Source organism: Rhinolophus ferrumequinum, chromosome 14 (assembly GCF_004115265.2).
Source record: "Rhinolophus ferrumequinum isolate MPI-CBG mRhiFer1 chromosome 14, mRhiFer1_v1.p, whole genome shotgun sequence".
Taxonomy (NCBI): domain Eukaryota; kingdom Metazoa; phylum Chordata; class Mammalia; order Chiroptera; family Rhinolophidae; genus Rhinolophus; species Rhinolophus ferrumequinum.
The window spans coordinates 44,390,734-44,462,822 of record NC_046297.1 but is presented as its reverse complement, the minus strand read 5'-3'; the positions used below and the strand labels follow the sequence as shown (position 1 = coordinate 44,462,822).

At 38.7% G+C, this 72,089-nt stretch overlaps 1 protein-coding gene and 1 non-coding gene across 2 annotated transcripts; one reads left to right on the top strand and one right to left on the bottom strand.

The window, feature by feature from the left end:
- Positions 1-19,038: 19,038 nt before the first annotated feature.
- On the bottom strand, positions 19,039-54,467 carry ATP6V1C1 (ATPase H+ transporting V1 subunit C1). Its single transcript, XM_033126650.1, has 13 exons — positions 54,266-54,467; positions 39,496-39,664; positions 38,177-38,244; positions 33,317-33,402; positions 30,960-31,054; positions 29,229-29,320; positions 28,385-28,483; positions 26,116-26,184; positions 22,455-22,547; positions 22,268-22,361; positions 21,442-21,539; positions 20,442-20,568; positions 19,039-19,300 (listed from the first exon to the last, which is right to left on the bottom strand). Exons 2-13 carry the CDS (start codon positions 39,625-39,627, stop codon positions 19,205-19,207), a joined length of 1,149 nt encoding a protein of 382 aa, XP_032982541.1. The 5' UTR covers positions 39,628-39,664; positions 54,266-54,467; the 3' UTR covers positions 19,039-19,204.
- A 7,305-nt stretch (positions 54,468-61,772) lies between these two features.
- Positions 61,773-61,916, top strand: LOC117034239 (small nucleolar RNA SNORA57). The gene has a single exon (XR_004425051.1). It is a non-coding gene; the product is annotated as a small nucleolar RNA SNORA57 (small nucleolar RNA).
- Positions 61,917-72,089: the final 10,173 nt, after the last annotated feature.

Sequence of the window (72,089 nt, the reverse complement as noted above, 5' to 3'; positions counted from 1 at the left end):
TACTTGACATTGTCAACCTGAGCTCTCAGGAGGCAGTGCTACCCCCATTTCAACACACGAGAAAACTAAGACTTGTGGAGGTAGAGGGACTTGACACCAGGTAGCCAGAGAGCAGCCTGGACCAGAACCCAGGTTTCCTGCCTCCTAGCCTAATCTTGAACCAACAAGAGAGGAAAATGGAACTTTGGGTCTGAAAACAAGGAACCCTGTTTTCAAATGCACCTGCAGTGGGCTAAGTGAACAGAGACAAAAGTCTACTTTGGCTGAAATGATTCAACTGCCTGACATTTGATTTCAGATTTCAGAACAAATGAGACCATTTTCTTTTTTCCCCTTGTACCTTAGATTATGATAAATTCTCTCCCTGTCCCTCAAAGTCCAAAACAAGATTATATCTATAAAAGGCTTAGCTGGTTTCCAGAACACTCATGACTTTTCAGAAGGAAAAGGATGATTTCCCAAGCAGTGAGTTCTTGTGGTTCTAGGAACACAGCTTTGGGCCAGGGGGGCTTGGGGAAGAGTCCTTTGTGACCTTGGGCAGGTGATTGTGGCTCTGAATCTAGTTATGTACGGTTATCAACATCACAGAATTGTTATGAAGATTAAATGAGGTAATGATGTAAAGCACTTAGCACAGAGCCTGGCACTTATTAAACCTTCTATAAATGATGATACTATAAATTTTGAATAATTATTTCATGCTACATAGAGATAGATACTGAATACTGTAAGTAATGGCTCTGGTCTCACTTTTTAAGCACCTATATAATGACGGTATTTTAACATTTCCTTTGTAAAAGGTTTAAGCATGTATGTTAAACTTTATGTCCAATATGCTACCAAAACGAATCTCTTATAGTGAAAACATTAATTTTACATTTGTCATATGGGTGACTAGAGCCCCCTACTGTTGGGGGAGCCCTAACTACCTTTTTTTGTCTGCTCTTTTCTCATCCAATTTCCAGACAAACTCCTGGGAACCTTCTAGAAGGAGTCCTGGGAAGTAAGGCTCAGGAGGATTGCTTAACCCATGAGAACAGGTTCCACGCAAGAAAACCAGTCCTCTCCATAGTAACAGGGCATCCTCTCTACGGGGGGGGGGGGGGGGGGGGGGGTAAATTGGGATTTCTTGATGCTTCTTGAGTATGCTAGAGTCCCTTTCCTCGTCCTCCTTTCCTCCTCACAAAGAACTGAGTCTCCTCTCACTGCATGTGTGAGGTGTCTTTGGTGCATAAATACCCACCAGAATTACCCATAGCAGATGCCTCATTGTCCCCATGCTGCCCTGCTCTGAGGAAGGGACAGGGCCTGGGAGCCTCCCCAGCGTCCTGCCCTTTAGAAAGTAAATTCTCAAAGAGGCAGCAGAGAGATCTAGGCACGTAACATTGACAAGAGTTGGAGTAGAGATGTGCCATGTGTCAAAAAGTGGCCTGCGTGCAATTGAGACCAGCATTCTCACTGCTGATAAGGGTTCTTCAAATGAAAAGTCCAGGTCCATATGTTCAGTCATTTGGGAACTATAATAATAGCACAACAATAGACAGACCAACATTTATATAGCACTCACCCTGTGCCAGGCACAATTCTAAGCACATTATGTATGTTAACTCTTCAGTTCTGTCCTCGGGCCCCAAATGGACAGAATCTGAATTCCTGGAGTAAGGAAGAGTGCCAGGTAAGAGGAAGAGGAGATTTCTCTTTTCTAGAACTTGAAAGCCCTCCCCATCTCCCCTGAGATGTTCCTGCTTCACAGCAGTTCAGCCGTCTTTATGCTCCAGAACTCAGGCGTCCCCCATGTACTTTGTCCCTACGTCTGGTGTCCCTCTCCGACACTATCAGCAGACCACCAGGTGGTCCAGAGGCCACACCTGCCTTCTCTGAGCCTTAGCTTCCTAGATTATCAGCACTAGCCCTAACCTCGTCAGTCACCTTCATGTCCCCAGTCCTAGGAGGACAGAATAATCCTCAGTCCACAAGGAAAGGTCCAAAATGAACCCCTTAGCTGCAGAGTACATGGTATTTTGAGTCCTTTCAATATGGTCAAAGAAGAAACCCATGAGCTTCTCCAGAATCAGAATTTTTCTTTCCCTTTCTCTCTCCTTCAGTTAACACTGACCTACAGCAGGCACTCAACAAAGCTGTGCTCAGGAAAGGAATGAATGATATAACTGTTCCACTCCGCATGCTCAGACATCTCTTTGAGAATATTGAGGTTCGGTACGCAGTTGATGAGCAGCTGGTGGGTATTTCTAACTAGAACATGATACCAATAACTGGGTAGAGAGAATTAAGTGGACACGGTGGAATTATAAGATACTTTGTTCATCTGCCAAGGACAGTTTGGGGCAGAAACGGGTTGTCCTTGTCAGTACAACGATTCACATTAGGTCAAAATTTCAGAAGTGGAAAAAAAAAAAATTCAGAAGTACTCCCTGAGGGTCAATAACCAATGATGGGAGAAAAATGAAGCAGTAGTTGCCCTCAGTGCTATAAAATCTATGTGATTCCCCAGAATGAGCCCCCCCCGCAATAGCCCTGAACCCATCTCCTGCAGCCAGAGCTCCAGCTGCCACTGACACCCCAAGAGAAAGGCCCACAGAGACAAAAGGCAAAGGCAGGTAGAAAGCAGGCAGATGAATCAGGTAGAAAGCAGCAGGGTTCCTTGAAAGGGAGAAAAGTTACCCAAAGGGAAACTCATGTAGACAATGGAGACGCAATTTCAATGCACAGAGAGCTAAAGGCACTGGAGAGGCCAAGCGAAGGGGAGCACTTTTAAAATTCCTGATGATAAATGTATAGTTTGATGAAATATTATTTTACCAGGTTTTTAAAATGTAAATTTTGGTTTCCTTTAATCTGCAACAGCCCAAAATATTCAATGTCATATATACAATGTCAGTGTTCCCTTTGGGTAAGGGAAATGTGATTGACAGAAATGGACCAAAGGCTGAATTCAACTGAAGCCAAACAACAGTCTACTGCCTGGTACCTCAGGGAATGCCTTTTGAATCTTCCAGGATTTTCCAGAACTCCATACACATCAGCTGCCTGATATGCAGGTAACTTTAAGAGAAGCCCTCTTCCATTTTGCAGAAAATACACCCATAGGCAGGTTGGGACCTCCTACAACCAATTGTATCAGATGTGGCATCAACCACCTGGGTGTTCAGAGGGGCACTGGTGAAGAGTCATTTTTCTGAGCTTCTCTAGTCCAAAGCAGGGCCCTCCACAATCTGCCTGCCCATTAGCTCTGGAACTGGGTCTCCTCCTAGTATGCCCTTGCTCACTTCATTCCAGCCACTGTGATATAAATTGTTATCATCCATGCTGAGCCATCTCCTCCTGCCCCAGGCTATTTGCACTTGCTGTTCCCTCTGCTGGAATGCTCCTACCCCAGATACACGTATGGCTCCCTCCTTCATCCCTTTTGTTCAAAGCTCTCACTTTCTCAGGAATCCTGACATCCTGTTTGAAAATACAACCTCTCCCCCCACATCTCCCAGCTTCACTTCTCTCCATTGAGTTTATCATCTTCTGACATTCTCTGATTTACTTTATTTGCCTGTTACCTGTCTTCCTTCTCTAGAATGCAAAATCCTTGAGGGCAGCGATTTCTGTCTATTTACTACACTCTATATACCTAGCACTTAGACCTTGGTACACCATAGGCTCTGAAAATATTTCTTAAAATCAATGAAGTAAACGAAGATTTCTCTTTTAAACATGTTCTATGTGATTAATTTATTAGGTTTACATGGATAAATATAACTATATTATTGCACAACACAAATTTTATACCTATCCTAGACAACACTTCAGAAAATTCACCTTCTAAATTCTTCTATCACTATGATATGACTTCTTTATCCTTTGCTGACAAATCCGAAATACTCATGATTCTAAATGTCTCTTTGATATTTTGCAATAGGGAATCTAGGCTAAAAGAAATTCTTGGCAGGTCATTTAGTTGCTGGCTTGTTCACTCATTAAGTTACAAAGGAAGGATGAGGCACTTTAGAACCCAGAAGAAGCCTCTTAAACTTCACTGGAGAGAGCCCTTTGCCCGTGCTAATGAGTACATGTAAAGAGCAACTAAGTTCCTGCATCAACATTTACAAGTTCTTTTGGTTCTGCCTTGCAAAGATGACCTTACTAAGAAAATGGCAAGATAAATCTGTAGTGCTGGTTTTTTTCTTCTTCAGTGTTCAGTTATTCAAGATAAGGTATACTGCAAATACACACACACACACACACATACACACTCAATCTTGTTTAGCAGCCTCAAAACGTCAGAAAGAAAATGGGTTTAATGAGTGTTTTTTTCAAACTTTTTGGGCCACAAGCCACAGCAAGAAATATATTTCACATCACAAAGTTTCACAAGCCAATATTGACCCTTACAATTTGTGAAGTGCACTGATGTTTTTTGTTTTATTTTAGTCTGCTCTGCTGTCTTCTCTTCCCTTCCTTCCTCTCTTCTCCTGTCCCACCTCTCCTCCTTTCCCTTTCCCTCCTCTCTTCTTCCTTCCTTTTTTCCTTCTTTCCTTTTATAAAGAAAGGGCTGACTGAAATCCTCTACGCTGGTTTTACAGCCCTCTAATGGACCTGGGCCTGTATCTTGAAAAACACTGAGTTAAAAGATGAGTTTAAATGAACAAGGATTAACACTAAGGATACTTTTAAAATTACTTATACTGTGCTAAAGGGACAAAACTAATTCCCATGTTATAGATTATACTATAATAGCAGGCTTTTGTGGGATTTTATGACTTCTTCCTTTACTTAAACCAAAAAGATATGTTTTAATTAAAAGAAGAATACTGGACTTGAATATAGTCTCACTGTGGAAAATGCACACAATGCAGCTGAAGCCAAAGCCCCATGGACCATTCCTCCTTCCCCACCCTGGGCCTTTCACCACCAGTGACTCTTTCCAGGTCTTTCCGAGGCACATAGGTCTGTATAGAAAGTTGGAGTTTTGCTCAATGTTTGAATAATATAGTCACACAATATCACATTGTTCTTCAACTTGCTTTTTTTCTTTTTTACATTTATTAAGTTGAATAATAGCTAATGTTTATTGAGCATGCGTGCAAACCACCACGCGAAGCAAATTATATTCACCTGCTTTTGGAGAATTTGTTGAAATGTTAAATTAGATTGAGAGTAAATTAATTCTTAGAAAACCATCAATACTTTTGAATGTTTAACAATTCCAAAAGGACCTAGCTTTTGCCTACAAACCTGAATATGATATCCTCTTATTCAAAAGTCTTGCTCTATTTATCTGATTCATGTTTTCTTCCATGTTGTTTTTGTTTGTTTGTTGCCTCTCGTTCACCACGTTGGTTTTCCTTAAACACTGCGGTGTTCCCAGATGCAAGCTTATTTTTTTTTTCGCCCCCTTCTTCACCCCCACCCCCTCCACCCACCTCTACCCCCTCACTCCCTCCACAGCCCCCCCATATCCCCACACACTCCCCACATTGGTTCAAGCCGTTGTTTCTCAGTCTAGTTGTGTAGGACACAGATCCCTGGCCCATGCTGGTATTAGGAGCCTTGCGCTGCCCCCAGCTGAGGCAGCCGGTCGCTGGTAGGCCACTCACAGCAGCTCTTGCCGGCTGACGGCCGCTCATGGCAGCCCACTGCCGTTCACGCTGGCTGCTCGCCACTCACACCGGCACACGGTAGCCCGTGGCAGCACTCAGCAGCTCACGCCAACCTCCAGCTGCCTGCTAGCTCCAGGGAGAGCTGTTGTTCACAATGTTAGCTGTAGAGGGCACAGCTCACTGGCCCATGTGGGAATCGAACCGGCGACCTCAGTGTTAGGAGCATGGTGCTCCAACCTCCTGAGCCACCAGGCCCACCCCACAAGCTTATTTTTGTATTTGAGTATCTCTCTAGGTCTGTCTGTGACTGCAGCATCTGCTTAGCAGAACAACTGAAGAATAGGCAGAAGCAGAGTGGGCAGGACACGAGATAACCACCTCCATCTCTGGGCTGCCATTCTATCCAGTTGTCTATCCCACTGGAAGGAGAAAGGCCTCTTTCCCAACAATTCCAGCAAAAGTTCCAAGACTGTGCCTTATTGGCCTGGTGTGGGTCGGGTCCCCATCCCTGGCCCAATCACTTTTAAGTTGCGTTGTCAGGGCCCACTCCTGAGCTGGCTGGCGGGGTCAACACCACCTCAGCTATACTGAGAATGGGGGTTGGTACCAAGGAGAATCTGGGTATCATCATCCAAAGAAAGAAGACCAGATCTGGGATACCAAAAACAAGCAATAACCACCTCTCTCACCACACACAAGAAGAGCTGTCTGGTATTGTAGAAACAAAGGATTCTTTGGAAGAAAATGACTGCAGGATAGTGATGGAAGGGAATAATGTACACAGTGATATTTCAGAGAATTTAGAGAAATGCTTAGGTGTGGCAGAATAGGGAGCCTCAAAGATGCCCACACCATAGTCCCTGGAGCCTGGAAATATGTGGCCTTACATGACAGAAGGGACTTTACAGATGTAAGGTTATGGACCTTGAGATGGGGAGAGTATTTTCAATTATCCTGGTGGATCCGATGTAATCATAAGGGTCTTTATAAGTGGAAGAGTGAGGCAGAAGTGTGGATCAGAGGAGGCAGAGAATGACAGATGTAATGTCCCATTGCTGGTTCTAAGCTCCAGGGCACCACGTGCAACGACCAGAGAGAGAATATTTGCTAAGGAGGGCTCTTAGCCAACAGCGAGGAAACGGGGACCTCCGTCTTTCAACCTCATGGAACTGAAGTCTGCCAACAACCCAAATGACCAAGGAAACGGATCATCCTCTAGTGTCTCCAGAAGGAACACAGCCCCGCCCACACCTGGATTCGACTGCGTGAGACCTGTGTCAGACTTCCGACCTACCAAAGTGTAAGATGATAAACTTGTATTGTCAAAGCCACTGAGTTTGTGGTAATTGGTTATGCCAACAACAGAAAACTAATACTACAGGTATGACCCTAGGTAGTGAGTCTCAAAGGGCGAAGGTCTAGAGAAAGTGGAAAGCACCCCACATTGTTTTACCAAACCTATTTACTACTGAGAATTGTACCAGACGCCTTAATGTTGTGATCTCGTCTGACCCGGCGACGCGGATACGACCACCATATGCTACTCATGAACAAAGGGGCTATGTGCCAAGGTCACACGCCTCCGGAGTGGCTGAGTCAGGAGGCAGCCCAAGGTGTGTATCTTCCCAGAGCCGATGCTCTGTCCACCACGTCACACTCAGCAAGTGAAGGAGAACCCCGAAATCAGCTAAAGACAACATACTCACCAAAACAGAGGCACACACATCACACAGGGAGAGCCAAGGGTACAGGGAGGCAGAGAGGGAAAAGGCTCCCCAGAGAAAGAGAAAGGGCCTTTGAGCTAGTCTGGAAGCAGGTGCTTCCTAGCAAAGGAGGAAACTTGGAAATGTGAAGGGGCTGGGGGACAGTGAACCCTTCAGAGAGAAGAGAGTGTTTTGGGGGGAAAGTGTGAGCAGGTGGACAGACAGACATGAGTAAAGAGGAAAACTGCGCAAGAAAGAACTGCAAGTTTTGGGGGGAAAGGAGTGACAAAAAGTGACAAATGCTATGGAGTCAAGCAGAGCAGCCACTACAGTTGATTAAACGGGAAGCTTTCGATCACTTTACCTAGTTCCAGTGGATGAACTGAAAGTGGCTTTCAGCAAGCTGAGGGCTTGTTTGGAGTTAAAAAGAATCAAGAACGGGAAGTAAAAGCAACAGAGAAGAATCAGTAGAAGCTCTAGAGGGACAAAGGTCAAGGGAGAGTTTCAGGATGAAAGAACAGACTTAGGCTTATCTAATACAAAGAGGAAAAATAAACAGGACAGAAGAGAAAATCACAGGAGCAGAAAAAGTGCTAGAGCCTGTGCATCAACAGGCGGGCACTGCACGGTAAGACGGGAGCAGAGCCTTGCATGTGGAAAGGGCAGGGAAATACTGGTTGGAGCAGGACATTCCTTTCCAGAAATGGGGAGAACAGAGGATAGAGAAGTGTGGGTGTTGGGAACTGAGGGCGTTTAGCACTTGGCATTAGCATCCATAGGCTCCCAGGACTAACAAGCCCGATTGCTTCAAGTTAAATTCCAGTTTGACCATTCAATAGTTGTGTGACCTTAGGCACAGTAAGTAGCCTCTCTGAGTCTCAGTTTCTCCCACCTGTTAAAGAAGAGGCCAGATGTTAAGAGGAGAGCAAAGGGGCAGGAGTGGGGAAAGGACCGTGAAAATGGGGAGATCTGAAACAATTCCTGTGGAGAATAGGTGACAGTCGACCAGATATCAGTAAAGAAGAGAACATACAAAATACAGTAAAAGGGTACATGACCAGGATGCAAAACCACACTGGTGTACAACTTAAAAAATAATGCGACAGCTCTGATTGAGATTTCAGGTTCTTTTTTTCTTTTGGTTCAGCTTTTGTATATATCAAATAACAATTATCTCCAAGACCAGGATTGTGTGGTTCCTGAGTAAGAAAGAACTGCCTGTGATGGGTTAATTTGATGTGTCAACTTGACTGGGCCACACAGTGCCCAGATAGTTGGTTGAACATATTCTAGGTATTTCTGTGAGGATGTTTTTGGATGAGGTTGACATTTAAATAGGTGGACTTGAGTAAGCAGATTGCTCTTCCTGACATGGTGGGCCTTGTCCAATCAGTTGAAGGCCTTACTAGACCAAAAAGCTGACCTCCCCCAAGTAAGAGGGAATTCTCCTGTCTGATGGCCTTTGGGAAACCAGCACTCCAATGGATCTGGGAAATCAGCACTCCCTGGTTCTACAGTGGCTTCTGGCCTCTGGATTTGAACTGGGACATTGGCTCTAGAGATTTCGGACTTCCCAGCCTCCAAAATCCTGTGAGCCAATTCATTATCACTTATATATATCCTATAAATATAAAATATTCTATAAATATAAAATCACTTATATATATCCTATTGGTTCTGTTCCTCTAGAGAACCTGACTGATACATTGCCCAATTGCATGATTTTATGATTCTTCCCTTCACCTTCAGAAAAGATTTGAAATTGCTGCTTAGTGACCTGAAGTTTCAGGCAAGTAGGCTTTATTTTAAACTGCAATTCTTACAGGAGAAAAAGCAGGTTCGTTGGAAAGGGGTTCTGGAATGAAGGGAGAAAAAAGAAAGAAAGAATAAATAGAAGGATTACCCAGGTGAAATAGTCAAAAGAGAACCAGAATGTTAAAATTTTTTTTTTTTTTTACCATACAAAATTAAGAAGCAAAGAATAGCGGGATAAACTGGGAAACAAGGCAAATAAAATAAATTAATAAACAATGGTATCAAAGAAGGAAAACAAAAAGAGGAATCTAATAAATGTTACTGTGGCCTTACAACTTCAATGCAGGATTTAATGAGTTTTCAGAGGCTGATTATGTGTACTACATTATAGCTAGAGAGTTAACTTTCCCAGGCAGGAGGAACTGAAGCTGTGTGTCTGGGTGTAGAGATAAGAGTCTTCCAAATCATTTATTTTAGAAAAGAAATTCTGACACAAGGGCAAGCAGCCAATTAAAATCGGGGAAGCTATGACTATGGAAAATTTGTCACTTCCTTTCAACATACATACCTAACTACACAGGCCCGTTCCAGAACTCAGCACTAACACTTCTCAAGCAATCAATTTGTACATTCCAATGTTCACAACTCTCCAAGATTGCAGTCTTTTCCCTGGAAGAATGTTAGGGATCCATTTTAGCTGAGACAAATGACTTCAGAGGCAGAGCCAACAGAGAAGTTAGAGTAGCAACAATTTATATGTTAGATTTACCCTTCTTATATTAATGAGTGGCGATCATAGCCTCTTGTCTCCTGGCAAAATGCTGGAATAGTTTGAAGGAAAAAGACAACTTCCTCTCCAAGGAATGTGGAAGTGAGAAATATAGGCATATTAAGAAAATGAGAAGGAAACCAGATTGTCCCCACACTCCCGAAATTCCTGTTGTCATGTTGGTTATTATCAAAGGACTACTGTGTGACTAGTGCAAGCCTGCAGTGAGCCGGTTATGTTCAAATATGATTTAAAATGCCAACTAATTTTATAAACACACAATAACTAAGATTTTGAAGAAATCGGGGCAGCTGCAAAAGAAACCAATGATAAAGTATACAAATTATGAAATGCTGCCTGGATCTTCAGGGGCATTTGCAGGAGAGCATTAAGTATGTTTGCAAAATAGTCTTAAAAGAGTGACAAGGTGGAGGGTTTTCGTGTGGGGAGTCCAGCACACTTTTTGTCCCAGTATACAAGTAAACTCAATAAATCCACCCATTGGATGAAACTAGTACCTACTATGAACGTGGGTCACAAACATGAGTAAGACCACTGTGGGACTGATCCTTGAAAAATGCAAATTAGACCCTCCGGTGGTTCCTATAAGACACTGCCTAATTTGCATGGGCTGCACTTCCTACACCCCCTTGCTCACTAAGCTACTGCCATACAGGCCTTCTGCGACACAAACTCTGACCTAGTTCCCTTGTGGGGACCTTTGCATCTGCTGTTTCTTCAGCCAGGGATATTCTTCCCATGGCTGGCATCTTACAGGGCAACTCACCACCCTGTCTGAAGCAGCTCTCCTCACCCCTTCCCAGCCCAGCTCACACTCTATCACCTCACAAGTCCAGAGATGAAAGGTCTTGTTTTATGTGTTCATTGCCTCTCAACCACTAGCAGGTAAGCTCCAGGCAGACAAGGTCCTTTTCCTCATTTAACTGCTCTTGCCCCAGCACCGAGGTATTCATCAACTACCAAATATTTGCTGAGTGAATGAGGATTCTGCCTGCAGAGAACTTGTATACCCTCAGTAAATGGTTATTGGGTGAATGAATGAACTAAGGGTACTTTGACCTAGATGAGTGGTCAGTGACACAGATACTAAAGCAACAGAAAGAATTATCAGACCAATCAAGTACTCAGACAATTTATCTTTTCCTCAGACAATGCTGGGAAGGAGTGCTGACGTTGAGCTGACAACCAGTGACATCAGGTTGAAATGTATGTATGACGTAGCCGTGGACATGGAGGTGGGGTGTGATGACTGCTGCAGCTGACAACTGCGATGAGGAGTGGAACAAAGGAAAACGCAAAAGGTAATGAGAAGCTGACTACTTGACTTGGAGCTGATGGGTCCTGGAAAAACACACTTAAAATAAATAAAAGTTAAAAAAAAAAACTGACTGAAAAGGAGACCATAAAAATTCAGATTAAATAGCAAGAGTATTGAAAGGAGTAAAAACGCTAAACTGCAAAACTCCTTCTCTTTCATAACAGGGAATTCGAATTAATTTTTTTAAACTATAGTGATATAAACATAAGAACAAAGAATTGAATTTTTAGAAAATTTGATAATCCTTGGTAGGTTTTTTAATTGAGAAATACCGTACATCATAAAATTCACTTTTAAAGTGTACAATTCAGTGGCTTTGGTATGCTCAGAAAGTTGTGCAACTATCATCATTATCTAATCCCAAAACATTTTTATCACCCCAAAAAGAAACACTGTACCCATCAGCAGTCACTCCCAAACCGTTTCCTCCCTCTCCCTGGTCCCTGCCAACCACTAACCTTTCTGTATGTTTGGATTTGCCTGTTCCTAACATTTCACATCAATGGAATCATACAATGTGTGACCTTTCATGTCTGGCTCCTTGCACCTAGCCTAATGTTTCAAGGTCTATCCGTGTTATGGCATGGATCAGGACTTCACTCCTTTTGATGGCTTAGTATTCCATTGTGTGGAATGGAATATTCCATTGTGCGGATTTAGCACATTTTGCTTATCCATTCATTTATTGTAAGTTGATGGGCACTTGGGTTGTTTCCACTTCGAGGCTATTACTAATGCCGCTATGAACCTCCATGCTCACATTTTTGTGTGGATATATGTTTTCAGTTCTCTTGGATATATACCTTGGAGTGAAATTGCCAGTCATACGATCCTGGCGAGTTTTTAATGGGGGATTTTGCCTTCTACATAGATGTACAGGGAAACTAATTTCAATTCACATTAAGATATAGAAGCAAAAAAGAAACAAAAATCTAGTATAAAAAAGGATAATACTAACAAAAAAGTAGTAGTTAATATGTTGGCCACCTCCTCTGTGCCATGTACCTTGCTAGCAATTCATGTGTATCACGAGGTTTCATCCTCATAATAATCCCGTAGTGTTATCATAATTATCCCTCTTCTACAAATGAGGAAATGGGTTCAGAACCCAGCACGTCAGGCTGCTCAAGATCACACTCTGGGCACACAGATCTGAGCCTGGCAAATGCGGCACTTCTGAGGCAGCACAGAAAAGCAGACACCAACCATGGCAGCTGCATACCAAACACCCATGGTCTAATTCCCCCATCAAAGAGACTCCGGTCAAACTGAAAAACAAAACTAAACAATATTCTTTCAGAAAAGACAGAGAAGCAAATTAAAAAGAAGGAAAAATTCCATCGTGAACAAAGAGACTTTATTCTGTGGGTAAATGAGGAGCTCTTCAGGATCTGTGAGCAGTGCCTTGACATTCCTCTGGCAGCAGTGCTAGGGTGAGCTAGAGGTGAGCAGAGGGGGACAAGATGGCCAGCTCGGAGGCTGTCAATCAACTGGGGAAAGGCGAGCTGGGAGTGGAGGAAGGAGGTGGGGGGCCGCCAGAATGTCTGAGGTCCTGGATGCAAAGGGTGAAGGACAGACAAATGAGCAAAGAGCAGTGGGAGCGCAGGCTAGAGGCAAGGCGCTTGGCCGCTAACTGGACTCCTTCCCTGGGCCAGTTGTCCTGCAGAACGGTGTTACTGGGCTCAAGAAAGAGGTAAGGTCGGTGCCAACACATCACTGATGAAAACAACCCACAGTGTGCTGTCCTTTCATATACAACTTGCCTCTTTCCAAGGGCTCCCTGTAAGATGCTAGACTTCTTGCTAGAGACCTGAACTGTTTAATAGTTTATGAACCTTTTACAGTCCTCATAGGCGATAGAGCCAAATAATATCATTCAGGAACATGTGCTGCTCGTCTCCTTGCTGTCTCCCTACAGAGCCTGGCATGGCAAATGCCCTGCACACGAGCACCACGCGAGCACTGACTGACAGCAGAAATTACATCCCTATCAGAACATCACAGCTGTGTTTTCAAGCCCGCTGATTCAATATTTTCCATCAGAAACAGCTTTTGGTCTTTCAGTATCGCAACCAGTTTGCTCTCCTGCACATAAATGCACAAAGTATGTGTAGTTGTTTTTGTGATCAAAGAAAAAAGCTGTGTAGCAACCTGAGGCTCATCAACAATGACGCAGAAAGCAATCCGTTTCTCTCCTTGTTTCTCAGACTCCTGGGGAAATTAAGTCTGGCAACCAAAGTGAATAGGAGCTAGGCTGGTTCTTCCAGGTATGAGAACAAAAAAAGCCGAAGGATACAGGCATTCGGGAAACTCAAGGGCAAAACAGTTACTCAAGTGTGACCGACTAGGCCTGCGCTGTCCAATGCAGTAGCTACTAGCCATACGTAGGTAGCTCAAGTTAAGTAAGATTTAAAATATAGTTCCTTCTTCAGACCAGCCACATTTCAAGTGATCGACAGCCACATGTGGCAGAAGCTACCACACTGGGTAATACAGATACAGAATGTCCACCGTCATAGACAAATCTTTTGGACACTGCTGAACCAGACCAACTGTGTAGTCAGATTTGAAAAAAATATGGGTCTAGTCTGTACCCAATGACTGATAATAAAGGTTGACTTTTCTGAACAGATATCCTAAGTATGTTTTCAGACTTTGGGTTTCACAAAGCAGTAGAATACTTTTCTAATTTTAGGCTGCCAAGTTTATATTCTGTCAAGACTGTCACCGGATTAGTACGCTGTGAGGCCCATGAAGGCAAGCACTGTGCCGTTACGGCTCAGCATATCGCCAGTACCTAAAACAATGCCTGGTTCAGTGTGCGCTCAGTACTATTTGCTGAATCAGTGCTTCTGTATGTATACACACACCCCCCGACACGCACACACACACACACACGTTGGATTAAGTCACAAAATGAGTATGAGTCGTCTTACGTTTTCTGAAAACTTTGTATTAATAAAAACTTGTAATAAAATAATCCAAACCAGAATGGGCTTCTCTAAATGGACTGCATATTTCATAACTAATCATGAGGGAAGAGTAGGGAGAAGAAATTACCCGTTTGCCTTCCAATGGCACCAGACTGCCCTCTTGTGGTAAAATACAGTACCTGTGTACAGTAGTCATAATTTTTATTTTAAAAACTAAGTTACGTTACTTTATGCTTCTAGTAACACATTAAAATCTGTACTGACCTGTAATTACTCTGAGAATTGGCCCAAATGTGTATATAGTTAAGTATGAAATCTGGCAAGTTTTATTGGTGAAAGAGATACGTTAAGGATGATTTGTTGCAGAACCATACAATCAAGTCAGCCACATACCTAAAAAATGGTGATACATGAAAGCTGCTCTTTGGATTTGATATTCTGGTTAGTTTTTGTTAGTCCTTTGGTTAAAAAAAATACTTTCAAGTTCAGGTAGTGTACAGTTTATCCTTTTTTGGTCTAACATCAATAATAATCTTTGCTGCATCCAACTTCTTTTTTCACTTTTACTTTAATACCCTTTTTGTTTTCTCATACAAACCATTCTTTGAAAGTCTGTTTCTTGGTTGTTCTTTTAAACATTATAAGCAGTGATAAATCACATCCCAAGTGGGTTTTGCATTAAAAGATAAAACTGTAACTTTGATCATTTTAGATAGTTTTTGCAAATTTCAATTTGATATTCTATGACCTCACAAGAGTAAAGGACACCTACATTGACCACTTTCTGCTGAGGCAGAATTTTCTGGTTCTATTGATTAATGATGTAAAATGCTTCTTCAGGTGACAGGGTAGGAAAAACTGATTAACCCGTAATATTCTATCAAGTGTGGGCTGTGTGAAATAAAGAAGAATCACTATTTGAATGAGACCTCAAGATGCTCACGAATCATAAGTCAATGACCCTATCTGGGGGTTCAGAGGGAGAATCTTTGAAATGCAGTCTCAGATTGTAACTGGTTGACCACTAGCATCTGAATCTCCTGGGTGTTAAAAATGTAGATTACTTCTCAGACCTCATTTCTGTGGGGTTTGGCAATAAATCTGTACTTTTATTAAATTTCCCAAGTAAGAACTACTGTGGATATAATCAATTTCAATACTGAGCAACTATCAGGAAATGTCCTTGTTTGTATTTGCAGACTGCCTTCTGCTTTGTTTCAAACTTTTTTATCCTTGCATTATTTGACCGTAACACTCCCAGGATGTTGTCTTGTTGCTCCTCAGTTTCATTTTCTTCTCTAGCTAAACAATCCCAGAGGCATTCTCTCACTGCTAATCACTTCCATGGTTTTATTCTGTTTCCTTTTTCTCTCCTAAGTCATTGGGCTCAGATCTAAAATTATTCTAAGGGTAAATCTGCTGGTGAATAAAATGGTTCTGATGTTTCATATTTTTTAAGCCAGAATTATATTCACATATTACTCTAAAACTATCTATTCTAGAAAAATAAGGACCATATATAAGGTTATATTATTGAAATGGGTAAACTTCAATTTGAGACAAGAAACAAGAACCAAATTAGGAAAGTTTTCAGTATGTTTACTCCAGAACATAAGACTACTGTTATGGAAGTTCTAGGAAAAATCATCTTTCACTGATGTTAACAGAAAAACAACCACCACATGTTTTCTAAAGGCTGGTAAGGTTTACTTTATAAGCTATTCTATAATATTTGGGTATATGGTTTTTAATCTTGTGCATGTTATTTTAAAGCCTTTTTTTAAAAAAAAGGCAGCTAAAAATAAAATGAAGGAAAATAACCTCGTATCTAGATCAATTTCTTGTATTTTATTTCCAATATGTGGGACTATTTAATTTTAAAGTGAGAGCAAAGAAAAGTCCACATTTGCTGAGTATTTGTAATGTACAAAGTATTACTTTAAAGGTACTACTTGATTTGTGCTCAGAAAGCCCTACGGATTATGTTCCACCTGGACCACACTGTGGTAAGAGCAACTCCGGCAGGCACTATCAGAGGTAGGAAAATCTAGGTCAAATAAACGAGGCTATTGAAATTAGCATGCAACACGTACACACATGATCGCCCATCATCAACATCAACAAAATGTCCTGGGCTCCTGCGTTCCTGCCAAATACCAACACATTTTCCCTCCTGATGGTCCACACCTAATGTCTTTTCTATATCACTGTCTAACCTGGACTACGGTTAAGGAATGTGTTGGCCTCCCTTATACAGTAAGTACCTAGTGGAGTGCAGGAGGCACAGCAGGCGGAGGGCAGGGCAGTCAGAATTCTTAGGTTCAAATTCTGATTTCGACTCAAAATTTGAGTTTTAACAACAACAAAAAAATCACTTGACTTCTCTGACCTTAAGCCTCTGCAGGAGTAGAATGGGGACAACCAGTCCCTCCAGCGTGAACACCGGAAGGGACGAGGTGATGGGTGTGAGCACTGGCAGAGAGGTCTCTAACAGACACTCGATAAATGTTTAATGAATCTCAAAGTTATCTGAGCTCTATCCTAGAGGACAACCAGTAGACTTCTTGGCAGACCAAGCAAGGTAAGCAATGGGAACAGTCTCTTCCCAGGACTGGTAGCTGCCATGGTCAATATAAATAATCCAACACTGAAGCTCAGACGCTCAAACTGCTTTAATGTTACAGACACAGACTCTATTATTCATCTCGCCCCCTCATACACATTACTTCTAACCTTCGGGCTCCACAGTAACATGTACCATGACACTCCCAGATTAAACACAAGTGAAAAGGAGCTACAGGCACTCCTATTGGATTGTAAGTACATGTAGCCAGCGCTTACCAGGCACCTTTCTAAGTACTTTATGCGCCCGTGGGATCTTGTTTACTCAGCACAACAGCCCTATGAGGTGGGTACTCCAGTGACCCCATTCCACAAAGGAGGGACTGGGCATGGAGATCGCAGAGCTACTCCATAGCACAGCTGGAGTCTGCCTCCAGAGCCACACGCTCAGCCACTCTGCTGCACCGCATCCCTGAGAAAAATCGTCATGGAAGTTAAGCTTGACACAATTCTGACCCACTGGTATCAGAACAATATTAAAGTCTGAATAAAACCTTAATATCATCGTGTAGGCCTATGAATCTTTTACTTGAATCATCAAAACACATCTCCCATGATAGAGAGATTATACCCCTTTCCAGATACTAAGACTCAAAAAAAATTTGCAAAACACAGAGAACCAATCTGGGTGGTGAGCACACAATGTGATATGTAGATGATGTATTATTGAATTGTATACTTGAAACCTATGTAATTTTACTAACCATTATCACCCCAATAAATTTAATAATAATAATAATAAGACAACCAGGATTTTCTGACATCCAAACCAAAAGTTTTCAGCTTCCTCTTACCAAAGGAAAATTGAAAATAAAATCCGTATTCCAAACATGTCTTGAATTAAAATAGATAACTTAGCAGTACACACCCTGTAACCCACCAATTCCACTTTCCAGATTTGTCTTACAGAAATACTAATATAAGGAAACAGAAATATTTGTGTATGGATGTTTACTGAAGCAGTGTTTGTAAGAGCAAAACTAAAAACCTAAATATTCAGCTAGCCATAATTTGGCACAAATACATGATGGAAAACCATGTAACTGGTTAAAAGAATGAGGCAGCTCTACATATACTGATATGTAAAAGTACCTTGGATATACGAGTAAGCCAAAAAGCAAGGGACAGAGTATGTACAGCATAATCCTATGTTGATTTAAAAATAACCTGTGTGTGTGTGAGCGTGCACGTGTGTGTGTATGTGTGTGATACACTGTGGAGATACAGAAAAGGCCTGGGATACATACAGTTCCTTCGGAAGAAGCAATGGGGCTGAGGGGTGGCGGGGGCAGGCATCATCTCTCATGGTTTTCTTTACAGGAGTCTGGCTGTATTGGTTTGAAGTTAACAATTACTTTTGAAATAATATAAACTTTTGAAATGAAAAGCATTTTGGAGACTAAATTTCTAGAGAAAAGGGAATAGTTTATAAATGCCCTTAAAATAAAATGTAGACGTCTTTCTCCCATTTACAAGCCCGTGAGTGTATAGGAAGGGTAGCACTGCCCTGACACCCACTTCTAAAAGCTCTTTCAGGAAGTTAAACTAAGTCATTCACATTTTTTTAAGGCTAGCAACGCCTCAATTTTCAGACTATGTCAAAATGACATAAATGTTAAAATGAAGGCTTTTATAATTATAGATCTTAAAAAGGAAACATGTAAAATAAAGACTTAGCAAAATAAATGACTAAAGCTGGATAGCTCTGCTATACTTTATTCGAAATTGGCCCTACTTCCTAATTATTTGAAAGAACTAAGAGTCTAGGGTCCAAGTGTAAATACCCATCATATGTTTAAAAATGATCTTCATATTTGTGCTCTGACCCAAATTTGACACATTTAAAGTATAATGCAAGTCAGACATAAATGGTCACACCTCAGTATATAACAAAATCCTGAAAGTAGCACAGCAAGTTAGCTATGATATCATTTATTAAACTCTGAAGCTGAACTGTAATCTTCTGAAGTTACACACACCACAATACACCTTTGCACAGGTAATTTTATTCTTTCCTGTGGGTGTCAACAGTGTTCATAGATTGTAATTTGAAACATTCAGAAAGCACATATCTGAATATTGTACATTTCTTTACATCACAATTCAGTAACTATTAAACAGTTATGCCTACTAAACACAGTGAACAAATGGTATAAATGTTTACACCATTCCCTTGTAAACAAGGCTTTTGTGCACAACGGTAACAAATGGAATTATGCATACCACAATATCGATGAGGAAAGACCTCTTTAAATAAACTATTCCGTTTATAAATAGACTCTGATTTTTTTTTTAGTACACATTTACAGACCTGATCAATAAAAAGAAACAATGGACCACAATGGAAGAATTCACCTAGGAAAAGGGGTCAGAAGCAAGCAAAGGGTAATAGAGAGGTAAAAGTATTCAGACTGTAACCTATTTCTGTTAGCATACACCAACACAAGGACAGGACTGTCTGGGAGAGCTCATTTTTACTTGAATTCCAGCAAGTTGCAATCAATCTTGTAGTACACATAAGGGTAGTATTCCTGTTGACTCAGGTTTAAGCCTGGAATATCCATAGGCGCCTATGAAAAACCAGACAAATTGTTCCATTATGTACTTACAGAAGGAAAAGAAAAAGAAAAGTGTTACCATTTACCTTCCATTAAACACCTACTCTGGACTGTGATTATGTATTTATACTAATTTAACCTAGGCTTTATTATCTTCATTTTGCAAATGAGGAAACAATCTCAGAAGGTTGACTTACCCTGGGAAGCACCGACAATGAGCAGGAAGCCAGCTTCAAGCACACTCTGACTCTGAAGCCATACTGTATGTGTTTAATCATGACCCTACCTTTCTTTTTAATATACATTGTAAAAAATTATTTTTTAATCTCAAGCTTGAGGTACTGAGTTTATGGGATACAAGGCTTAGAGAATGCTGGATAAAACCAAGTGTGGTTTTAAAGATACATATTATATATGCACATTATAAGAATTTACTGGTGGGAAATTATGTATTAAATATTTAACCTCATGTTTTATTGACAATTCCATGAAAACGCAGAAAGTCATTTCCTTCATTTTCTTCTACCAAAAAATCCCCTGATTTTTCATGGTTTTTCATGATTTTTCTAACTAATAATGCACATGTGAGATACTACCATCCGAAACTAAAAAGGAAAAAAATCAAGCTATTTGAGATAAAATACAAAAGAAACCCACTGCAATTTTAAACAGGAATGACAAAAAAAAAAAAATCACATATACTTTGTTTATATTGTTTAAAAGCAGATATAAACACTATATTCCATAAAAATAAAAATTGCCTGCAAAATGTTTATCTATTAACTCCATTATTTCTACCAAATAAAGTTAAAATAGTTATTTATTTTCTTCCTCTGCAATTTATAATTTTTATAAACAACTAGTATCACTGGTTGATTTTGTATTTCTACAACTGCAAACATCTGATCTATAGCAAGATAATGTCTGGCTTTTAGAAATCCTGTAAAGCAAAGCACAGCTCTAACTAGCATAAAACAGGGTAAACAAGGTAAACTATTTATCTAGCAAACTAACTGAGAATCTCAAAATGAAAAAAAAAAAAAGATTGGGTATCACGATATTCCCTATCCCTTTTCTGTTTATTCTTTTCCAATAATTCTTTCTGAAATTCATTCCAGTTCCTACTCTACGAGGCTATCTAATAAATACTTACATCAATAATAGCAGCTGCACTGCTGTCCAGATGTTTATACAATTCATATAATACTTCTCTTAGTTTCTTCATTGTTTTCTTATTAGGCTGAAGTAGCATAGCTTGGAAGTTCACTGGCAAGCCATACCTTATAAAGAAGTAAAAGTATGGTATGTCACACAAGCAAACATATAAGGAGACTTTCTTTTTAAAGCAAATATTCTCACACTCTTCTTTAATCATAGCTAATGGGAAGATGGTATCCCATTTTAATGAACACCTTTACAAGTTCAACTATGAAACATAGAAACTCAAATCTTCTCTGGTCCTCACTGTCAACTAGATATTTTTCTTTTTTAATGAGAGCCAATTGTCTAGTAGGAATTACTTTAATTACTCTTCAATTTTAAGGTAATTTGTGAATAATATCCTCAGTAAATAGTGATAATATGTATACTTAGAAAATACTTTCACGATAAACAACATAAGATTACCTACACCTACTTTGAAAACTCAAAGTAATTTAAAAATAGTGAGCATAGCTGCAGATAAGTATTTTTTAACAATTTCTAATATGAACAACATGTACAGAGGATCACAAGATAATTTAGATTTTAAGTATGTCAAAATATTAAATATTTTAGGTTAAATGATTTCAAATAAGTCATTAGTATACTGTATACCAAACTATTAATACATATAAATATTTGAAAGCTCTTTCTTTTAAACAAATACTGGCTAATATTTTATGATCCACTTTTAAATAAATACATAAGAAAAGAATCAGAGAGTACAGCAGCATAGGTCTCTTTTTCTAAACCTGGTATTTAGGGACATGACTAATACGTACATAAAAAGCTATATAATATTGACAATCTCTACCTCATGATTGGCCCTTTGGTTTGGCCCTTTGGTTTCTACAAGTCAATTTCCTATTACTGGACTGTGTGTTATAATAAAGAGGTCCAATATGAAGGGATCTATGAAACTCTTCAGATCCAAGTTTCTCAATTAACTTTACCTTAAAACAGACTCAACAAAAACCCTCAACGCTTTCACATGAATCCACGCAATAAACGCTTCACTGAAATTCACTTTCAGCCACCGCACGAGTGGTCCCTATAAAAGAAAAAGAAATCACCACAAACTTAGTCTTGAAAATGGCAACTAGGAATTAGATAAACCAACTGGCTTTACCTGACGTTACTTGGTTAGGGTTAGTTTTCTTTCCAACTGAGATATAACATGGTTTACAAAGTACTTAGAAATAATTTTAAGTGGAATTTGCCTTTACTTCCTCTAGCATTACAAGGGAAACACCTTTTCTTTCACTCACTTCACCCCTTCCGTACAAGCTTTTGGTCTTCACAATAATCCTGCACCTGAAGATAGCAAGAAAGTTGACACCAATTCCATCCCTGTTCTCCATTCTGCCTAAAACGTACTAATTCTCCAATGGTTTCAACACAAATTGCTTCAGTAAAAGATTACAGCATTAAAAAATTTTCCTCAAGAAAATGAAAAATCTTGCTGAAAAGAGAATACTAATATTATATAATCCGTCCCACCACAGGGCATTAACCAAAACACTGCGTTTAAAATTAATTTCTGATATGGATTTAGATAAGAGTATTTCAAGGTATGCATTTTAAGATCACTATTCATAGATCTAAGCTTGAAATCAAAAATATAACTCATTCTGATTATTTAATAGAAAAATCAATTAAAATCAAATGCTTTAAAAAGCAAAATCAGAGAAGTTTTGTGTTTTTTTGAAATCAAAGAAAAGGAATACCAGTTTTTCTTCTGCTTTAACACTGATAACACTAAACATTAAGAATACATACAAATTGCTTTTTCTTGTCAGTAGAAAGCCTGTTCATTTCTTCTTTATCTGCTTTCATCTCCTCTTCATTATATTGGAAGTCGCGAACAATGAATCTACATTTGGGGCAAAAAAACACAAAACTGTTCACACCATGTATAGGTGATCTAACAAATTAAAAAACAAACAAATAATAATAATGCTCTTACTTGTTTTCCCTGGCTTTGTGTCTGAAGTCATCAACTGCCTTCCTAAACAAGGTGACATTACAAAGGTAACTATCTTGATCCTCTGAGAGAACACTGGGAAAAAAAGATGAAGTCCATTTAAAACTTTGTGTTTATTTGCTGTCTTTCATACTGAGGACAATTCAGAAACAGAGAAAGAGGACAGAAGGGTGTGGCAGCCCTTTGCAAACCATCTCAATGCTATTTATCTGTATTGCTTCAAACACTGAAGACACTGAGTGCTTGTGATGTTTTTGTTTACAATGCCTTAGCCCTATATTTATTTCTTCCTAACCAACAATATTAAACATAAACTCAAGTAAAGCACCCAAACTCTAAGAACCATGCTTTTCAATCTATATCAGTGCTAGGCTTACCCAGGCAAAATTGTCTAACAGCTGGTGTCTTTCCAAAGTCCCCTTGCTTTCTTGCTAAGTATCCTCTTCACTTCTGGAAACCTAATTCTCTCTTCCTCTCTCCAGCCCAGCCCACCCCCGAGGCCTGACGTATCCTCTCCGCACTGCCAGTATCTCCTACCTCAGCTCCTTCCTTTTCTCCCATCACACCCTACATCAAAAATTGACTAATGCAAAAAAAAAAAAAAAAAAAAAAAAAAAATTGACTAATGCAACTGTGTAAACACTCTCTGAAAAACACACTTTCATGCATCTCAGGACTCCCTGTTAGGCTTAAGAAGACCCTAGTGAGGTCATCACTTCTACCCAGTCACAGCTCTCAGGACGTCACTGGAAAGACCTGCCGTCTTCTCAGCTCCCTAATCAATCTACCTGTTTCGTTGTCAAGACATCTTCCCTGCTTTTCTTCATAAAAGTGATCTTGGCAACCTCTGTTGCGAACACAAGAGAAGTTTCCCTCTGCACAGTGGCTAGCATGGTTTTCTTCTAGGCCTTCCTAGCTAGGCTCCTGCCTCACTTGTGCTAGCTCCCTCAACTAAAGCCCCCACGAAGCACAGTGAGTTTGTGGTACTGTTTCCAACAACAGAGAAAGGCCAAAGTTAACCAGTGATCTGACCCAGACTATCTTAACAAGCAAAAGCAGGCAGACAAAAAGGAAAGTGGGAATGCTGAAAGGACCCGTGAGCAGCACCTCTTTCTGAACAGTTTTTCCCATGAAAAGAAGCAGAACAGCAGCCCACCCTTCACTTCTCTGGCCGCCCTATTGACATGGCTTTTATATACCTCCCTGCACGGAACCACACACAATAATGGCAGTAATGCAAATTGTTCAATCTTTTAAGACTTAAGTAGAATAGTTTGCAAATAGCTAGATTTTGTTTATTTTTAAAATGAAACTGCTTCTTTCAGGTTTGAAGATGGTATATTTTCAATCTATTCTTCTACCTCAGAACTCCACTTTCATCTTCACTCCATCCAAGAGTAATCGCTCAAGTATCATGCCAAAAAGCAACAAGTCAAAGCATTACTACTTATAAGTGACTTAAAAATAAAGCACTTAGAACAATGACCAGCACACAGTAACTGTTCCACAATGTTAGTTATTATGATAACCAAAGCCCAACATCAAGTCATACAGATCTTTCCCAAACAGTGGACAGAACTGCAGACTAACCCACTAAAGCCTGTCTGCCCCCCAGGAACTACCCATCCTCTTCACAGCGCTAGTTGAGCTACTACTCTGCTCTTGATGACTATATTTAAACAGCAGGTTCAAGTCAGTGATTCCAAATGTCTTTTGAACTGAGAAATAGGTGGAGCAGATGTTTTCACTGAGTGGGGAAGAGCTGGGAACTCTCAAGTGGTCAGTGAGCACTTGTGTGTCATTCAGAAGACAGGTATTGCCTGCACTGAACTGTTACTGCCTACCGTGTTTCCCTGAAAAGAAGACTTAGTCGGACCATCAGCTCTAATGCGTCTTTTGGAGCAAAAATTAATATAAGACCTGGTCTTATATTATGCTAATTTTTGCTCCAAAAGACGCATTAGAGCTGATGGTCCCGCTAGGTCTTATTTTCAGAAAAATACAGTTAACACTTTTTCCTTGAAACTACTAAAGTGATTTTCAAAAAATGTAAACCTCTGAAGCAGTGTTTTTCGAGTCCTTCTTTCAGAGTGAATCTGGGCCCACTTAACTAGCTTAGACACCATTCCCCTGGAACTCAGGCTTGGCATATGTACGACTTGGGAGGACATATTGTGAGCACAGGGTCCTTCCTCTCCTCCTCCTCCTGCCTCCCAGACATAAAGTCAACCTCTAGGCTTTAATGCCTTACACAAAGGTATAAGAGGTATTATCTGTCAGGACAGAGAGCTTCAGTGGAAAACTAATATCAACACACAGCATTAGTCTTCAGTTTACCATGTGAAGGGCTGGTGTGAGTGGAAGATATTCCCACGCCGCCACCAAAAAAAAAAAAAAAAATTCATGAGCACACGTTTATGGCATAGGTCTCAAAAAAGTCGACATTTGTGAAACTGCAGTATTAATCGTGTTACCTTACATTTTGCAAACTGTATTAAGCCTTAAAGTAACCTCATTAACATGTACAGGGAAGGTGCTATACTCATTTTACAGATAAAGAAAATGAGGCCCAAAGAAGTTAAAAGACTTACCCCAGGTCACACAGCAAGTTGGTAGCAGAACCAGCAATAGAACACAGATCCCTGCGTCCAAGACTCTTCCCATTATACTAAGCTACCGCCCATATGACACAATGAAACTGGAAAAGAAAATATTTCATGGGCCTGGCCTACTAATACTACTTCCTTACTATCGCCTATAGTTTTCTTTCACCACGCTGCCACCTCTTGAGGCATATACATATAAAGGAATCCCTTGGGGGGCACATATACACTACATTTAATATTTTCTCAAAGACCCCCTTATATGGAATAGTAGAAATATAGTAAAAAATGACATGGTACAGTGTCAAAGAGTACAGGACCTGGAGTTAAAAGACCTGAGTTCTAAGGCCTAACTTTGCCACTAGACACAATACAGCCATATGCTTCCATCAACTATTTAAGTCTTTTGCATTTTGACTTTTTCATCTATAAGAATAACTGCCCAAACTACTTCACAGAATTGTAAATATCAAATTAGACAATGTATGTTAATCCATTTATGTATTTAATAAATTAAAAAGTGCTTAATAAAAGTTTTTGTTCAGTATAGATTAGGTAGAATCTATGTTTACTGGAAAGTGATGGTAAATATTTCAAAATCAACACAGTACTCCAGCAGCCATTTTTGCACGCTATCTTTGCAAACAAGGTAAATGAAGAATTATAGACACATCGTAGGTCTACAATATTACATGATGAATTTTCAGAAGGTAGCATAGTGCAGCAGAAAAAGTGTTAAACCAGAGACCTGGGTTCCAGTTCTAGCTCTGCCACTAATAAGATGTGTGACTCTGGGCAAACCACTTCACCTCTGTGGCCTCAAACTTCTACATCTATAAACATGAGCAGTCAACCAGACTGTGCAAAGTCCCTTCCAGGTCTAAAAATATGATAATATAATTAACTTATTTATAAGGTGAAAAAATGGTTTTAAAACTGTAAATTTATCACAAAGATGGCACAGATATTTTCTAATCCAACATCCAAACTATAAAAGGAATTCTAGGAGAGAAAGAAGTTTTACAAAGATGGCTACTTACTTGCTAGACCTTGGAACTACCATTTCAGCGAGTGTTTCATACTGCTTAATCCAGTCGTTGTGGTTTAACCTGCAGAAAATGTACAATAAGCCCTGGAAAAGAAGAGCAAGTCCTACCTCCTGCCATGTCCACAAAAAGAAAGAAATGATGGGACAAACAGGAAATTTGGCTACAGTAAGTATACCTCAAATCTATATAACAAAAAAATTCAAGTTTCCTACTGAGAATGAATTTCAAATACACTGAGTGAAGCAGGGACTACAGTTCACCACCCTCTTATATGCAGTAACTATTGCAAAAAAGGCACATCCTAGAACCAAGTTTGGAAAGGAAGTAAGAAAGGCAAAGTATAGATTCGAAATAACTTTCAAATTTTAGGGTTGATACATATTACCTCATTAAAAAAAAGGAAAGAAAAAGGTCATGCCAAAATCACTATCATTTCTTTTCAGTGTCCATTATAAAAGGCTGGATGAAACTATATATTTTCTAAAAGCACAGAGTGCCAGGAAGTATTGAGTAAATAAAATGACGGTAAACTATGCTGCCACAGAACATTGTGCAATAACCTTCTGTAGAGAACATTGGCTTTGGGGAGTGTGGAAAAAGACAATTATGTTTGTAATTTAAAATAAAGAACTGTAGTATTTGTAAGCCAGGATAGAGAATAATTCATTACGCAAGGTGCCCTAGGTCCTATGTTTCAATTATAGTGTACAGAAAACTATGAAAACTTCTGGTTTTAAACACAAATTTTAATTAAGATTAAATGAGACAAATCTTTTATCTGGGCAAAGGTTATTTTATTATGTGTTATAAAAACACAGAAAATTTATTATAAATAATCAGTGTTCTAGTATAGCAGAGATGAGTTGTTACTAAAAGACAAAATACAACTTTGGGAGCCAAATCCTTAGTTTTAAGCCCTTTTTCATAAGGAAAGAATAATCCACTCTGTAGTAAGGAGGGGAAAAACAGAATATTATAGCCACTCTAAATTCGATAGAGGTACTTTCACAACCTTTTCCAGGAGGCATCATTTTCCAATATTCCTAGTTTCTTAACCAGATAAAAATGGAAAGTACAGTAAAGGAAGATTTCACAAATGTTCTCTAATTTCCCATTGCAGTTTGGATGCTCCAAAGATTCCCTGATAGCAAGACTTTGAGTTAAGTCAAAAGTGAAAACATTAATAATGTTTCTGTTTCTCTCTTTCTCTCTCTCTCTCTCTCTCTCTCTCTCTCTCTCTCTCTCTCTCTCACACACACACACACACACACACACACACACAACTTCTAATCTTCCAACTGTCCAAAGGTTTCATTTTATCAAGATTAACTATCGTATTTCCCCGAAAATAAGACTTAGCCAGACAATCAGCTCTAATGCGTCTTTTGGAGCAAAAATTAATATAAGACCTGGTATTACGTAATATTATATTATATTATATAACACATTATATTATACTATATTATACTATACTATACTATATTATATTATATTATGACCCAGTCTTATATTATAGTAAAATAAGACTGGGTCTTATATTAATTTTTGCTCCAAAAGACGCATTAGAGCTGATTGTCCGGCTAGGTCTTATTTTCGGGGAAACACAGTATGATCAAATGTTAATTAACACAGAAGGCCTAATTAAAGAATATTTCAAAGGGTTATCTAATCCAGTAAATTATGCCCACAGCCTGTTTTGTAAATAAAATTTTACTGAAACACAACCACATCCATTTGTGTACATATTGTGTGTATGGCTGCTGTCAGTTATACCCACAAAGTTGATGTGGCAGAGTTGAGTAGTTGTAACAGAAATCATATGGCTTGCAAAGCCTAAAATACTTACTCTCTGGTCCTGTACAGAAAAAAGTGTCCTAAGCCCTGATCCACTAAATCCTTTGCTTGTTATTATAGGACTTAATTCATCCTAACCAATCATAAAGATTAAAAAAAAAAATACAAAGAGCTTCCTATTTTGAAAAATCTAATTTTTTACATAAAATAATTTAGCATTACTTAATTTTTTAGTGAGCCAACTCTACTAAGTTGCTAATTTTGATTTGAAATTGATGTCTCAAGTTATGAACTAAATTCTATTGTATGTGCCACACGAATATATGCCGGTTGACAGAACAAATGACAAGGTGATATCCCCTCTACACTTGGGTTTTACGGAAAACCTCAAATTACAATATCAGATACTAACATTTTTTTGTATTTTAATAAGTAAAAATAAAAACCTCTGCAATAAAAGACATACTTGGGAACTACGACCAGTAAAGTGATGAGATACTCTGAATCAAGAACAAAGTCATCCTTCTTCACGATTTCTGCTAGACTTCTAGTTAGCAAGCTTCCTCTGAAGAAGAAGAAAAAAATCATTAGGCTGATAATCATGTGCTTCCATAGACTTGTAAGGAAGTAGCAAGCTAATTATATTTACACATACTATATAGACATCTCAAGAGAGGGATTAGTCTAGTTAACATTTCACTTTATAAGTCATCAAAATTTAGCTGAATATTTCCCATCCATGCAACCGAAGACATGTCAACATTTATCAAAATTTGCCTCTGGCATCTATCTCCCTTTGTGCTGGCTTTAATTAATGTGACTGGGCTCTTCTCTTGATTATACATATAATATCTTGACTGGGAAAGTGTTATTCATTAGATATCAATTAAAGTCTATTTCACTGTAATTATGAAATTATATCATCTAAGCAGAGCCTTTAGTTTTCCTGCCTCTCCCTGGGTATCATTTGATACCAGGCAATTTTGGTTAGTTAACCTAATAATCAACTTTTTCAAATCAGTCTTCAATTAGTCTCCCAGTACTGATCTTCCCATAATGAAAATGTCTTGCCCAGTTTGCACCACTAGAGAGTATCCAGGCAAATTTGCCTCTAGGATATAAATGCTTAACTTCAATAGTTAAGTGATTAAAGCTACACCTGTAGTAGTCATACTACAAGGAGAGCAACCAAAACAAGTGTTCGATTTTTATTACAGAAACAGCTGGAACTTACTAAACAATATCTCACTCAATGTATGCTACAATGCTTCCCTAAATTCTTAATATTCACAAATACTTGGTATGCTTACGCATTCTTTCGTTCCAAATTCTGAAGATTCCCTTTCAGGTTATTATATGCGGATGCTCGAGATTTCAAGTCATTGTCAATCTGAGTCACTCCCTTTAAAAATAAAAAAATAAAAAATAAAATATATATATATATATATATATATTACATACGCAAGATTTTCCTAAATCTGCCTCTACTAATACAATTAAAGTAGCTGTACTTAAACATAACTTTAAAAAAACTACTACTAATTCCTGATGTAAAAACATTCTATTTTAAAAGCACAGCTTTAAAAGGTCATTTCAAAAACAATCTTGGTAATTTCCATGTGACTCTTTTCTACTAAAGATAATGTTTTAGTCCACATGCATTTTAATTATTTATTGTATTACTTCTTAAACCATGTAAATGGAATCTAGGCCACTGGGTTTAGAGATTATTAATTAAAAGGCTTTAATTCACAAGGCTAACGGATTAATTCCCAAAAGGAACTAAATTACAAAGTCTTGTTGTCCACAACTCCCTATTATTATACAAAATATTTTCTCAATGTAATTTGAATTGTAGTTGAAATTATTTATAAATGTTATAAAAGCTGGTTTTTCAAAAGATTGACTAAAACTACTAACAATTTAGGAGAAAACACAAAGCAGTGGATTTAACATTTGAGCACCTTGAGTCTGGCGCCTTAGACCACACTCGGCCCTGGCCATTCCTGATACTGATTTAACATCTGAAAACCTAGTTTCAACTCAGCTCTACCATTATCAGTTATGTCACTGGGATAGGTCACTTCACCTCTCTGAGCCTGTTTCCTCGTCTATAATAGTATCAGGAAGAAGATGACTAAATCCTTGGTAAGGATCAAAAGAAAATAAGGCTCAGTCATAGTAAGAGAACCACTGTACATTATCAAACTACTCATTTTCATTAAATTGTATGATGACTTTAGTTCAAATCCTTGATAGTCTATTCAGTTACATTTAATTATAGAGCACACTGTACAAATAAAATCACTGGGAGCCAAGTCTATCCAATTAATTTAAACCATACTTTTTCACCCTAGCCAGGTCTTAAAAATGTTGACAAACAATTAATAGGTGTTTGTCTATTTGCCTCATTATAATTTCAGGTAAGACTTTTACATTTTCACTCATGCTCCAGGACTTTGCAATATAAAAGGAGCTTTCAACTCAGCGAGTTCATGGATGGGCTTCAGGATCTGTGTACTCCTTGAAACTGTACATAAAATCACGGGGTACATGAATACGGGCAGTTTTCTATGTAGAGGATCAATGTCAGAAGGCATCAGAGAACGCATAAAGTTTAATGTCTGAATCAGTACTGTACATAAATACACTTACGTGACCACTGCCATCTACGTGACTCATAAATCTTTAATACACTCTAATTTCCTGTTCTACATAACCTCAGTTATCCTGAAAATTTGTATAAATAATTACAGAATTTTAAGGTTTCTTTTCTTATTTCAACATTGTTGATACAATATTTAAGTATATAAATAAGTATATTACACAACTTGAATAATCTACACATGAAAGTGTTATATTTTTTAACATCTTTTTTTTTTTTTAGTAAAGTTGAAGTAAGGGTACCCCTACCTCCTGTTTGTATCAATGACATATATTTAAGCTGCCTTGTCAAAACCTAGAGTATTTCATAGCTAAATGCTTATAAAATAAAGCCACTGTAAATCAATGTGTCCTACCTGTGTCATTTTTTATCTTACCTTGGCAATTATTTCAGAAATATTTTTCAGGGACTGCTTGATTGGATATTTAGCCATGTCCCACTGAAACCTTGTTATATAAGTAACCAAGTCAACTGAAACAAGGGAATAAATTAATTACTGAGAAGCAACAGAATTTTTTGTAGTTTGCTACACAGTAATAGATTTTAATGCTGAAATTGGCATTGAGAAAATCAGTAAAGATGTCATCATTTCTGAAGAGTCCTAATTAAATAAATGTGGGACCACATTAAGTAACACGGATTAATCAAAATTTCACCTTGTAATCTGCCTGGATCCCTTATCCTTACTCAAAATTTAATATATATTAAAATGTTCTTTCCAATTTGATGACTGAGTTAAATATGTACGTACCCATGATATGCTTCATATATAGGAGAAAGAGAAACAAAGATTAAGATACGACTTCAAATTGTCTCCTCGATAAGTAGAATTTGACAAAAGTATGTTCTCTCTTTGCCAACTAATCCAAACAAACTGAAAATGAACTTATGTGTTAAAACCATGTGGTGATTGTTTCCAGGGTTCTATACTTCAATAATCTTCAAAACACAGAACCTTTCACTTTCAAATGAAAAGAATAAAAAATGTAGAGCCAAAGAGACTCAACAACTACTTCCCTGAACATTTAGTAATCAAGATCACTTTACCCCTCAAGTCTGATGGGATCAAGGTCAGGAAACACAAATGTCAAGTAGAGCTAACTGGCAAAAGTAATTCATATCAAAATATCTTTCTCTCCTCAACTTCTCCCTACATAATACCAACAAGTCAACAACACAGGTCATATTTCCAAAAGCAATTTTAGATGCACTGCCCTCCTCAATTGTCAACCCATTCTACCTACTGATTGCCCTAGTTCATCAAATACTTTGAAGATCAGTAAAGGCACCCTAAACCCATCCTTCTGCCCCAAAGACAAATTAACAGAAACAGTAAACAATTAGATTAGGAGCACTATTATAACAAGGAGGAAAAAATAATTACTATTTTTGTTTTTACTAATTTTTATTGAGCATGTATTATTTGCAAGAAGTAATGAGATTAGAGAAACACTGGATTTAAAATACTGTTACTTTTGAGAGTTTAGCCAAAGTACTCCATATTGCTGCCTCAGTGTGCATTTTGTATGGCCAAGTGGCCTGCAGGCACTTAGAAATTACACCAGCCCCTCCCTCAACAACAGCCCTAAGTAACAGCCTGGGAAGTCACAAGTAAATATAACTCCCACTGATATCACCCTTGTGATAAGCACTCTCCCTCACTGCCCAGGGCCTTCCCTTTGTGACCCTTTAGATAAGACACACCTGAAATTACCAAAACCCCACTCTCTTTGGTTTAAATTGACCAATCCAGACTAAGCCTAGGAACCCCAAAGCACTCCACTCACAGACCCTAGTAAAGGCTTGTGCCCTAGTTCCCCCTCCGGCTCTCTCCACATGGCCCCACCTCCTCCAGGACCTGTGAGTAATAAACTTCTCTATTTCACTTTCCCTCAAGGTCTTTTGTTGAACAGTGGCTCACCATCTTATGACATCCCCATCCCATGACACCCTGGGGCTCTACTTAACAAATGTTAATTTAACAAAGTTAAAATAGTGATCTTATCATAGTAGGCAATACAGGATAGAATGGAAGGAAAGGGTTATTTTATATTATAATGACATATCACTAATTTTAAATGAAGCCTAATTTTAAATGAAGCAAATGCTAAAGTGATATTCCATAAGAAAACTACAAATGCAAGCACAAAAGACAGCAGTGATGTCAAAGCCATCTTTACAAAGCCATTATTATACAGAGCAAACGATGTAAATATTAGTTTCTAGATACAGAGAGGTCAGAAGTAGACTATTCTATAGGTACTAAGGTAAAGAAATGTAATATTCAGATTTGAGGGGAGGCATTACTCTGCAATAAAATTAATAATTTCTGTTTGAAGGCTTTAGCAGCTGAATGCTATTAAATAAAAATTTAGAGAAGACAGCAAGTATTCAACTGGAACAATGCTAAGACACATAACTTGGAAAAACACTTGTAAATGTGAATTCACAAATAGATCCCAGAAAGAACTATGGTAAATCCTTATAATACTGCTTTTGGAAGGACCTGACATCCATTATCATAAGCTATATTATATGTAAGATTGTCTTACATGAGATTGTGTTTCAGAGGACAGGATGTAACTAGCAGAAATACAGTAACAATTAATTTTAATGGCCTTCTATTGTACTTAATATCTTTATCTATAGATATGTTTTGCAGTACTTTTTGTTTTTATAGCTAAGTCATTCACTTTACATAAGTCAATATCAAATCATGAAACATTAGCTTACCTCCATTGGCCAACAGATTCTCCTGAACTTTATCTTTACTATCCTCCAATACATCAGCCATATATTGAGCTACTTTCTTAACCACCCTTGGGAAAAAAAAAAAATCATTTTCAGGAAAAAGACCTAAATTTCATGCCATACAATGAACACATTACATAAAGACATGAATTTGACTACATATGTTCCCATTGCACATATCTATATAATATAGAAAAGTGGGTATTAACGTCTATAAATAATACTTTAAAGATAAAATGGACAAAAATTTTGTTTTACGCAAAACAAAACTGAATAAAGTTTTAAAGAGATTACATGAAATACGTTTATTAGTCTGGAAAAAAAGTAGTGAGAAGCCATCTATAAATATCCATGTACTACAAGCTGAAAAACTGGGCAATGGATCTGACTGCAAGGACCAAGAAGAAAGGAGGAAGCAGGGAGCTAGCATTCATCGATTGCGCACTTTCACTTAGGATGAAAGGGATCCGGCAGGCAACAGAACATAAGCAACAGTACAGATGAAGAATGAGGTCCTACATCATTTATTCATTATTGTTTTATTGGACATCGACTCTTTGCAAGGAGCAAGCCCATATAGGAAACCACAGTGCCAAAACTACTGAGTCACCTAGATATAGGTATCACCTGGTTGATCCCTTTTTTTTTTAAATAAAGACACCGGGTATAAAGGGAATAAGAGACTTAGTCACAAAGTCACAGAGCCCCAAGGACAATGGCATATCTGTGGTGTCTTGATTCTAGAGTCTGGTGTTTTTCCCCCATTCCGTGTGTGCCTCTAGGCCCTGGGTGGGATTCAAAAACATACAAGACAAAATCACTAGCTCCACACTGCTTAAAGTTGAATTGGAGAGCTACCAAAAAATAGAAATGACTAAATACAAAGCAAACTTTGGTTAAGTACCAGCTGAGATTACCAAGGTACAGGCAGAGGCGCATACAGGAAAAAGGGATCACTTCCAGCCACTGTAATCAAGAAAGCATCATGGCTCATGAGCAGGGCCAAGGAGGACAGAAATGGTTTTAAAAGGATGATTAGATAGGAAGAAATTATATTCTTGCCACAGGGCATGATGAGTCAAGCTCAGGAGAGGCAGAAAAGCAACTGGCAGTCAGAGAATAATGAGGGCCCATACTGCCCAGAGCGTCATGCTGAAGAGAAGGGGATGTAGGCTGGGGCCAGACTGCAGACAGATAGCCTCTGACGTCAGACTTTAGAGAGAAGTGTAACATGGTCAGAACAGGGCTTCAGACAATCACTCTGATGACTGTATGCTCTGTGGCAGGGAGGGTAAACTGGAAGACGAATTAAGAAACTCCTGCAGCAATTAAAAAAAAAAAAAGAAGAAAAAAAAGAAACTCCTGCAACATCAACCAGTAAGGACCAGAAAAAGCAACTGAAGGGCTAAATTTGAATGACAATCCTATACTGAATGACCTCAACTCTAAGAAAGTGGAACAATGTCAAAAAAAATGTAAGCCATAAGTCTTCAACATGCTTGCTTAACTTGGGATTTGTACATACACTTGGCTGTGTCTCCAAAATTCACCTATTCCTTCAAACCATTATTCCCATATAACTTGACGAACATCTTGTAAACAGAACCATTTGCTATGGACATTCAAAAATGTGCATATGTTTACCACAGAAAAAGTTCAGAGTGTATCTGGTGTCAAATCTATAAACTTAACATCGACTCAGAACGTCATCATCTCCCTATGTATCTCCACAAGCCTATCTATGAGCAACTACACACGGTCACCTGAAAAAAAAATCTGCTCTTATGATTAGATGACTGAAAAAGTATAAACTATCATTTATTCCACATGGTACAATGTTCAGACTTTAAAAACTAAAACATTTATATCACTAAGCTACCATCTGTCAATTCTACCAAGGTCTAACAACCACATGATTTTTAAATTCCTCACATCTTTCAGGAAGACGGATGAAGACAAGATTGCATAACAGTGCAGAAAAGAACAGCTGACGACCTACACAGGTTACTTTCAATTCTACTAATTAAATGAACTACATTTGCCCTAAATACTTTCCAGACTCCTTCCCTAAAATGTGACCAAAAATACTTTCCAGATTCCTTCCCTAAAAAATGTGACCAAACTTTAAACTACATTCAGGACATTCCACTGACCATTTAAAGAAAGACCTATGAAGCCATCGAGGTAATTAATGAGGATCCAAATAAGTGTTAATAATTATGTTCTCAGGAGCCACCCTTCTCAATGTCTCTTGGGTTGTCATGACCTGAAAACGTGATGAGGTAAACAGGACTGTAGGAAAGACAATCAGCTCGGGGACAGCAACCACAAAAAGTTTCCTCAAACTCTTTTAATTAAAAACCTCTACTCAGGAAACCAAGAGATGATTCTTACCACCAATTAGTTCTTTGAGAATATCATCAATAATGACTTTCACATTTGCTCTATATGAATGCATGGAATTACTAACCTTAAAGTAATTTGTTATTTTTCTTTCATCCTCTCTTTTCCATTCTTATTGCCAAGTGCCTGGTCTTAGCTGAGGCTTTTAATCTCTTTCCCTAATCTACTGTAAAACTATCTCCTAGCCGGCCTTTCTGGCTCCAGTATTAAAGACCATCAGTATATCTTCACATCTGTTTATTTCCTTATTACATGTTGTTAAGTTAAAAAAATCTCTCTGCGAAATCTCAAGACTCTATTACCAGAGCCATTGCATTTTGGTGGTTCTATCAATTCAGAAAAGCATAACAGCATAAATGGGAAACCATTCTGTATGGATTATGAGAGTAAGTCCCCTACTATTCAGGCCTGTTCCCTTAAAGCTTTAATCAAGGTACATTTCTAAGATTCTCCAAAATTCTGTATTTTACAGATCATACCTATTTAACTACGCCCTAAGTATTTAAAAGATCTCTATTCCAAAAGTCAAAGGGATTGTACACTAACCAAAATGCAGAAAGTTAGCAAGGATTCCATACCCAACTTCAGCTAAAATACACAGTAACTGTATTTCAAAAGTGACTAAAACCGAAGCTTAGAAAAATTCTAATAGAACTGAATTCTGAAGACAAACGCATAACCATCTTCAAATAAATGGCATACCACCCCATGTTCACGAATCGAAGACTTACAACATTATTAAGATGGCAATACACCCCAAATTGATCTACAGATTCAACACAATCCCCATCAAAATTCCAGCTGACTTCTTTGCCAAAATTTGACACCATGATCCCAAAATTCACATGGAAATGAAAGAAACCAGAGTAGGCAAAAAAATCTTGAAAAACAAAGTTGGAGAACTCACACTTCTCGATTTTACTTACTATAAAGCTAAAATAATCAGGACAATGTAGCACTAGCATATAAAAACAGAACTATGGGATAAAAAGAAATATGGACTAGACTGAGTCCAGAAATAAATGCTCACATTTATGTTCAAACTGATTTTTGGCAAGGGTGCCAAGACAATTCAATGGAGAATAGTCTTTTCAACAAATGGTGCTGGGACAACTGGCTATTCACACGCAAAGGAATGAAGCTGGATTCCAACCTCATACCACAGACAAAAATTAACTCAGATCAAAGACCTAAATGTAGAAGCTAAAACTATAAAACTCTTAGAAGAAAATATAAAACTGTGTGACCTTGGATTGGTATAAAAATTACAAGCAAGAAAAATAAACTGGACACCAAAATTAAATACTTGTGCTGCAAAGTACACTGTCAAGAAAGTGAAGACAAATCACAGAATGGGAGAAAATATTTACAAGTCATCTGATAAGTGTCTAGAATATGTAAAGAACTATTACAACTCAACAAAAAAGGCAAATTAAAAAATGGGCAAAGGATCCAACATAGACATTTCTCCGAAGAAGAAATACAAATAGCCAATGAACACATTAAAATAATGCTCAACACATCATCAGCCATCAGGAAAACAGAAGTAAAAAACACAATAAAATACTACATATCCGCTAGGATGGCTATAATAAAAAAGATGGATAGTAACAAGCATGGTCAAGAATGTGGAGAAATTAGAACTTTCATACACTGCTAATGGGACTGTAAAATGGTCCAGGTGTAAAATGGTCTGGCAGTTCTTCAAAATGCTAAAAACAGTGTTACCTTATGACCCAGCAATTCCACTCCTAGGTTCATATCCATGAGAAATGAAAACAAAAACTTATACACAAATAATTCATAGTAGCTTTATTCATTCTAGCCAAAAAGTAGAACTAGCCTAAATGTCCATCAACTGATGAATAGATTAATAAAATGTAGTATATCTACACAATGGAATGTTATTTGGTAATAAAAAGCAATTAAGTATTGATACATGCTACAACATGGCTGAACCTTGAAAACATTATGTTAAGGAAAAGAAGCCAGTCACAAGAGACCACATATAGCATGATTCCAACGAGATGTCCAGAACAAGCGAATCTATAGTGTCAGAAAGCAGATTAATTAATGAGCTGTCGGGAGCAGGGAGTAACAGCTAATAGGAACAGGATGGTGGGTAGGGGTAATGAAAATATACAAATGTTGATTGTGGCTGCACAACTCTGTGAATATACTAAAACTCACTGAGTTGCACATTTTAAATAGGTGAATTGCACGGTATGTAAATTATATCTCAATAAAAATTATATTTTCACACTTCAAACAGGTGTATTTTATTGTATATAAATTGTATCTTCATAAAGTTGATTACAAAGAAAAAAGAATCATCGCTTTCTAAAACCATCCCAATAAGCAGAACATACATGTGATAACAAAGCTAATATTCAGGCAGCCTGATAATTCTGCCCTTGTCTGTGCATGTAAGTACATTACCCTTCTACAAATGCATCCAGTTTAGCCAGTTCATCCGACAAACCAACCAAGACATCTAGTGTGCCAACCTAGAAGGGAAGTATAGCATTTTATTACTTAGGTTTCATCTTTTTTTTTTTTATTTTTTTTACAAGATGATACAACATCTTGATTTGAAGGGCGCATAAATCTTAAGTTCTCCATTTTTTATTTCATAATGTGCAAGTGTGGTTAAAACATGTTTGCCAGACATTTCAAAGCTATTTATATGTACAAAATAATCCTCTAATTCGTGGGTACAACCACCATTTAAAATGTGAAGGTTCCGTAACGGCAGGCCTGTGCTGCCCAGTGACGGTGAATCATTTGAAGCCATGCTTTACAAAAGCAGCTCTTAGCAGGGGTCCATGACTGTGCATCAAAGAGCCTGTAATTGAAGCTCTATGCAAAACTGTATGTGTGTCAGGGCAGGGAATGGGGTCAGTGGAACTGTGGCGGCTATGTGTGATGTCGGAGGGGTGATAGATTGGGGACGGGGGCTCTCACTTCATGAGGGGTGTAAATGTCTAACAATTACATTGTTTTGTACACCTGAAACTAGCAACAAAAAAAACCTGTGTGTAAGCGAGCACATTTGGGAAGAAATGTCCACAGTCCATATCGGTCTCTCGAAGGAATTCATAACTCCCCAAATACTAAGAACTAGTAATTTTAAGTATTTCTTACATAAATGAGTACTGTGTATAACTGCCTCACTTAGTTAACCAGAAAAATATAAATACCATGATCTTTTCCTTCTTTACAAAAATTCAACTGATTACTGACAGTCTGTTTCACTTTGGGGTGGCTAGGTTACTGATCATTAATAAATGTTAAATAGATTAACTAGATTAAATAATTAGGTTAGATCTGCCAAGTATGATTAAAGAGGTGCAATGGTAAAACATTTACATTAGTGAGCATTATATGAACTTAATAACAGAAAAATGGATTCACTGTGATATTTAGGAATATATATTACTAAGCTTTTTCACTTCTTAAAATCATTAATTGTGAATATAATATATCTTTTTGTAAGATTTCTCACTGCAATTAAATTACAATTTAGAAAAGCACAAAAGTTTAGAAAAATATTTTGTTTTGGCGTTTACTTCTACAATCTCAATTTCCTCATTATCTAAAATCTGAACATCGGAAAGAACAAGATAGGTTTTAAATTATGCCAATGGCTAGAGAAGAAACCTGGATATCTAATTTCTAACCAAAAAGTAAGCAGAGACACGACTGTCCTCCCTTTCATGATGAACTCACATACACTATTTTGCACAGTGCAGTTTTACCTTTAAATCAGGAATGTTGAACTTGGAAGTAACAGCAAGATTATTGTTCTTTGTAGTTGCCGCATGCAATTTCTCCCATGTTTGCTGACATGTTTTCTCCCCAGGAGCAGATATAAGCCAGAACTCAGTCATATTCGTCAACAGGAATTTCTTCCAAAATCAAGAGATTCTGAAATATAAAATAAAACAAAAAAATAATTTAATGTTATTTGTTTCTAAAGTATTTCAGAGTCACAGGATAAATGATAAGTATAAGCTGTTTCAAAACTAATCTAACACTGACATATGATTCCAAGCAAAGTCAAATTTACTTACCTGGAAGTAAATCCATATTAAGTGGTAAAAGGTGATTTATTTATGATACTATCAAAAAGAGATAATAAAGATCTAATACATGCAGTACCTATTTTTTTTTTAAAATTACAAAACATCCTAAAATGGGAATTATTCAACAAGTTAGACTACTCAAGATACCAACTACCAATAGTTTCATTCCACAAAACTCAGAATCATTAATTTATAGGTTTATCTTAAACTTTAAACATAAACCAAATCAGAAAATTAAAAAAAAAAAGATGCGTAACTTTTACTTTTGAGAAAGAATTAATTGACTCATACATTTGAACATTAGCCACCAAATAAATCGGCAACATCTGGTATAGCAAATCTTACAAGATTAGCCAAATCGGTGGTTAATGTTAATCCATATTCAACCTAAGGGAATCTCCTCAAATCCCTGGCATATACATACTAAACTACCATCAAACATTTACAAATTTACCAAAACAAAAAAAAAAATCTTGCCAATCAGCCTCGTATTTAAAAATATGACCTTTGTGGGAAGGGGGAATACAACACTAACAGAGCTGAGTGAGAGAGAGGCTGTGGCTCTCCTTTTCCAAAGATTTCCGTAAGATTTTTTAGGACATAACCAACCCCTTCTATAGTGTCTCCCTCTCTCTCTCCCCGCCCCACACACGAAGAAAAAGTCCAGAGCCCCAAATTTATTCAGAATCTAAGTATTTAAAGCACACAAACCTAACTCATAAAAACGAAAATACAACAGTATCATTATTTCCACTTTAATATGCCTTCATTAGAACAAATTAAATACTATAAGCTTTCTACTACCACTGCTTGTTTAGCCTGTCCTGAAACTTGGAGTCTATGTTAGATAGAAGATAACTATTTTACAAAGTTGTCTGGATAATAAAATTATATAATGAACTTTATAAAGAACTTGATAAATTTAAACATTCTTTAAAATGTAAATCATAATGGATTTTTCTAATTTCAGAAGCCCGCTGTAATTAAAGCAATCCTACCTTGTCAGTACACAACTGACGGTGAACTTAACATTGATGCCATTCTATATATTTGTTATTTCTTTTCTTGAACTTCAGTTTATAGCTCATTTACCATATACCAGATACTGCTTTAAATGTTTTATGCATTATCTCGGTCTTCCCAACACCTCTATAAGATGCATATCATCCTCCCCATTTACAATAATAAACAAACTCAGAAGTTACATTGGTATAAATTTAGACAGTGATGTTAAGTGAGTATCTCAAGAATTGTACCCTAAGATGATTTTTTCACCCATACTGATAAAATTGCACTACGAGAAAATTGCATTCAAATGGTCAACAAACTAAACATAGACTTGTTAGTGATGGCTAGACCAGAAAAAGCACTCAGTCTGGCCAGAGAGCCAGCTTAACTGAGAGCTTAACTCAGTCTGGCCAGAGAGCCAGCTTAAAAGAGAGCTTAACTGGCCGTCCCAGGATGGAAGCCACTCAAAGTTCCAAGTTCTAAGGAGGCTATCCAAAGATAAGCTTTGGTTTGAAAGCAAAAGCAAAAACAAAATCCTCACTAGCTTACATGAGAAATTTCAAATGTTAAACTTACAAGTTATATAATTCTATCCATATTCTTTTCCAACCTGATTTTTTTCACTCAACCTATTTTTAGAATTAATCACAATGATTCACATAGCTATACTTCATTTTAAATGCTATATGGTACTCTATGAGCAAACTAAAATTTATTATCCATTTTCCTCCTGAAGGATATTTATATTGTTTCACATTGTTGCTATTATAAACAAGTCTGCCCGTGAACAACTTTGTAACACATGTCTGCTTTTGTGAAAGAGTTTCACCAGGACAGACAGGAATAAAACAGCTGAACTGAGACTATGACAATGTGGTAGACTGTCTTCAAAGATAGAGACAACAAGTCTTCCCATGCTCCTAGGCAATGTGACTGCCACTCCCACCATCAAAAGGTGGAGAGTCTATTCGCCCTCACCTTGAATCTGCACTGGCCTTGTGATTTGCTTTGACCAACAAAACACATGGAAGCCATACTCTGTGGGCCCAGGCCTCAAGATGCCCTGCAACTTCTACTTTCTTTGATGGCTACCCTCACACCACCGTGGAAGCAAGCCAGTCTAGCGTACTGTAAGATAAGAGACCACATGGCAGAGAAATGACAACATTGTAGCTGACAACCAGCATAAACTGCCAAACATGTGAGTGAAGCCATCTTGAAACTTCCAGTCCAGCCAGTGTCCTGGCTGAATGCAGCCCCACCAATGAGTACAGGTGAAACAAGCAGAAGAGCCACCAAGGTAACCCACAGAGCCAAGAGAAATAAAAAAAATCACTGTTTTAGGCACTCGATTTTGGGGTGGTTTGTTATGTTTCATGAGATAATTGACTAAGACCATCATCAATTCTATTGGGTATTCTCAAACGTTCTCCAAAGCAGCTATCAACAAAAGTTCCCACATAATATACGTTGTTCATAACTATATACTTACAGAAAGTACAAAAACATGCTTAGGAAAAAGGGTCTTTAGCTGTGTATGTAAAATTTTATTTCCTTAAAAAAATATCTGGGCAAATGTGGCAAAATGTTAATATCTGTTAAATCTGGGTAGTGGGTACGTGGATGAATGTCTGTTAATCTGAAATATTTGAACTTTTCCTGTATAATGGAAACATTTCAAAATTAAGTATTTTAAAACCTGATACAAGAATGTAACTTACAATAAATAAAAAGAACAAAGCTTAGCAAATTTATTTTAAAAAATAGATTTTAGTGAACTTTCAAATGGAATGGCCAGAGACTCGTCTAGTTACCAAATTAATCCTCCAAACACAACTTTTCTGTTTTAACTCTAGTGGAAATGCTTTCTCATCTGTTTATATCCCTCCTCTTATGACCAAGTATAACATATTGAACACAAACCTTTTTGATGTTTCAGGATTTTTTTACTAAATGTTTTCAGGTCAATAACAACTCTAATTGTGTAATGTTGCAAAGGTAAGAGCTTAGGCTATATCTGTACTAACACCACAATCTATCAAAGTTGCTTTTTAACTGAAATTCAAATTCCTAATGAAATGGTGTGGGTCTATCACCTGCCTTCCTATCATCCCCCGCTCATGTTCTCCACTGCAGGGTTGGGGGGGGTGGGGGGGTGGGGGGTGGGAGAGTGGCGAGGGAAACTGGTGGTTACCTCACCTAAGCTGCTCTAACACTTGCTACATTTTCACTTTCTTTTGACCACTTTGGCCTTGGCTGTTTCCTTCTCTCTGGTCTCCTCCACCTAATAAGCCTGCACTTATCAAATCTAGTTTTCTTTAGCCCAAACACCAATCATAGGACTACCTTACCTGAAACTTTAAATTCTCAGTTGAATGCAGTAATATCTTTAAACCTCTTTTAATAATCCGGATTTTCTAAGTCATAGCAGTTTTGGAAAGTTGAGATTTATTGCAATTATTTATACAAGTGCTTCTGTTAAACAAAACATATTTGACGATACATTTTATACCTCCTCTCTCCCCAAAAATGGCAAGTGATGAAATCAATTGTTAAGTTCTTCCTGATGATACTGTTAAATTATCTAAACTGCAGCTTCTTCCAAGACTGTAATAATATGAGCTGTTACAGTAGATGTCACTATCATACCATCTAGAGTTCTCGGAAATCTTTTTCATCCAATAGGTTTCCAAAGGATTTTAAGAAATTAGAAAGAGGACCCCATTTTCTTATCTATAAATACTTGGCCTACCCTACTTCACTGAGCTTTTATCAGGATCAAATGAAATAATGTCATGATAATTCTAAACAAGAGTCCAGAAATGTTTAGGAAAATTGTAAAAAGTTCTCTAATTCCATCTTTTAATGGGAGCCCTCTCTAGAGCCTGTTTGGAGATAAGGATGACATCTTCTGTGTTTGGTACTGTCTTATACACTTCTCATATGTTACCTTAATTCTCATGCCAGCCCTATAAGCTAGGTAGTGATACTCAGAGAGGTTAGTAATTTATCAAGGTCACACAACTCGCAGATGGGGTTCAATTCTCATTGTATTTGACGGTAAAGCCATGTTCTTTTTATTGTCATGCTAGGAAAAGAGAATATTCTGCACCCAAGCCGACTTGAGCTCTACTTGAAGAGAGATCCACACATAACCTAAACCCTTTCACCCTGCGTTTGACTCCAGGCGCAGTGAATTCTGCTAGAGAGAGAGATCTGGGCTTTCTTTCCCTTTTCTTTTCATCCAGGATCATTACCGTTTCTGAAACAGCATCAACCAGCATCCAAAACTATCCTATCTCGTAGAAGAAACCATGATTCCTCCAAACAGAAAAGCAAAATTTTTCTGTTTTTGAAATGAGAGATTCAAGAGACCTGGAGATCAAGAACACAAACTCTGGAGTTTCACAATAGTTAAAACCTTGACTCTATCCCCTTACTAGTTTCCCCATCTGTAAAGTGTAATATTACAAATCTCTTCACAGAGCTACTGGAAGGAGTGAATAAAATGATGCACTTCCATCTTCTCCTTTCCATTCAGCCTCCCATCCTGGGGGGTGACCGAATTAGCTGCTGCCCCAATCCATTCTACCTCTGAAGGATCTTCCCAGTATCCCAGGTGGGAAATATCTTGTTTACTTAATATCTTACAAATGCCACTATTATGCACTTATCATACTAGTCTCCCTCCTTTTTTTTTTTTAATAACATACTTTCGTCCCCACCATACTGAGAAATCCTGAAGGGCCAGAATCATATCTTCACTGAAGCCCTAAAAGCCAGCATACACAATTCCTGCCAAAAGGAGGAAATTAATACAGGCTTGTTTCATGAATAAATCAAATGTAATTATAACAATGACTCTGAATTAATCAAAAAGTATGATTAGAGGGAAAAATAAAGGCCAAGAAAAATATTTAATATTTTTTTTTATTTAGAGTCATAAAACAAATCCTAATTTTAGAGTAGTTTGTAAATTAAAAATTGGTAAAGTTGCAGATTACTATGTGTTTGTCTTTTATTTTAAGGGTGAAAATAAAACATATAGTCAAAAATATAAAAGAGAGGGCTTGAGAAAAAAAACCTTACCTGTACTTTAGGCAAAGCCATGGCCTCAGTTCTTCTAGCCCCTAGTCAAAGCTATAGTCAAAACTATCAAAAGAGCCTGATGGGAAAAAGAAGCTACTTAAATATCTAAGGATAAATATAAGAACTGCAAATGAGGACATCATCAATAAGTGTTTTGCAAAATCCCGTTTTTTCTGTTTTTAAACAATGTCCACTGTTACCCTGTCTCCTTGAAATTTTCCAACAATTTATCTTTGCAGATGAACACATATATATTTTGGTCTGAAAATGAAATCCGAGTTGCTAAACACATTTCCCGTCTTCTCTCAGCTGCACGGAAACAGAGTCATAATTGGTGTCCACTGGTTGTCATCTCACTAAGAACCTGGGTTCCTCCACCTCTTCTAACTACCCGAAATAATTTGTTTTCATACCTAATTATTTCCTTTTGTTTCATCTTGTATTTTGGAAGTCAGGCAAAAAATAGAGGCAAACCATATGTTAAACAAAAGAGAGATGATTAAAATGGCACACCAAGTAACTTGGAGTTCCTCAAGATTCACATCTCAGTGCCTCCGCTACATGTATGTATAAGTGTGTATGGACATACCAGCTTCTCTTTTGATGATCTGATCTACACTCAAGGCGATTCCAGTCTACATGCCGAACACGCTCCCAAGTATCTCCAGCTCAAGCCCTTCGGCTGCTTCTAAGGGCTGTACCCAACAAGTCTGCACAGCTGACTACAGTAGGACATCTCCACTTGGGTGTCTCAAAAGTACCTAAAACCCCACATTTCTAGTCAAACTCATAATCTCTTCCCTCAAACCTGGTCGAACGTATTCCAGTGTTCCTTGAGTTAGTTAGTACAGATGTACCGCTGAAACATTAGACAATTAGAATTGTCAAATGTCCTCAAGATAGCAGCACTAATACTTACTGGGCGCTTCCTATCTACTGGCACCAGTCAAAACACTTTACATATTAGTGTACTCATTTAGTACTTTTAAAATAACCCTATCAGATGGGTAGTAGTTACAAATGAAGAAACCAAGGTACAAAAGTGCCTCATATATTATATGAGATATATAATATGTATCACATCATATATCATACGAGAGCATATACTGTATGTTAAAGATGTATTATATGCTCTTATAGCACTTTCTTTTTAGTATTTCCCTGAGGGACACTTTTTATTCTCTCTTCCAAATAAAATAACTGCCCATTAGGATTAGTGGAAACCCTGATAGTTTTTGCTCAGAACTGTATCCTCAGTACCTGGCGTAGAGGCTGGTATGTAGAACCTCAAAAAGTATTTGTTGAATATTCTTGAATGAATAAGTAACTGCGAGGATTAAATGACATAAAATACCTGGCTTATAATTGTTTATCTCCCTTCACTTCCCCGTTATTTATCAAAATCAACTTTACTGAAATATAATTTATATACAATAAAAATGCAGTTTTATGAGTTACTGACATCTGTGTAATCACCCCCAAAACCAAGATTAAGAACACTTCTGTCATCCCAAAACCTTCCCTCACACCCCGTCCCACTCACTCCCTACCCCACTGCCAGGCCTGGGCAGATGCTAATCTGCTTTCTGTCACACTATTGATTACTTCTGCCAGATCGAGAATTTCACTGCAATTTCATGGAAGCATACATTATGTACTCTTTTGTTTCTGGCTTCTTTTGCTGAGCATGTCTTTGACATTTGTCCATATTGAGCATATTCTGTGGTATTGCTTAGTATTCATTACATGAATGTACTAATTTGCTTATCCATTCATCTGTCGATGGACATTTGGATTGTTACTGGTTTGGGGCCATTAACAACAAAGGTGCTATGAACGTTCAACTATGAAGTTTTTTGTAAAAATATTTTCATTTCTCTTAGATAAACATCTAGAAGTGGAATTTCTGAATTGGCTGATTAGCATATATTTAACTTTATAAGAAGCTGCTAAACTGTTTTCCAAAATAGTTATAACATTTTATATTCCCATTAGCAAGTTCGTTTTACCACCTGCTCATCAACACTTAGTTCTGTGAAGTTTTCAATTCTCATGTTTAATTTATCATTTTTTTTCTTATAATGCATGCTTTCTGTGGCATAAGAAAAATGTGCCGACCCCAAGGTCACAAGGATTTATCCTGCTTCGACTTCACTGAACTTCTTGAATCTATATTTACAGCTTTCTTCGAATTTGGAAAATTGCATCCATTATTTTCTTTTTTTTTTCTGATTCTCTTTCCCTTCTTTTGAGAAAAATATCACATGTTAAGCCACCTGATATTGTCCCACAGGTCAATGAGATTCTATTCACTTTTCAGTTGTTTTTCTCTCTTTGTGCTTCAGTTTGAATACTTTCTTGCTGTATCTTTTAGTTTGCTGACCTGTTCTTTGGACTTCTCTGCTATTCATTTCATGAAGTGAAATTTTCACTTTAGATGTATTTTTCAGATTTGTAAGTTCCATTTTTTAAACCTTCCATTTCCCTCCTCATTATGTTAAATCACTGAGCATATTTATAATTCAGAATGTTACACTGTTGATCACTCGATGTTGTTGTCTCCCTTTTTAAGAATGTTGTTCTGACAGGTAGTCAAGTCACTTGAGGATCAGCATGATCCATTCAAGGCTTGTTTTTAAACTGTTCGTATGTGTCTAACGCTTCACCCCCTGGCTATGTTAGCTCTACTACCATGTTTCCCAGAAAATAAGACCTAGCCGGACCATCACCTCTGATGCGTCTTTTGGAGCAAAAAGCATTAATTTTTTACTGAAACACGGTACCAAGGTCTGACCTTCTAGGGATTCTACTGATTGCCCCAGGTATTCAACAAAGGATTCAAATGCCTCAGCCCCACAAGCCTGGAAATTGTTGTTGAAAGCGCTGTAGCGATTGTTTGCTGGCCCTTCTGCAGAGACCCCATACAGATTTCTGGTGTTTTGCTTTTTGTTTTCCTATCTATCTAGCTCCCTCCTCTCTGCCAACCTAACCTGCAAATTCTAGCCAGATAGGCCCTCCCCAACTACAGGCTGAACTCAGCACACCAACATGCTCTGCTTGCTTCCCCTTCTTAAACCATGGTGCGGAGAGTGGCTCCGGCGGAAAGCTGGAGGGATGACAGAGCCCGCCTTGTGTGTTTCCCATCTCTCCGTTACTGTACTACCTATTGTCCAATGTCTGCAAGTAGTTTTTTCCTATATTTTGTTGTTTTCTAGTCGTTCATGGTATCGTATCAGTTATTCCATCTTGGCCAGAAAATGAAGTCCCATCTAGTTTTGTTGTGTGGACTGTTCATGAGTTTTTGGTTTTGCTATCTAATTGCTCTGCTTGTTTCTATGTAGAGGTTCCAGCACAACCTCCCAACCTCTCTCAGTCCCAATGCTTTAACATTACTCCTGTGTTCTAAACAGGAATAACAACAACAATATGAAAAATGTAACAAGTTTAGGCTGAAAGACTACAGTATTATAATACTGTATTTGTGAAGAATGAAGACTACAATGAACATGTACTGCTTTGGTAATAAGGGGGAACAATGTTCCATTTTGTTAAAAATAAAAAGAACAGATGCAGCTTGAATAAACGTCCCACACATATGCACACATGTCATTAATTTGCAAATGTATGGCATGCTATCATGATTGATAAAATATAAATTCATTTAAAAGCATTAATAAATATATAATAACTTGCCATCATTAATATGTACTCAATCTAAAATTGTATTACATGAGAGCCTAAAAAATTTTTGTGATTAAAACAAGGGGGGAGGAATTTCTGAAAGGCAGTTTGTCAATATTTATCAAGAGCCATAAAAATGTGCACACCCTTTGGCCCAGCTTTTCCAACTTTAAGAAAGGAAACAAGAATATGTATAGGTATAAACATTAAATTATTTTTTAAAACTGTTAAAAATTACCTCCTGGGAGTGGATTATGAATGCTTTCATTCTTTCTGTATACTTGTTTCTTAATTTTAAAATAATGAATTAATATATGTAAAAACTATCCCCCAAAAAACCCACGCTTTTTTTAAAAAGGTAGGGTGGTATCTTCACACTTGAAAATACTGAAAAGTTTAGAGACCATTAAACGGCACGCTAACAAAGAATCCTGGAGAGAGAATACCAAAGAGAAGGGCATAGCAGGTTAGTAGTAGCTATGTCTGAAGCTCGAGATCAAGGTTGGTAATAGCCTTTCTATCTCATTGCCAGAGAAAACCAAAATGCCAACCTCAGGAAGCACAATGTAATGCCCAGAGCACTGCACTGAGAATATGAACACTTGGAATCGAATCCCAGCTCTGTGTGTCATTGTCTGCAGAAATTTCATTTGTAAAACGAAGAGGACTGGATTATGATATCCAGGATCTTTTTCTGCTCCTATATTCCATGAATCTACAGTGGGTGAGACCCAAGATTCTTTTTCTTCTATTTTCTTATTAAGTCCCTCAAGTAATTCAGATGATTAGTCAGGTGTCAGAACCACTGTACTAAAACAGGCATTTCCATGATTATATAGTGATTATATAGTGAATGTTACAAGAAATGGCAAATATACTTTAATAAGATGGCTAAATGTTGTATCATCATTATCAAGAATCACACACTACTGTTAGTCCTATAATACAGAAATGATTTTTGTTCTGTGGAGTTTAGAAACCTTAAATATACCAATCCACTTTTTACAGGCTTTCTGTAGAAGCTTACAAGCTTAAAAAGTGAAAAGCAATATGATATATGAAATCAAGTACACAGCAAAACAAAATCTGGGTAAACTCTTGCTCTGCTCAAGAATGCACAATTTATTTTAATTTATGAAGCACAGAATACAGAGGATTTTAAATGTTAGAAAATTTTTTGTAATTTCTGGTAAAGCTAGATAAACGGGTAGACATGCCAAGGAGGGAACTGGACACCTGCTACTGAAAGTAACCATGAGAAGCTTCTAAGCTCCCAGAGACTTCCTCTGCCACAGGCAACTCAGCAATGACCCAAGGGGCAAACAACTCCTTCCATGCCAGGGGATTCCCTGAGTCTACACTCATAGCTCCCAGAAAGTTACTTCCCTTTTCTTTCAGGCTGGTATTTTAGAATAGGGACTGGATCACAATACCATTTCTACTCAAAGGTACTGCTATCTCTAACACAATGTATTCTAGCCTGAAATTCATCAAGTTAAAGACTAAAAACATGTTAGTTTTCCTCAATACGTCACTTTAGTAAGCTTGAGATTGTTTACTGGTAACCACAACTTATTGAATATGTATTATGTAATAAGCACTTTAACATGCTAAGCAATTTTGTACTTAGTTCCTCCAAAGATGTTCTCACTACCCCCACTTGCAGATGAGAGAACAGTTAAAGCAATTACTTGCCCAAGGTCACACAGCTAGTGACTGCATCCATTCTACATGCTAGTTTATTTAAATACTACTCTTAACTTCTACATTCCCAACATCTAGGAGAGTGCCTGTCATTACCTGTCATTAACAAGCATTCAGCTATCTGTCCAACAAATAAATGATGGTACCACATGAGGTGTTTTGCAACCAAATGGTACCTCTTTCCTACAAGAGGAGTTTGGAAATAAATAAATGGGAGCATTTTAGGTGTCCCACAGTGAGGGTCACTATCGGGATTTAGTGGATGGAGGCTAAACAAGGGACAATTTGTCCAAATGCCAATAGCACCCACAGAGAAACACTAAACTATAGCCTGGTTCATAAAAAAAAAAAAAAAAAAAAAAAACCTTTCATGGTAAAGTAATCCACCTGTTAATCAGCTTAATTTAGGAGTAACTTCCCATTCATTAATAGTTTGCTCAAAAGATACATCAATCTCTTTTTATATGACACCATTTTTGCACTTACCTGGCATTTTATTTTCAAATACACACGCGCACACCTCTTTTTAAATAAAGAGCTAATGCTCCATCTTTTATCCTATGATGGAACCAAAGCACCTCTCGTCTACTGCCCACCTGGCTCCTTTTTGAACTCAGTAAATGTACAGATGTGCACAATGATGTACCATTAGAAGTAGATTTCCCATTAGAAAATAACTGTGTTTCATTATCAAGAATACAGATTGAAATTTCAAGTTTCAAGGATCACACATGCCAAAAGGAAATTTTAGACTGCCCTGGTTCATTGCCTGAGCTCTCTTTCCAAGGGTACTCTACTATGTCTTAAAAACATCGATGAAATGGGAATCTAACATGAATTAGTTTACAACTGAAGTTGTATAAAAATCCACATCCAAAGGGTGAAAAAAGGTTTCCTCTTACAGACAGATTAGAATATCAGCAAGAACAAAATGTAATTAGGAGGTACTTAGTCAAAACTGTATGTAGCTACCCCCAAGCAGACTCAAGTTCAAAAGGAAGACTGACTGTTTAGGGACTGACGGACTACAAGGAGACCCTTTCGCAAAGGTTTATTTTGGCATTCCAGTTTTGCTCTTTGGCCAATGGAATTACTTCAAAAGTTGTGGGGGAGGAGGGGGAATCAGAGAATCAGATTTTTGAAGCCCAAGTTTCTTTTTAGGTTGTAAAAACTAATGTAAACGAGGCTCCTAAAAATAAAAAATGAGTATTTCCTGCCCAGTTTTAAAATCAGAATTACACTAACTACCTAGCTCTCAGCATTTACCTTAGTCAGCTCCCAAGTACTGTTTCCTTAGGTTTTATCTAGTCCCTGTAAGACATACCAAGAGAGAAAAAGATCTGGGAGTGCTGAGACACAATCCTGAGGCTCAGTGTTCAGCACATTTGAGGCCTGTTTCTTGCCAAAAGAACTGTGATTGACAACCTGAGCATTTTCAGTTCACCTTTATTGCTCATTATTGCCTCCAGCTGAACTGTAAACTGAATAGCTTTACCCAAGCTTACAGAAAAGCAGTTTTTAAAGCTCTGACCACCACTGCCAAAACACCTGAGCTGTCCTACTAGAAAAAGTTCAGTAAAAGTTCTGAACCAAACTTTACAATGCACTTCAAGAAACTCACTTTTCTCTCTAGATGTGATTGTGCTAAGTACTATGTAGAGGAACATACGCCAGCAGTCAGAAGACTGTGAAAGTTAAGCCAGACTTAAATCACTTTATCTGTTTCTCGTTCCAAAGTCCTTAGATAGGTTCCTATCTACACAATGAATAGCATTTTCATCTACTTACTCTCAAAGACTTATGAGAACAAATATTAAAAGGTAATCGAGTCCTACCTGTGACTAACTACTATTCAATAAAATATATTCTACTATTCAATAAAAAAGGTATTCTGGAGTAGATGACATTATCAAAGGATAATTTTGAAGGCCAAACAGATTTTTGCAAAGGAGTCTCCCATCAACCCCAAATGGATCCAGCCTCCCCTGTGTATTTCTGGACTGCTTAGGGGGTAGTTATAACAACCCTCAGTGAAGGGTGCAAATATAATCTAATTATGCTTTCCCTTCCCTACCTTAGCCTCTCTAAAAGTGAGTATAGTTAAACATTCTCCTTAATTCCTTAGGGAAGAAATAAGGTATCTTGCCTTCCAATCTTTCCGAGGCCCTTCGCTTCCTACAGGAAACAGTTTAAACTGTTGTACCATCTCTTGGTGGCATTACAACAAGGCGATCTCCCCTCATTCAGTTTTGCAGCCTCCACATTCTCAACAAAATTTTATTTTCCAACCCACCTCTGACTCACTTCACTGCCTATAATCTTGATTGGCTTCCCTCTGCTTTTAGGAATAAAAGCCCTGCTGGGCCTGACCGCAGCCTTCCCCCACCTGCTTCCCTCACACAGCTCCCTCCCAATTCAGCCATGCTAGTCCTCCCACAACTTCTCAGAAACTATTCCTCCTCACATCCCAGGGCATTGACATATGCTGTCCCCTCCGCCGGGAAGGTTTTCACATACACCTTCACATGCTTGTCAGATGTCAGTTCAAAAGTCATATCCTCTGAAAAGCCTTCTTCGAACCTTCTGCAAAGGCCATGTCCTTTATAAACTATTTCACTCCACTGTTATTCCTTTGAAGCAAATTTCACACTTGCATGACTATTTATTAAAATCCATCTCCTCCTCCTGACGATAAGATCTATGAGAGAGACCCTGTTTTCTCAACCCTAGCGCCAGCACAGTACCTAGTACATAGTTCAATACATATTAGTCAAATGAATAAGTAAGTGAGTGTCATTCAAGTCTTCATTACCTGACCCCAACTTTATTTCCCACTTCCCTGCAATTCAAATCCACCGCCAACCTGGTCTTTTGGCTCCCCTGGAAGCACTCTTTTTCATCTTCAGGCCTTCAAATCCTGTGGTTGTCCATGCCTATGGAAAATGTTCCCCCATTTCTTTCTACCTGTTCAAATCCCACTGGCTTGCCAAGACCCAACTCCAGTTATCTTTCCTCCACAACAGTTCTTGATAGTGCTGGTTCATCCACCTGTGTCTGCGCCTTAACTTCAAAGCACTTCGCACTCCCTTTTTGCTAATTACATATAACCTCACTGTACTTCAATGTGTCGTTTGTGTGTGACTTATCTTCCCAACTCTGGCGCAAGCTCCTAAGGCTGGACTGTTTACACCTCCTTTCTCCACTCCCAGAGCAGTGCTAAGCAATGAGCACTCAACCAAGCGTTTGGTTTTTCCCTAACATACAAGAGTTTTCCTCTGAAGAGAATATTGGCTTCCCCTTACTCCTGTTTCTCCGGTGATTCAATTTGCCTTTTGTGACTCTTCCCCTCAAGATCCTTTTCAGAGATGTCTTGCCTACCCTTCCCCCATTCTAATAACGAATGGTTTCAATTCTCTGGATCCTTGTTCTTCACGTCTACAAGGATTCTGCGTCCTCTGTTGGGACCCTCTGCTTGCAAGGAGGGGCTTCTAGACCCTTTAAACTGCTATCCCCTACACTTCAGCGCGTACACTCAGTGAAGGCTTCTTGCGTTCGCTGTGAGCTCACACACACCACCCCAGGTCCTCATCTGGGCCACTGTCATCTTTCATCCCCCTCAATCAAGGGGGTGTGGATTCACTGTGACCCGACCTCCTCCCCCCCCCACACACACACACAGCAAGGAGAAATGTCCCAGACCCGCAGTGTTTCTCCTTTCTGCCTTTGCCATTGAGTACCCCCTAGGTACTCTCCTTTTTCCTCCTTCCTCTTCTTACGAGACGGAACCCAGGCCCAAGATTGAGAAGAACCGATGCCGAGAAACCAGACACAGCCACCCAGCCATCCCCAAAGACACAGCCTAGGCCCTCGCGCCCGCCCCCAATCCCCCCCAGGCGGCGACCGCAGCGCAAGCTTCGGCCAGGCCGGAACTGCCCAGCCCAGGTAGCCATCGCTTACTGACCCAGGAAGGTGCCAAACGAGGAAGTGGCAGCAGTAACAGGTACGGAGGCAGACAGCCTGGCAGACGTTAACGGCTCAGCGCTCCATCCCTCCCGAACCTAAGCTCCGGCCTTACGGCTTCCTCGACCCCAGCGCCCACGGAGTCAGTCACGTGCCAACAGAAGCAGTCAGCTGACCGCAGCGCGCGCCGCTCCGCTGACGTGTGCGCCACTGCGCAGCCGCAGCTACTGCCGCGACCTCCCAAGAGGGGCTGGGCTGCGAGGCTCCCGGGAAACCTGGGAGACCCGGGAGTCCGGGCTGGCGGCCGCTGTTCCGGGGTGGGTGGGGTTTCACGCTTCTGCCAGTGTCTGCGCGGAGTCTCGTTCGCCCACTGTGAACGTCGCCGCCACCATCCCTAACGTTATCCCACTTCAGGTTTCTGCGGGTCAGAACTTGTCTCCAGCCCCTACACAGGCTTTGCCACTAGCGGTTTTGTTCAGACAGCCCCGTTTTCTGAGTAATGGCCCTGCTAGTCCGCTTCAGCTGATTGACATTTTCCTTCCAGTCCACTTCAAGTTAATTCCATAAACGTCCATGGAGCATTTGCTGTGCGCTAGGCATTGTGCTAGTGTTTTTAGGATTATCTACCAGAGCCAATCACTCCTTGAGCATGTTATCTAGTTATGTTATCTAGTTCAGGGATATGTGTGGTGTACGGTAAACATAATAAATAGTTGAAATCACAAAATGGTAAACCAAGGAAGGAAGGACAAAGGAAGGACAAACCAAGGAAGGAGGGGAGAAAGCATAGCTTTTGGGAGTTGGGTAGCAAGCAAGCCGCTCTTCTGAACCCTGCGTATTTCATTGATTTGGGAAGGTAGGTAGCATTATTCTAATTTAGAACATAGTTGTAGAAATGGTAGAGAACTTTGTGGTATTCTAATTTAGTCCTTTTAGATTTACAGATGAGGAAAGTGAAGAACCAGAGGTCAGAGTTTAGCACTGGAATAAATATATCTGGTTTTAAATCCCGGCCTCACTGCTGACTAGCTGTGTGACCTTAGGCATCTAAACTTCAGCTCTTTTACCTGTAAAATGGTGGTAATAATACATACCTTACAGAATTACTGTGAGGATTAAATAAAGTATGTATTTAGCACAGTGTCTGGCACATAGGAAACACCCAGTAAATTGTGGCCATTATTACGGTATATTGTAGAACCCAGGTTTTCTGACCTATCCTATACCTTTTTTGCTGTTGAGTCCCTGCAGAAATTCACCAGAGAATTTCTTAGAGCCTTAGTATTAGGTTGGACAGAAAGTAACAACCAACCAAACTATCTCCAACCTAATGCTTTTCACCAATTTTGAATGAAGTTCAGGAAATTCTGACAACCAGTTCCATAACTCAGCTTTGGAAACTTGTCAGGAATTCCAAAGGCTTTATCTAGCATCATAAAATGGGCCTAAAGCCAATATTTTGTTAGAAAGTCTGTCCAATCAAACTTTCTTCAATGATGGTAATGTTATTGTGTGCTGTCCAGATGGTACCCACTAGCCTTATGTGGCTATTGAGCATTTGAAGTGTGGTTGGTGTGACTAAAGAACAAATTTTAAAATTTACTTCACTTTAATTAAAATGTAAATACCCACAGGGGGCTAGTGGCAACTGCTTTGGACAGTGCAATTTTAAGGTCTGCATTTGAAATCTTTTGGTTTCTTTATGCTTGTGTATGGGCCTAAAACACAATTTTCATCTCATTTGTTTAATTTTTAAATTCAAGTGCATCTATTCCTGACACTTTCCAATGTGTTAAACACTGTGTTATCCCGAGAGGCAGTATAATGTAGTGCTCAACAAATGTTAGCTCTAACTACTATTAGGAGGCCGAGCATATCTCATTTAAAAATCTAGCAAGCATGTTTAATATAAGCAGGGCATAATTGCTTTCTAATGGCTTCTAATAGTAAGAGAATGTGTTTTACACTTTTCTATGCTGTTCGTAAGACTATAATAGATATCTAAGTATGTATAACAGGCATGCCACACCTTTTCTTCCATTTCTAACAATCTAAATACTCCCCATCTGGAAGCACCTTTTAAGCTTAAAGCACTGAAGAAATGCATAGAGAAGATTTATTTTCTCAAGGGAAAAAGATAAATGTTTTAATTAAATTGGGGAAAGTGTTTGATAGCACAATAGTAATCAAAATTATTTTTCACCCCCCTCCAATATCAAAATATGAGGTGTGATCAAACAATACAATGAATGTTTAAATTTTTTAAAAAATTATTATAGTAAAAGACACATTGCCATTAATCCCCCTCAAAATACTCCCCCCCTTGCTTTGAACACACTTATCCCATCATTTTTGCCACTTTCTGAAGCAGTTCTGGAAGTCCTCTTTCGTGAGTGTCTTTAGTTGTGCTGTCGTGGCTGCCTTGATGTCCTGAATTATTTTGACGTTGGGGAAGAGCCAGAAGTCTCATGGTGACAAATCTGGTGAATAAAGTGGATGAGAATACACCATAATGTGTTGTGTTTTATTTTTGTCAGAAACTGCCGTATACCAGAAGTGATGATGACACAGTGCGTTGTCATGATGGGGGATGATTTACGGCACACTTTAAAACACAACTTCTCTCAACCATAACTCATACCCGACTGACTGCAGTGAACAAGTTGAAACTTGTCACACACTGTTATGAAGGTTCGACGTGACGCTTCCTGTATTAAAGATCCCTGCCTCCATTGGATGGCACTCAGCAGCAGCATTCACCGTACATTTTGATCACAACGAAAGGCTCCAGGTCACACATTGCTTCTGGTATATGGCAATTTCTATTAAATAGAGGGGAGTTAAGGATGGGTGCAAGGGGAAGGGATTAAGAAATACAAATTGGTTGTTATTCAGTAGTCATGGGGATATAAAGTATAGCATAAGGAATATAGTCAATAATATTGTAATAACTAGGTATGATACCAGATAGATACTAGATCTATCAGGGTGATAGATGGAAATGAGGTTGGGGGCAGGGTGAAAAAAGTGAAGGCATTAAGAAATACAAACTGGTAATTAATACAGTATGGGGAATATAATCAACAATGTTGTTCAGGGCTGCCGGATGGCTCTGTTGGTTACAGCACGAGCTCTCAACAACAAGGTTGCCGATTAAATTCCCACAAGGTTGCTGCACCCCCCCACATCTAAAGAATGAAAACGGCAACTGGACTTGGAGTTGAGCTGCACCCTCCACAACTAGACTGAAGGACAACGACTTGGTGCTAATGGGCCCTGGAGAAACACACTGTTCCCCAATATTCCCCAATAAAAAAAAAAAATTGAAAAACAAAAACAATGTTGTAAAGATCATGTAAGGTACCAGATGGGCACTGGACTTATCAGCTGGACTTTATCAGGGGGATCACATCATAGATTGTGTAGGTGCCTGACCAATGTGCTATACGCCAGAATACACCTGAAGCTGGAGTAGAATAACATTGAATGTCAATATAACTAAATATATACTAGGTATCTGTAGTCACGGGATGTGGAGTACAACATAGGGAAGATAGTCCATGGAATTGTAACAGCATATACAATGCCAGAGGGGTAATAATTTGGGGTGCGAGTTATCACTTTATGAAGGTTTTAAATGTCTAACTATTATGTTGCTTTGTACACCTGAAACTAATAAAAAATAAATAAATTTTTCAAAAAAATTTATGGTGTGTCCTCATCCAGCTTATTCACCAGATCTGGCACCGTGCAACTTCTGGCTCTTCCCCAAAGTTAAAATGATTCAGAACATCAAGGCAGCCATGACAGCACAATTAAAGACACAAAAGAGCATTTCCAGAACTGCTTCAGAAAGTGGCAAGAATGATGCTATAAGTTTGTTCTAAGTGAGGAGGAGTATTTTGAGGGGGATTAATGGCAATGCGTCTTTTACTGTAATACATTTTTTTAAGTTTAACCATTCATTATATTGTTTGATCACACCTCATATCTTGAAAGTCGGTACTGGTATTCCCCTTAGAAAAGGAAATGTCCTTGTTTAGGAAAATACCTTGATAAACTATTGGAATGGAAGATATACTGAGAGTTTAGGTAAATGGAGACAAAGAAACCAAATATGTAACTGTACTAGTTTCCAACAGAGATTGGAAAGGAATAGAAATTGGGGGAGGGGTGAAAACAGGCCCGGAAGGCATAGGGAAGTAAAGGGAGAAGAGAAAAAAGAAAGCAATATGATAAAAGTTTTATAAAAATAGGAGTGTTTAGAACTACATTTGAGATTTGCTTCAATTGCTGTGATCTACATCCTTTGCCATCTGCCCAAAACTTTATAAAGTCTAAGCTCAAATGCTTTATATGAGCTTCTGGAGAGATAGAAATTTATGCTATCTAGGTTACATAATATAAAGAGCTCAGACAAATTTATAAAAACAATAAAACCCCAACACACTAATGAGCAAAAAGCACAATTGAGAAAAGAAAAAATACCACCACTTACTAAAACATATGGGAAAATGTTTGCTCTTAATAATGCTCAAAAATATAAGGCAATATAAATATTTATAAATTAAATAATATATAAATATAAATAAGAGCTTATATTAGCAAAGATCTAAATATATACATAACAGCCAACGTTGGTGAGAGTGTGATAAAATAGAATCTCTTACATTGTTGTGGAAATGTAATTTGGTACAACTTTTATGGTCAGCAATTTGACAGTATGGATGAGAAGTCTTAAAAAGGCTCATTCCACTTGATCCACATTCGGGTGGAAATAATAGAAAAGATAGAAAAGTATTTATGCCAAATATGTTCATTATATCATAATACCTGTTTTCATCATCAACATTTTCAACAACATTCATTAGAATTACTTGCAGAACTAAGGCCCTATGGAAGTCAAGTGCTGAAATGGTTTGAGGCTTATATCTTGAATTTTTAGGGTTTAACATTCATGGTTAATGAATAGGATACACTAGACCAGTGGTCCTCAACCAGAGGACATTTGGCAATGTCTGGAGACATTCTTCCTTGTCACAACCTGTGGAGAGAGGGATGCTACTGGCATCTAGTGAGTAGAAACCAGGGGTGCTGCTAAACATCCTGCAATACCCAGGACAACCCCCCACAACAAAGAATTATCTGATCCAAAGTGTCAATAGTGCTGAGGCTGAAAACCCTAGTACTAGGCCCATGATATTCTGATTCCCAAATTTTTGTTTAACAACATAGTATATAATACTGTCAGTTTTTTTTTGTCTGTAAAATTGAAACAATAAAATCTATCTGTTGTGTTGTAAGAATTACATGGAATCATGTAATAAATTATGGTCACATTGCCACCTTGAGATACTAGCTAAGCTTACTCACTAGCTCAGAGATTGGCACTTACATGCCAGCCTTATAGCGAATTCCTGGTTCATCACAGTCACAAATTTCTACATGCCTCTTGCTTGAAAAGAATAGAAACAAAATTTTTATCAACAAATGTGAAGTATTTAATGAATAATGGCTTTTAAAAATATGTTTTCATGTATTCCTGTTATAACATTATGTATTAATTGTTTAATAATTAGGAAGTATAGATAAACAAAAAGAAGAAAATAAACATCACCCATTATTCCACGACTCAGGGAAAATCACTTGGGTACATCCCTCAAGACTATTTCTATTCAAATGCATGCATGTGCATAAGCAACCTGTGCCATAGACTCAGGGCAGCAGGTAGAGTGTCTGTGTGTAACCCTCCGCAGAGCAAGAGGCAAGGACACGTGTCCTCTTGGTGCCTCAGCTGGGCTGTCGGCTATGGAGTGTCTCCACTGACTCCATTTCATTCCCTGTTGTTGACCAGGGTCACCACTAAAGCCTCCCCATCCACAATCCCTTTTCTGACCCCCATAATTATATATAACAACAACGACAGCTGAACTTCTAGAGCACTTAGCTTTGTGCTTAGAACTGTGCTGTGTGCTTTGTATATAACAAGTCATTTAATTCTCACAACAACCCTTTGAGACAAGTATTATTATTATCCCCATTTACATATAAGGGAACTGAGACACAGGCTGATTATGTAATTTGACCAATTAGTAAGTGGCAGATCTGAGTTCTGAACCCAGTCCTGTCTGGCTCCAGGGTCCTTGCTCTTAACCTCTGTAACATAAAGCCTCTCCTTGCACTGTCTCTTAGACACACTCCTTTTATACTCTGAGTTCTCATGGCACTCTAATGGCATTTAGCTTTTTTTTTTTTTTAATTTATTGGGGTGACAATTGTTAGTAAAATTATATAGATTTCAGGTGTACAATTCTGTATTACATCATCTGTAAATCCCATTGTGTGTTCACCACCCAGAGTCAGTTCTCCTTCCATCACCATATATTTGATCCCTCTTACCCTCATCTTCCACCTCCCACTCCCCTTACCCTCTGGTAACCACTACACTATTGTCTGTGTCTATGAGTTCTTATTTCTCATTTGTTTGTCTTGTTCTTTCGTTGTTTTTGGTTCATATACCACATATCAGTGAAATCATATGGTTCTCTGCTTTTTCTGTCTGACTTATTTCGCTTAGCATTATACTCTCAAGATCCATCCATGTTGTCACAAATGTTCCTATATCATCTTTTCTTACCGCCGAATAATATTCCATTGTGTATATATACCACAACTTCTTTATCCATTCATCTATCGAAGGACATTTTGGTTGTTTCCATGTCTTGGCCACCGTAAACAAAGCTGCAATGAACATTGGAGCACACGTGTCCATTTAGCTAATTTTACTTACATTTTATCAACCTTACCAAGACCACCTTTGACGCAGAGTCTTAAATATGCATTATACATAGTAAGCATTCAATAGGTGATAACCAAATAAATTTCACAACTAAAGGACAGGCCAGGTTTACAGACATTTTATGACAGAGAGGAGGGGAAGAGGTTTATCTGAATAATTAAACCTGTCAGTTCCTTTTTTCTGTGCCCTGTACTTTTGATCCCTGAACTAATAGAAATTATCGTCTTTGTCAGTATCTCCTTGGAAATGTTAAGAAACTTTCCTGGGAGCACCAAATGTTCATAGAAATAGGAAGATCAAATATTATTTTAAATAGTTTTGCCCTTCCACCTTCATTTCCAGATTTTGTTAACTTTATTATTACTTTCTAATTTTCTCAGTGTAACTTTAAATGACACAGTAGGAAAGATTTTTTTTTTTTTCCAGAATAAAAAACTCTTTTATTGAAGTGGGAAGAGGACACACACGAAGTCTTTTTTGATAGGGATTCAGGGAGGCCCGGGCTGGGGGCGGTGGAGCAGGCAGGCAGCTCCGAGGCTGGTGCCTTGGCATTGGGGCCGCTCAGTACTCTTCTGTACGGAGAAGTGGTTGTCTGTGGTCAAAATCTATTTATTTTTCATCTTATTTATACGAATAGCCTAAAAGTAATAGCATAGGAAGTTAGCACTCAATAGTTATTAGGAACCAATCAGTTAAGAAAAAAAGCAACCCTCCTCTTCTTGGCGGGGATCGGGTGTGCGGTCTCATCCCCGTAATGTATGGAGGCAGAGGGAAAGGGCTCCGCCCCTCTGGGCGTCATGACTTCGGTGCCAACGGCTATCCGCCAGTTCTATCCTCAAGCGCCAGGATACGAGGCAAATAAAAATAAATGAATGAATGGATAAATAAATAAATAAATAAATAAATAAATAAATAAATAGAAAGAAAGAAAGAAAAGCAAAAACATGCAAAAAAAAAAAACCCCAAAACCTGATGTATTTACTAATTATAAACATCTTCTCTTTAGTCTCCTATTTTATTGTTACACTAATTCCTCAATTTACACACAAATATCTTTCAAAAAAGTTAATTTACTGAGGGGAGAGTGTGTTTTAAAAAGTATCAACAGGGTGGCCAGTTAGCTCAGTTGTTTAGAACATAGTGCTAATAACACCAAGGTTGCCAGTTCGATCCCCACATCATGGGCTACTTTGAGCTGCGCCCTCCTTAAAAAGAAATAAATTAAAAAAAAAAAAAGTATCAACAAAAATAATGAACATCCGTTTTAAGCGCCTTTTGAGTATTTTTATCTCAGCCCTTACTATTTTATTGAATGTATTTATTTATATGACTATTGTAGGGAAACAATTCTTCATGGATCTCACATTTATGCATGTCTTGTGAGTAGAGGCACTGACTGCCTTTTTTCCAGATTATCTTTTCAAGGATGTTTGTATAGAACAGCATTGGAACAGAGATAACGTTTCCCTCTGAAGTACTGAAGAGCTACACTTACTGTACAATATAAAAGATTTGGGTTGCCTAAGCTCAGGGTTACTCTCCTATAATGAAACTGTGTGTCCCCCACATTCACCTGGCCCCATCCATGTCTCCCTGTGGGAATTGGATGCAGGGGAATCTAACACAAATATGCCGGCGCTTATACTGCTTGCAGTGCTATGAATAAAAGTCCTCTGTTTCTGACTCAGCATCTTGTATCAGCTACCAGTGTCCTTTAAACGGTGACAAGCCAGGCTAACTTGTAGAGTAAAATCTCAGCTCTTAAAGCTTCCCAGCTCTTAAAATATTGGTGACAATATGGGCTACATCAGAGACACAGCTTTCTGGAAGAGAAAGGATGAGGATCTCATAGAACAATTAGTGGAATTTTCAATGATTCCATAGAAATTGATAGTAAGCTGAATTGTGTGGTCCCAGGGAATCACTTGTAGACTAACTTGTGCGGTCTGCTTCATTGTCTGTTAATGAGGAAGAATTGGGGAGGTGGTTGCTGTCCATGGTGTCTCAAAAACTACAAATGGGCCCATGGTTGCTATACTGTTAACGCTCATCCAGGCAAAGGCACCTCCTCACCGAAGGCAATCAGCCTCAGGCTTGTCCCTTATAATGACTAGTACTAATATTTGTCGTGTGTAGGCAGAATGTACCACTCCCTATCAAACAACATTTATAGCGGTCATAAGGATAATGACTACTTGGTTGAGTACACTACTCACCAAGTCACCCTACGGTGGACCATATGGGCCAAAGTGGGGACATGATGAGTCACTGTACGTTTATAAAAATGCCTTGTCCCTCGTGTATGACTCTCCCAGATGAAAGGTCTGGGTGAGTATTGCGAGCGCCTGTAAGGGCTGTTGCTACATTTCAGTCTCTTCCTGGAAGTCAAGGGGACATTAACCCTTCAGCAGGGCCCTTCGTCCCTGCATGGTACGCATGACACGAGTGGGGAACAAAGTCCCGGCACACAGGTTCAGATAGAGTGAGCAACACAGCTTTATTTGGGAACCAATGTCCCTCCAGAGTCCAATGCTCTGGTAAGCACAGAAGGTTATACAGAATAGAATAGAATTTAATAACGAACCAAGTCCCAGAGTCAATCGGGATGGAGAAGGTTCCTGGTCTGGGAGAGACGACTGGGCCACAACGGGTCTGAGGCCAGCGGGTCTTGCAGGGAAGTCCCGGAGTATGGTGGCTTTTACCTGACAGAGGGGCTTAGCCGGAGCGCCCAGTCGGACCACTCACAGAATTGCTCTGGAGTTCTGCTTTTATCCTCTTTTCCTTGGACTTGTTTACTTCTTAGGTGATAACCAGAAGTTGTTTGCCAGGAGATTTTTAACCTCTTAGGTGATAACCAGAAGTTGTTTTGGTGATCGTGTCTATCACTCAATTTTGTTATGCTCAGTTTCACAAAAAAACATGTTTTTCACTTCACTCTTATCAGTCTTGCACGTGTGGCCATAATCCTGTCCCTACTAGTAAACAACTTGTTTTGCAAACCTCGACCCAACGTATATAATACAGTTTATATGCGCTATACAGTGAGAGTAGGGAATGATTGGGAAAATGTGAAAGTGTAGCAACTGGAATGGGACGTACTGATTTTGTGATGGTAGAGGGAGAACAACAACCCAGCACCTGGGAAAATAACACCTTAGACCTCAGCAGGTGTGGGGGAGGAAGGACCTTGAGGGTCTTTGTCCTTTAGAATTATCCCTGGAGGCTTTTTCAGGAAGGAAACATCTTAGAGTGATTCTCCTAAACTGTTGTAAGCACCTTCTGTTTAACTCACTGCCAGGTCTGCCATCTCCTGCCAGGTAGCTCTGAGCACAGTTTGAGGTTTGATCAGCAATTCCCCTTCACTTTACCTGGATGTCTTCCCCTCCCTCATTCCTATAGCTATTGCTCAGTCATTCCATGGGGTGAATAAATGCTACCTGCCTGGTGACATGGACAAACAGGAGAGTTTAGTCTGACTGCCCTCAGGCAGCTCCTCCATAAACAAGGACTGGACCCAATTATTCAAAGCCAACTAAGAACCCTAAGATTTAACAGTAGGTGGAGAGGCCATGTTGGTGGTACTGTCAACCTATGCTCACTGAATGTAGGTCTGAATTGGAGGGCCCCAATAGTTATAAATACTACTTCCATTCCAGGGCTACCATGTGTACCCACAAGACTGTAGTATTTGCATGGAAGCCAGGCATTACCCTGACTCACTTCCAAAACCATGGGTCTTGAACCCTAGGAGTGATCACAAGAGACCTTCAAGTGTTTAATGAAACACCACCAATAAATCACATAGCCCTCAAATGACTGTGGGGATATCTCCAAAATGAAGCTTCCTTTGATTACTCATTATTTATGCATAATCAGCAGCCAGTTATTGCTACAATGGAGGTCATCCAATTAGAAAAAGCAGTACAAAATTTGTCCCTGAGTTTAGCTGAAGTGATCAGTGACACCAACTCGACCCTGGAGAGCATTCAGGTCAGCCTCAACTTAGTGGTCGGGGATATTATAAGATGGTAGAATTGTTTCAAAGTCCTTCCTCATGGGCCAAGGCAGTCTACACAACTACTAATACATCCTGTTGTGCCTACATGAATGGCTTGGGCCAAGGGGGAAGATCAGTACAGAAACTTAAGGAGAGCATCTCTTGTCTTTTCTTAAGTTAGACCCTGGTGGCTTCTGGGATTTATTTAATAGGTTGATTCTGAAACCCCAGGCAACTTAGCTGAGGACATGGCTGCAGGATGGCCTCCTCCTGCTGCTGGGGATTCCTGCTCATAGTGACTTTTGTAAGATCTATATGAGACAAATAGAACAGATTTGGTTCCAGCCTGTCAGTTAGGTTAATCCAGAGTGGCCAGTGGAGTGGCAGATTTATGGGAAAATTCACCAGAAGCCATGACAATGTAGAAACAAGGGGTGGATATTACTGGGAAACGATGCCTCAAGGGTTTCTTGCATTTCTGCCATTGTTCTGGACTCTTTTTTCAAGTACATTTGTATAACAAACAGTATTGGAAGATAGAGATAGTATCTCTCTCCAGAGCAAAAAGGATAGATAAGCATTTTTTAAACAAATATTTATTTTAGAATAGTTTTAGGTTTACAGAAAGCTTGTGAAGATAGCAGAGCGTTCCCATAAACCTTACACTCGGTTTCCACTATTATCACTATGTTATGGTACATTCGTCTAGGTAAGTTTTATACTGTTTAGTCTGAAAGATTTGGGTTCCCTCAACTCAGGGTTCCTCTCCTGTAATGCAACCCACTGTGTGTCCAGGCATCCATCTGGGTCTGTCCACATAACCCTGTAGGGCTCAGATGTCAGAGGAGCTGACAGAAATAAGATTGTGCTCATGCTGATTACTGTGCCGTGAATAATAAACTCCTTTTTCTCTGTCCCAAGAGACTTATGTCTTATACAGCATCCGTTAAAATATGGCAGACTAACTTGTTAGCTGTAAGCAGGACAAAATCCAAAACTCTTCACATTTTTTTTTTATAATACTCCCTTCCCCCCACCAACTCCCCACATGACCGTAAGCTCCTTCAAGGCATAGAACAAGTTCCCGTTTGATTGATACATATTGAACTGAACTAAAATGCACGAATTTCTTTTAACAGTTGTGTAGAGTGAATCTGAGGTCAGAAGTCAGGCTGGTATCTATCTGCATAGAACTTGGTTGTATCAATCAGTCTTTGCCTAGTAATTAAAAGGGAAGGGAACACACTATATGGGCCCATGGGAGTGAAGCAATTTAGGTGTGAAGGTGAGAGAAAACAGAGTGTTGGAAAGTTGGAAAGGTAAGAGCTCTCTGCAAGGTGGGAGAGAAGTCTTGACACCTTGGTAAAACCTGGTGTCTGGGGGATGCAGGAGCTGACCTCAGGTATTACTGTCACGTGCTCATGAGGGTGTGTGAGGAGGACTGCAATGACAGCTAGTCATGTCAGCAGAGCCTTTGGAAGGACCCTGGCTCTTGGCCTGGAGTTCAGCGGTAGGATTCTAGTCCTGAACTGTACAGCAGCAAAAAGCATGCATGATGTGGGACCTGGATTCCAAAATAGGGATCCTCAAACAGAGTAGGAATGTACTTTGAAAAGTACAATTAATATCAAAATATCACTTTTTTTGTGGAAGGAGGACACAGTGTATTACAACTTATAGAAGTTAATATCTGACACAATATTCTTAGCATAATTGATTCTCTGGGGCTAGTAAGAGTTTTGTGGTTAATAAGAGGGAGCATGAGCTAGATAAAGGGAAGGAGGTTTGTAAAGCAAGATCTTAGAGGGACTGGGTACTAGGCAGGAACTCGATGCAACAAGGAAGGCAGGCTGGGCTCTGCCATTTGCTGCTGTATACGAATCTCAGCTTTCTCATTTGTATACTCCTCACTAGACTTATTAGGAGGATTAAATGAGATCATACATTTAAGCGAGCACCTGGCACCCAAAGGCTCTCCACAAATTGCTGGCTACAATGATCGTTATAATTGATGAATACAGATGGAATACAAGGAAGGGAACTGAATCTCAAAAACCAATAGCCAAGTTACCGAAAGAGTAACTGGTGTGTTAGGCACACAGGGATGATCATGAATCTCAGCATGGTGAGCTAGAAGGTCTCACACCTCTGTTCCTTCAGAGTTGGTCTCAGAGACTAAACAGAACCTTGACCTCTGGAAAAAAACCGCCTCAGAAGCTGAACACATGCAGTGTCTAAAGAATCATGTGAATAATCATAACCTATTTTCTGTTAATATACGTGTACACATGTATACTTTTAAAACTTTTCAACTTTCACAAGTATTATTTATTTATTTTTTATTGGGGAATATTGGGGAACAGTGTGTTTCTCCAGGGCCCATCAGCTCCAAGCCGTTGTTCTTCAATCTAGTTGTGGAGGGCGCAGCTCTGCTCCAAGTCCAGTCGCTGTTTTCAATCTTTAGTTGCAGGGGGCGCAGCCCACCATCCCATGCGGGAATTGAACCAGCAACCCTGATGTTGAAAGATCGCGCTCTAACCAACTGAACCGCCCAGCTGCCCTTCCGGAAGCTCAGCTCAAGTGGTCTTCAATCTAGTTGTGGAGGGCGCAGCTCACTGGCCCATGTGGGAATCAAACCAGCTCCCCTGATATTCAGAGCTCGAGCTCTAAGCAACTGAGCCATCCAGCCGCCCCAAGTTACAGTATTTTTAAACGCTCAGATTGTGTTAAAACAATCCCTGATATTAATAAAACCCCCAAAGTAACAATTTACTTAGAGAACATCTAGATATAGCTAATAATTATTATTAGCATATGAGATGATCTTTTAACTTTAAAAAATTATCCTATAAAATTAAGTCCAGTTTATGTAACACTACCAAATCCACCATGGCATACTAAAAAAATTGTTTTCCTGCTTCCACTATTTAATAGCTTTATGATCCTAGGGAAATATCAAGTTCCTAACCTGTTAAATGCGATTAATGTTAGTACGTCTTATATTTTGAGATTTGAGATAATGGAAGTGAGATTTCTTTGAAAACATACCTGCTTTATAATTTTTATTATGATTATGATTATTATATAATTCTCGCACTAGGATTTACAAATATACAATCCAAAATAGTGTATAAATATCAGTGTTTTCATTAAGAAAATAAAATATACACATGTACACACACATCTCAAGCAAAGGGAGTGACTATAACCCAGAAGTAAAGGGTGAATTATGAAAGGGAGATAAATACTAACAGGATATGAATGAAAATAATATTAGCAACATGAAAGCAAGCACAAGTAAGCCTGCTAGTTGGAATTTAGGCCATATTTCATCACTTTAAACAATTCAACAAGAGCTGTAGCAAACTTAGGTTTCCTGTCAATAAACGTAAGTTTTGCAATCAAGGAGAAAATAAAAGTATCTTCCTACACCTACAAATTTGCTGGGTACAATAAATTATAAAGAAATATGGGGCAGGGTTGAATATGTGTTGTGGAAGGATAAGTATGAGCAAATGTTTTCCAGTCATTATTAAAAAGCAACCTAATAATTTTATATGATTCTATTCAGAAATAAAGCAAATACCTTGAAACTTGGAAACACTGTTTAACTAAGACATAATTCATCTTTTCCTCATCAGTCAATAAGTTTAGGCCCAAAAGTGAAAAATTGCACAATAAGTTCCTTTTATACTATATGGTTCTTTGAACAGAACTAGGAAACACTATTTTGTAGATCCTAGCAACCACTTTACAAGTACAGTGGAAGGGAAACTGCTAGTTCTTTAATTTGATGATTCATTAAATTATTTTTTAAATAATTATACCTATCCAACCCAACCACACTGTCATGCAAGGCGTCAGGCGGGGTCTCAGCTCCCGCTCCCCACATAAGAACGCAGGATATGGTGAGGCCAAAAAGGAACACCCACGGAGCCATAGATAGGGCAGTCATACCACTATAGTCTCTCTGGCAGCTGGGTTGGAGACACAGGACAGGAGCCACACTATCCGCAATATGCCATCCTCGTTTTTACCAACCAACCAACCCCTCTTGCTAACTGCAATCCACTGTCCACTTCTCTGCCAACTAACTAACCCCTCTTGCTAGCTGCAGTCCACCCTGCTAACTGCAATCCACTCTTGCTAGCTCAGCCACCATCTTCTTGCTAGCCCCCATTTTTTTTGCTAGCGTAGCCACAGCAGTTATATTAGTGGCCAATGGCTCACTGGTTACAGCTGATGGCCATCCAATCACAGTTGATGGCCTTGTACTACCTGAGCCTGCACCTTTCCATGTGAGGTCGAGAGCCTGGAAACTGCACTCCTGGCTCTGTCCCCACAAACACCCTCCCTAACACCAAAGGACTCCCCTTGTACTGGACTCCCCTAGGATTCTTGTTACAAATGCAGATAACTGTGACAAATGAAAAATAGTGAATTCTGTAGGTGTATCTATCTGCCTGTGCATCTATCTGCATTTTAATAGAACCTCACTAAGTTTAATAAATCATTGCACTAGAACTTGTTGAGCAGTGCTTCTGAATCTCTGCAGCACAGTTGTATTATTCATTTAGCATTTCAGATATACTAGTATGTATTCATTCACCGGCAAATATTTTGGGGTGCTTACTGTGTTACCAATGTTATACTAAAAACTCTATTGTCATTTGCTGGTGTGTCTACCACCAACTAGATTAAAAGTCCCTTTAGACGGAGACCCTAAGCAAATATTTCTTTGTAATTCTAGAGACTGATAATGTACCCTCCATTTAAAAGTTGCCCACTCAGGATCCACTCACTCTTTCCTTTCTAACAGAATCCTAATTTTGATCAGGGACATATCCGTATAACTAAGTATTTTAGAGGAAAATGTCAGGAATTGGTCCGATTACTCTGAAGGTAATGCCATTTCTCTTACCCATGATTGTGTCGAGTGTTTGCAGGTGACCTAATTCTGGCCAATGAGGCATGAAGGGAAGTGTCCTGGGAGGCTTCTGTGAAGTTTCCTCACTCCTAGGAGAAAGACACAGAAAGAGGTATTCTCTTCTTTTCCTCCAAATGGTTATACTTCTGTTGTGGTATCTGCAACTGTAGCAGCCATCTTGCTACTTCCCTGAGGAAGAAGCTTCCACTGGGGTTAGCAGAGGAGAAATGGAAAAAACCTCTCTTCCAAGGCCCAACTAAGGGTCGGAAATTGTCCTGATTGCTACAAATGGAAGATTTTCATACAAGTAATAATAATGATTTTAAAACCATAGCTATCTCTTACTTACTCTATGCCAGCTTACTCTATGCCAGTGCTTACTCTATGCCAGCCACTTTCAAATCCCATTCTTGTAAAATATGGACGGTAAGACCTATCTAATGGAGTTATTGTGAGGAGTCAATGAGCCAAAGTACATACACAGCTGAGCCCATACCCTGGGATATATGCAAGGTGCCCAATAAAAATTGGCTGAATTATCACTAATTATACCATTAAAATGTCACAGTGAGGTTTAGTTAACAATCAAAATGTCATGTCTTGGCCACTCAAAAAGGAATGAGCACAGAGGAATTGGCTAAGAGGCAATTTTGGGTTTGGGAAAGGAGAGACCCAGTTCTAGTTCCTCACGGCATCCCTGGCACAACTTTCTGAGCCTTAGGCAAATAAAAATGCCTTTGTTCCAGATTACATATATTATCTGGTGATATGCTTGTACTTTACATTTCTGTTACGTGTGTGTCTTACATATCCCTTCACTTCCTTGTTCCAAGTACCAAAATGCAGAACACAGACAGCATCAGAAAAAAAAGGTGCTTTCCGATGTGATCAGAGGTACAAAATCACGTGGGAGGCTAAAGAGACTGCTCTTTCCTGGTGGGCAGAAGCTCTTCATCCATTGTCATTCCCTTTAAAATAAACAACAAAGTTTTCCCCTCATGCTGAATTTGTTCTTGCTGTTTCTCAAACCAAAGTGCAACTGGAGAGACAGTTACTACTTAGGAATGTTAAATACATACGTGGCTTTCATGCTAAATCTGTGACAATCCTTCCGAACATTCCAGTGCTGGGAACTGGCAATTTAAATCGCTCTTTGAAACATACTGTGGATTTACTCCTCAGAACTTAAAAAAAAGAAAAACTGCTTCATTTAATTCCTCTAAGCTTAGGACATTGTGATTTACGTAATAAGTCTTTGTTAATAAGTAAATATTTTACTCTATAAAATTGAGATGGGAAGTGTAGTTAGAATACAGACCTACTTTAGAAAACTCATCTAGTTCAAGGAAAGCTCAGACCTGGGCTTTGAAAAATACGGCCGCATACATTCATGAATAATGCAGGATTTAAAATTTCATGAATAAAGCTGCTCCAGTAGGAGTCTGGATTATAACCTGCAGGATCAAAATCTCCATTTCTTGGGAATTCAGGTACAAATTAGCATGTCAAGGACAGCCAGTTGTTCCTTGAAAAGCTACAGCATTCTTTTCTGTCTCAACATTTTTATGTAGGCAAGACCCCCTACTTATGTTTTATCCCCAAATCACCCGGAGTGCTTGTTAAAAATGCAAATGCCCACACTCAACCTGAGACCTGGGGATTTGTATTTTAACCAACACCGCTGTTGGCTGGCTCATCCCTCAATCTACAATCACTTTGCTGGAAGAAGGTTGTTTTTTGTTTGTTGTGTTGTGCTAACAGATACTCTAACTCTCTTTTTGAAGCAAGTCCTTCCAGGGTGTTAAAGATTCCCCAGGTGTGGTGACAACACCCAGCTCTGTCCTCCAGTAGCACAACTTTGTCTTGTCTCTCCCTCTTCAGAATTCATCTTTCCTGTTGGACTCTCCACTGGGGAATGAAGCTCATCTGTGCTCAAGAAAAACAGTCACTGTTACTCGCATTAGCTTTTATTATCTGTGCTTTCAACGCCTTAGTTCTTTTTTTTTTTTCTTCCATGGACCCCTCTTCAGAATACGGTTTTAAATACATAAAATAAAATAAAAAGGAAACCAATTATATCGAAGCACTGCTCTCATGTTTTA

What these genes read in the sequence shown, in the direction of transcription:
- ATP6V1C1 (XM_033126650.1), bottom strand. Translation starts at nt 39,627, where the DNA reads ATGACTGAGTTCTGGCTTATATCTGCTCCTGGGGAGAAAACATGTCAG. An exon ending in TTTCTGAAATAATTGCCAAG is followed by an intron (nt 29,321 to 30,959) that starts GTAAGATAAAAA and finishes TTATTTTTAAAG; the next exon opens with GGAGTGACTCAGATTGACAA. An exon ending in CACAAAGCCAGGGAAAACAA is followed by an intron (nt 22,362 to 22,454) that starts GTAAGAGCATTA and finishes CCCCAAATGTAG; the next exon opens with ATTCATTGTTCGCGACTTCC.